The 70785-nt window shown below is 39.2% G+C and overlaps 7 protein-coding genes across 12 annotated transcripts in view; 3 read left to right on the top strand and 4 right to left on the bottom strand.

The window, feature by feature from the left end:
* Positions 1-21098: 21098 nt before the first annotated feature.
* On the bottom strand, positions 21099-28646 carry LOC134870020 (fibronectin type III domain-containing protein 7-like). The gene is made up of 13 exons (XM_063892017.1): positions 28602-28646; positions 28415-28427; positions 27985-28242; positions 27227-27487; positions 25932-26195; positions 24809-25072; positions 24105-24359; positions 23767-24024; positions 23212-23466; positions 22728-22982; positions 21644-21904; positions 21289-21318; positions 21099-21130 (listed from the first exon to the last, which is right to left on the bottom strand). The coding sequence occupies exons 1-13, from the start codon at positions 28644-28646 to the stop codon at positions 21099-21101; spliced, it is 2451 nt and encodes an 816-aa protein (XP_063748087.1).
* A 635-nt stretch (positions 28647-29281) lies between these two features.
* On the bottom strand, positions 29282-30880 carry gemin6 (gem (nuclear organelle) associated protein 6). The gene is given in 2 exon segments (XM_063891146.1): positions 29282-30431; positions 30434-30880. Coding segments are annotated over 2 exon segments (540 nt in total). The 5' UTR covers positions 30729-30880; the 3' UTR covers positions 29282-30186.
* stxbp3 (syntaxin binding protein 3) lies at positions 30769-40970 on the top strand. Its single transcript, XM_063891145.1, has 19 exons — positions 30769-30972; positions 32368-32417; positions 32685-32766; positions 32875-32951; positions 33066-33138; positions 33231-33331; positions 33714-33859; positions 34741-34834; positions 35115-35239; positions 35677-35775; positions 35856-35913; positions 36004-36069; positions 36235-36315; positions 36902-37037; positions 37378-37484; positions 37686-37784; positions 39185-39270; positions 39746-39894; positions 40441-40970. The coding sequence occupies exons 1-19, from the start codon at positions 30927-30929 to the stop codon at positions 40542-40544; spliced, it is 1779 nt and encodes a 592-aa protein (XP_063747215.1). The 5' UTR covers positions 30769-30926; the 3' UTR covers positions 40545-40970.
* Positions 40971-41758: 788 nt separating this feature from the next.
* On the top strand, positions 41759-52148 carry ankmy1 (ankyrin repeat and MYND domain containing 1). 4 transcript variants are annotated; one of them, XM_063892314.1, is made up of 20 exons: positions 41759-42497; positions 43186-43332; positions 43744-43938; positions 44212-44253; positions 44337-44575; positions 45089-45305; positions 45491-45652; positions 45778-45851; positions 46033-46594; positions 46682-46863; positions 46941-47112; positions 47648-47788; positions 47896-48003; positions 48179-48286; positions 48423-48545; positions 50554-50655; positions 50786-50936; positions 51020-51119; positions 51260-51414; positions 51648-52148. In XM_063892314.1, the coding sequence occupies exons 1-20, from the start codon at positions 42303-42305 to the stop codon at positions 51848-51850; spliced, it is 3378 nt and encodes a 1125-aa protein (XP_063748384.1). In that variant the 5' UTR covers positions 41759-42302; the 3' UTR covers positions 51851-52148. The 4 variants fall into 4 exon arrangements, with proteins under 4 accessions (XP_063748384.1, XP_063748383.1, XP_063748387.1 ...); XM_063892313.1 differs by having other exon boundaries at positions 41760-42497; positions 46679-46863; XM_063892317.1 differs by lacking the exon at positions 43186-43332 and having other exon boundaries at positions 41760-42497; positions 46679-46863.
* LOC134870230 (E3 ubiquitin/ISG15 ligase TRIM25-like) lies at positions 50713-54119 on the bottom strand. The gene is made up of 2 exons (XM_063892321.1): positions 52960-54119; positions 50713-51823 (listed from the first exon to the last, which is right to left on the bottom strand). The coding sequence occupies exons 1-2, from the start codon at positions 54008-54010 to the stop codon at positions 51819-51821; spliced, it is 1056 nt and encodes a 351-aa protein (XP_063748391.1). The 5' UTR covers positions 54011-54119; the 3' UTR covers positions 50713-51818.
* A 1491-nt stretch (positions 54120-55610) lies between these two features.
* Positions 55611-61877, top strand: LOC134870229 (E3 ubiquitin-protein ligase RNF14-like). Of its 3 annotated transcripts, none has more exons than XM_063892320.1 (8): positions 55611-56008; positions 56366-56496; positions 56629-57088; positions 57170-57528; positions 58140-58218; positions 58657-58860; positions 59745-59917; positions 60211-61877. In XM_063892320.1, the coding sequence occupies exons 1-8, from the start codon at positions 55855-55857 to the stop codon at positions 60340-60342; spliced, it is 1692 nt and encodes a 563-aa protein (XP_063748390.1). In that variant the 5' UTR covers positions 55611-55854; the 3' UTR covers positions 60343-61877. The 3 variants fall into 3 exon arrangements, with proteins under 3 accessions (XP_063748390.1, XP_063748389.1, XP_063748388.1); XM_063892319.1 differs by having other exon boundaries at positions 56629-57528; positions 60211-60383; positions 60831-61877; XM_063892318.1 differs by having other exon boundaries at positions 56629-57528.
* An 8003-nt stretch (positions 61878-69880) lies between these two features.
* Positions 69881-70785, bottom strand: part of zmat3 (zinc finger, matrin-type 3) — a 9301-nt gene continuing 8396 nt past the window's right edge. Inside the window, exon 6 of the mRNA XM_063891620.1 lies at positions 69881-70669. Coding sequence (XP_063747690.1) covers positions 70461-70669 — 209 coding nt within the window. The 3' untranslated portion in view covers positions 69881-70460. The remainder of the gene's footprint in view (positions 70670-70785) is intronic.

Raw genomic sequence — 70785 nt, 5'->3', positions numbered from 1 at the left:
GGGGGGCAGATGACTGAGAACATGTAGAATAAAAATCATGAAACCAATTTCTCGTATTAAAACATTGATATAATTAACCTTTTTTTTACATATTAACATATCGACATAGTCAGTGGAATTTAAGAAAGAATAAACTTTTTTCAAAACAATTACTAAATTATAAATAATGCCAAAAAGGGGAATTGTTGTTTATTTATACACTGCTTTGAAAACTGTATTTACAACACAAATACAAATAAATTTACATTTTAGCCAGGCTCTGTCCAAAGATCAAAAATAATCTGACAAGCAACTCTCACTGAATCCTCCTTGTATCCAAATGAACGTCTCTCAAAGAATAATAACCTCCTCTAATCTCTGTCTCTATTCTTCATTTTAGCCATGCACTTTTTCTCATCCATTTCTCATAAAGCAATCAAAATGTAAAACACTGTCTAAGTGTTCGTTGAATATCCATGTGTACATTCTCTGACCTGACTGGAAAGTAAAAGGCAGACTGGGCTTGCTCATGCAGCCCCTCTCAATGGTAACTACGGTGACATCTGCCGTCTCGCCGCAGTATAGGTCCGTGAGGGAGCAGCCTGTCCCGTTGGAGGTGCAGGTGTTGTTGTGCCCACTCACAGCAGACGGTACCGCTGTGGCCACGTATATGTCTGCATGTAGGGCAGCTGTCCAGGTCACAAGGCCCACGTTACCGACACACTGCAGGGACACGTGGACACTGGTGGGGGGGCAGGGGCCTGAAAGGAGGAGGAGAATGTGGGAGGAGGGTTAAGTGGAGTGGGCATATGGCATAAAAATGTTCAAAAAAGAACTATGATACCTGTGGCATGCTGAAAACACAATGAACTTTTATTATGAAGGATTTCATAATATAATATTAATAATAATAATATTATAAAATTGGGTTATAATAATTGTGGCCATCACTTAAAAGTTGCACGTAAAAAATGTGGAGCACATTTTTAATCACATCAATATACTTCTGTTGAGATACCTCCCAGGAACAACAAAAAGTCTTATTTTCATCCACATTGCATCATCATTTATTTGTCTACTGGAGGTACTAAAGTAAAGAATACATTCCTAAAAATTGTACTTACATTGTACAATATTTTTTGGGGCATTTTGTAACTTTTAAGAGGTGTACATTCTTCATCACTGTTTTATTTTTTTATGTATGTTAATGTGGCCAACATCAGGACAATTTCCTTGTATTAACCTGTTTCTGATTCCTATTACTAAAATATAAATATTCTTAGTGGATTTCCAGCATTGTCATCTGGTGGTAGCTAGAGGAACTGCATCATCATTCAGTATGCATCATCAACCATGAACAACCAATTAAGCTTTTCTTTTACTTTGTATTCGTATTTTACTACTTTGCATTTTACATGAACAGAATAACATAGGAATATCTTGATTCTCATTTGTGTATGTCAAACTGCATGTTTCCAGCTCACCTGCAAGGTAAGTGTGTTGGTAGCTGGCCATGCCCTGGCAGCGTTTAGATAAGGGGGAAACAGTGATCAGGTAGATCTGGGCGCAGTGCATGTTGGGTATCAGACAACTAGTGCTGTTAGTGTTGCATTCTTTGGCATCGCCATCTCTTCCCATCGCCTTCACTTTGTAGTTAACGGCACCGGGGCTGGGCTGCCAGCTCACTGCCGCCGTGTTGTTGTCACAGACCAGCGATGCACTGACATTCATAGGAGCACAGGGGGCTGATGGGGAAACAAAAGAAGAAAACTAGGTAATGAGCTCAATAAATGTCACTTACACCTACTTGTTTTACTTACTTTTTATTAAACCATTTATTATCTTTAACACTGTTGACACATTATACTATACTTTTTAAGATTAAGTGATATATCAATAGATCATAATTATTATTGGTTTATTCACTTTAATGTTGCAGCTGGTTAAAGGAGGGGCTGATTTTAATTTAGCCTAAATGTGTACATCATTACTTATAATAACTTGGATTTATAAAGCGTCTTTCAAGAAACCCAAGGACGGTTATTAGGTTAATTTATGTTTTGTATTATGAGAATGAATCTGAAAAGTAATTCATTAACTTAATTGTGTATGTGGTGGAGTTAAAAGTAGAATAACTAGAGTAGAGTAAAAAAGAAATGTATCACGTAAAGCGCAATTACCTGAAAATGTTATTTAATTACATACATTTGTATACCATTCAGAAATATAACAGGTCCTCCACATACACCCTTTAAATCCCATCACGTCATTCCCTTTCTCTTACCTGTCTGTATTTCAGTTCCCCCTGGCACGCTGCTGTTGCAGTGGTCAGCCACAGCAATCACGTTCACGTCGTACATGCGGCCGCAGAGCAGCGATGTCAGGGAGCAGTCGCTCTGGGTGGTGCTGCAGGACACCATGTGGTCTCCAGAAGAGACTGTGGCATAGAAACTATTTCTTCCCAAAGTCTCATCCCAGCTCAAGAAGACGATGCCAGTCACACAAGAGTATGTGTACTCCACGTGTGCAGGGGTACAGGGTGCTGGGTAAGAGGGGCATAGATGAATTACCACCTAAACACTTTATCTACCCCAACCAAAACTATAGTGCACTAAAATAATTACCTGTGACAATCTGAAAAGAAGAGCCGGGTTCGCTCAAACACTGGTCTCCTTGTGCAACAGCCTGGACGGTGTAGGTGTGTCCACACTGCAATTCATCCAGGACACAGCTGCTGTTGGTGGAGCTGCAAGACGTCCAGTGTCCCAGTGTGGCGGTAGCGTTGACTGTGACGCTCATGGCATCCTCGTCTTTAACCCAGGTGACCATAGCATGGTTGGAGTAACAGTCCAGGGAGTGGTCCACTATCTCTGGAGCACAGGGGGCTGGGCAGGACAATGTCACACGTTATTAACTTGTCTTTTGAGTGGAATCTCTTGGTGAGACACATTCTACAAAAATAATCTCATCAACAAAGAGGTGCAGTCTTTCAGAGTTTTTCAGAAGATTTCTGAGAGAATCAGCTTGGTTGTTTTTTAACCTTTTAGCAATCGCCTTTTACATAAAAGTTATTATAATGCTTTTAATTGTTATTGTACTAAACTTAGTTTGTATTGCATTCTTCAAAACAAAGTTTGAAACACAGCAATCAAACCATGATTAAATTAATCTAAATGTTATATAACTTTGTCCAAACAAAGGTGTATATAAGAAAATTATATACACCTTTGTAAGAAAAGGAATACTTTTGTACATAAGTATAATTTTAAGAAGTGACTTAACAGAAAAATAAATCCTAAAATTGGATTGTCAATAAACTTAAAGAATCAGCAAAAGTTTCCATGTAAATGAAACTCCTCTTCCTCGTCACTCTTGATTGTGTGTATGTTTACCTGTTGTTACATTGGTTTTGGCGTGTATGGAGCTGTTGCACTTCCCGTCCCCTGCCAGCACAGTAACAGTGTAGTCCTCCCCACACTGCAGCTGGGTCAGCTCACAGTTAGAGATGGTGGCATCACACGAGTCCATGTGTCCGTTGGCTTCAGCGAGGACTGTGTATCTATCTGCACCGGCGCTGTCCGACCAAGTCACAGTCACCACGCCAGAGCTGCAGTGCAGTAAGACTGTCACATCTGTAGGGTCACAGGGAGCTAGAAGAGGGAGGGGAAGATGTAAACTTTAATGTATAGCATGATTAGAAAGCAAAAAACTAGTAGTAATTTGTGGAATTGCACTAATCTTAATCTAATCAGAGCATTAGCTTTTCTTTGTTGCATTACCTGTGCTTGAAATACATCAGACATTAAATAAATAGTCAATAAAATATTGAATATATGTTTTGCTCTCTATGCCTCCAGAAACACAACATTCTCAAAAGGAAGACAAAGAAGATAGGATATTACACAATAAAAGCTTTTACACTGATTTCCAGAATAAGAGACACAGATTTGTGAGCATTTACCGGTTCTTGCTGAGATTATGGAGCTCTTAGAGCTGTTACATCTGTCGTTCAGGGCCACCACACCAACCATATACGTCTGAGCACATTCCAGATCAGGGAAGACGCAGATATCCCCAGCTGTAGCGCATGAATCAGAGAAACCTCCCACTCCGTTCAATGTAGCGATGTAGTACTGTGCACCGGCAGCTGCATCCCAGGACACCTGCAGTTTGTTAGTGGAGCACTCCACTATGCCTTGGACATTCACGGTAACACAAGGAACTGAAAGAGAAAATATGTCGGTAGTAAAGATGAGTTAAGAGAAAATGATTTTACCATCAAGATATCATGAACTTTAGTTTTCTGCTTTTTCTGTAGTTACAAAAGGCACACTGCTTACCAGAGTTTACTGTTTGTGGGACACTGCTTTGTCCTTCACATATGCTGCTGATGGCTCTGACCGTCACACTGTACTGCTGCCCACACAGTAAATTCATCAAACAGTTTGAACCCTCTGTGATGCAGCGAAGAGCAGTGCCGTCTCCAGCCAGGGCGGTGGCGCTGTAGTTTAATGCCATGAATGCTGGAGTCCAGCTGATGATCAGTATGTTGGTGCTACAGTCCAGGGTGTTGAGCACGCTCTCCACAGCGCATGGGGCTGATAGGAGGCAAAGAATGAGACTCAGTGGCAGTTTGATCTCACACACACACACACACGCACACACACACACACACACACACACACACACACACACACACACACACACACACACACACACACACACACACACACACACACACACACACACACGCTTAAGAAAATAATGATAATTCAAAGAGGTTTTTTTATTCATATTACCTTACTTACACACTCATTTGTCGGACATTATGCTCACGGTAATAAAACAAGACTAACGTTTCCAGGTTAGTCAAGTGAGAATATTTTGTGTTGCCAACTTTTCCAAAGGCACAGGTGCACCTCTTGGTTTGGATACAAAAATATTTTTGGGACCTTTAAAAAGTGGCAAACCATTATCAAAGCAAATCCCATGTAGGAACTGCTCTGGAGCTTTCCGTTAGGACCCTTCCAAACTTGGTATCTTGAAGTGGTGCCTAAATAATGCTGTATTGTAATGATATATAAATGTATCAAATCAATTGTGTCCAAACAGAAATCTGATGGGTTTTAATTCTGTAACGTATATAGTATGTTCTGCAGTTTGGTTTGAGACCAACCTACAAATAATAGAAAAAAATTAACTGAAATGCTATTGTATGCCTGTACTACTACTGAATGTGTACTCAGACCGCTAAGACGGTCACAGAGCTTAGCATCTACAGATACATTAAGGCTCCCCCTTGCAGTTGTATCCTTTACAATCGTAATCTTCACACAGTTGTGTTTTTGTAGAAGGAGAGAGTTTTTTAGGACACATCCAGAAATAACCAAATATGAAAACAATTATAAACAAGGAAGATGAAGATTCACCGTTAGGTCTACAGAAAATTATTTCTTAGAAAATGCAGAAACATGACTCCTTCTCACCAGTTGTTTTGATGACCGGCCTGCTTTCAGGACTTTGACACTCGCCGTCCGAGGCAGACACAGTGAAGGTGTACTCCATGCCACAATGCAGACCTTCCATATGGCAACCAAGCTCCATTCCTGTATAGCAGCTCACATTGTACCCTTCTGCGCTCACTGCATTGCCAGTGTAGGACACTGCATTGGGGCTGCTGCTCCAGGTTAACATGGCAGAGTTATTGGCACAGTTCACAGAGACGTTGAGCTGAGTAGGAGGGCAGGGTGCTGCAGGGGAAGGGCAAAAAACACATGGAAGAGTATGACATGGACCATAAAAAGGTTAAACACATCTTAGAAAATTGATTCCTGCTCATCTATACCTGTATGTGGTATCACAGCAGAGCTTTTATTGCTGGTGCAGGTGTCATCCATGGCAGTCACCTCTACACTGTAAACCTGGCTGCACGCGAGGCCCTCCAACGTGCATGAAGTTTGATTGGAAGAGCACAGCAAGATTTTGCCGACTTCATCCACCGCAGATGCCTCGTAGTGCAGGGCGCCACGGCTTTCGTTCCAAGTCACTTTTATAGAAGTGTTCCCACAGGTTCTTGTCACCATAACCTCGGTGGGCACACAAGGTGCTGATGGAGAAAAAACTCACATCAGCTTTTAAGGAAGGATTTTAGGGAATTTTGTTGAAATTAGAATTCTAGAAAGCTGCTCACATTCCAGCAGACATATATTCATATTAAGTCAGACTTCACTTGCATTCTTTACAAGTGTTTTATGATTGATGTAAGACATATTATTTATGTCAAAAGGTGAAACAACTCTTACTTTCCCTTTTGGACAACACTGTGGGTCGGCTGATGCAGGTGCTGTTGAAGGACATTACTTTGAGTTTGTAATGGAGTCCACACTCAAGTGTGCTGATCGTCAGCCCAGGCTCCGTAGTCATGTAGGACTCTGTCTTGTTCTTGTTTGAAACCACAGTTCTGTAGCCTTCTGCATTACTCGTTGCATCCCAGCTGAGGGTGAGTACCTGTGACTTGCAGTCTAAGTCGGCAGTCACATTGGGCCCACAAGGGACTAGACAGATGAAAGATAGAAAGGTTAAGTACGTTGCTCTTGTCTTTTATACATGCAGATTTATAAAGACACTGTGTTCAGGGAAAAGGTAAAGCAGAGATTTTGAAATGTAGATGCTAATATATAGGCAGTTATGATGTGGCCAATCTGTGCTGCAATGCACATTACACACCAGAAACAAATGTGGAATGGATGAAAGGATTGGCCGGATGGTGGCACCAAAGACATGTTTGTAAATGGTTTATCCTCTGTAAAGCGCCCTCTCTCAGGACTCTTCAGACTACATGCTGTATTTGTCCTACTATTATCTGAAATGTTAGTTTTCCAAAATAATAAAATACGTGTTTTCTCACATAAGAATTCAAATTAACCAACCAGTGGGGAAATGTACCTGAAAGCATTTATTAAAGAACTGCAGTTAAATACACATCAGAGGATTTTCTTTCCCATTACATACCACCATATACTCATAAATCATCCTCTGTATTGACTAGATTCAAATGTTACAGAAAAGAGATCTGATAATGTAAAATATGATGTTTTAACATATACAAATCCCATGTTTTAAAGCTGAACGTGTTCATACCAGACTCCATGTGGACGGCCTCAGAGGGCATGCTTGGGCACATGCCGTCATGGTAGCTGACCGTGACAGTGTATAGCTGGCCACATTTCAGGTTAGGTATTCTGCAGCTGGTATTAGTGTTGCTACAGCTGAGGAGCCCTTGACTTTCATCCAAGATGGTGGCGGTGTAAGACTTTATATTGGGCCGGCCGCGCCACGAAATCAGAGCCTCGTTGGCCGCACAGTCCAGAGAGGCAGTAATATGGTCGGGTGGGCAAGCAGCTGAAATGAGACATTATTAAACTTTGGCTACTTTGAAATGATACACTGATACAAAATAAAACAGCGGCCTCACAGTACCTGTCTCCACAGGGATCAGCTCGCTCACAGAGCTGTTGCACATGAAGTTGGACGCGATGACATACACCGTGTAGTTGGTGCTGCACTTCATCCCCTCGATCACACACATCAAATCCATGGAGTTGCAGCTGTGAATGACGCCAGAGCTGTCCATCGCCATGGCTACGTAGAAGAGCGCACTGCCGGACATTAGCCAGGTTACCGTGATGGAGTTGGCTCCACAATCCTTCACGGCTGTGACATTCTCAGGAACGCATGGGACTAGAGGAGAGGGGACAAATTAACATGCAAATACATTCCACCTTTACCACTTTTTTTAGTTTTAGGTGATCAGTCAAGGTTGCCAGTCCATCCCAAATCACCATCAAACAGAATTGAAGCCTTACACCTTCATTTTCCCCTAAAAAGTAATACAGCCAATCATATATTTAAACAACACCAGACTTCTCACCTGTCTCAGCCACAGGCGCCAGCGTCATTGGGCTGGCACATTCGTCGTCAAAAGCTGTGATGTAGATGGTCATGTACTCTCCACACTGCACGCCATTTATAGCGCAGCTGTTGGACTGTGAGGTGCAGTTGTAATAGCTGTCTTTTTCCTTGTTGCCAAAGGCCTCCACAGTGTAACGTAGAGCCCCCTCAGCGAGGTCCCACTTGCTGAGCAGAACATTTGTGTTGCAGTCGGCTGAAGTTTGTATATTCTGGGGAATACAAGGTGCTGGAAACAGGCAAATGTCATTTTACTTGATATGTTTTATTGGATTTTATTTTCATTTGGAATTCAGAAAAGGACACTTAAAAATGCAAGCTAAATGTGTTGGTTTGAGAAAGGATTGCATTTGTAGTTGTTTTTCAGAGAACCCAACAGGGGGCACTGACATGACAATGGAAAACTGTGGCAGAGCTCGGTTCAGCTGCTCAACTACTTTTTAAATTGAGTTGGACAAAGGTTCATTAACTTCAAATTCTGGAAATTAAATTGCTATAGACATTGCAACACTGTGGTTGATTATCCACAATTAAAACAATATTTTTTGTTTGTTTTTATTTGCATTTTTGTGGCTGGTGGGTATATAATCAGCTCAGTTAAGTACTGTACATTGACTTAAGTACTGTACTTAAGTACAATTTTGAGATATTTGTACTTTACTTGAGAATTTCCATTTTACGCTACTTTGTACTTTTACTCCACTACAATTCAGAGGTAAATCGTGTACTTTTACTCCATTACCTTTATTTAATACCTTAAATTACTTTACAGATTTAGGTTAATAATGTGAAATACAATCAACTCTTAAATAAGACTTTTGTTACACCTGGAGTAAATTCACAACCTACCCTGCAGTATACAAAGTAATTCAAACTAGCTGCACCTTTACCAGCTTTCATAAACACATTAATGCATCAATACTACAATTGTATTTGTGGTATTTTAAGTATATTTTGAAGCTAATACGTTTGTACTAAAAGTACAAAAGTACATTTTGAAGGCAGGACTTTTACTTGTAACAGAATATCCCTACAGTACAAGATCTGAGATTCTCCCACCTCTGTATATAAGATAAAATAACTGAAAAATGTACACACATGTGATGTTTTGTTGTAAATATGATACAGTATGTGTGACAATGTTGTCATACCTGTGCGAACGTCAACTTTGGAGCTAATCTGGCTTTTGCACTCCCCTGCGATGGAGTACACTGTGAAGTAATACTGACGCCCACACTCTGTTTGTGTGAAATAACACGAGTTGTCTTCAGTCACACACTCCTGGACCAATCCCTACAGAGAGATTCAAAACAATTGTGTACACTAAATTGCAGATATAGTCAAACAAGTTTGGACATATATGTATGTGCCTTCTTGATAACAGTTAGATGAGCACATGTACACCATTCTCACCTCCTTTTGATGCAAATAAAGCGAAAGCTAGTAGGCAGTTAGCTTGGTTAAGGGGGAAGACAGCTAGTCTTGATCCAAAGATAACAAATATGCAACTTTAAAGCTTGACATTGACAGGCTACTTTAATCATACATTGTTAAATCTGTAAAAACAGCAAGTTGTAGTGTAGTTAAAGGCAGAGACTACAGGAAGTAATTTCCAGCTAGGAAACAGTAGGCATGCCTAAAGAATCCAACTTTTTATTTTGACATTGCAGTTTTTGTACAGATATCAGTAAACAAACTATACCAAATAAGTTACTTAGTGAGCTTCATAGGAGTCATACAGCTGAATGTTTTACTTTCAGCAGAGCTATGCTAGCTATCGCCCACTGTTTCCAGTCTTTATTCTAAGCCTAGCTTACTGTCTGTTGGCCGTAGCTTTAAACAAATAAACACATGACAGTGATATGATACCAATCTCACTAAGAGACCAAATGATAAAATGTCAAACCTTTTCTTTATTTAAAGGAATGCTCTTACATTTATATAATCATTGTACAGCAAATATTGTAACTGCAAAGAGGTTTAGTCCAAAATACAGTACCTCAGAGTCCACTGACCGGGCCCTGTAGTGGTCTGTATTGTTTGTTTGATCCCAGGAAAAGACGATGCCGGCGCTGCTACAATCTCGTAACAATGTCAGGTTCTTCGGAGGGCAGGGAACTTAAAGAAAAATGAAATCAGTCATTAACTGTGAAATCAAAATTTCTAAATGATCCCATAGACAGGTAGATTGACAGATAGATCGAGATATAGATGGGTAGATAGATAGAATACATTTATATCATTAGATTAACAATTAGAACATTAAGAGCTTAAAAGAAAAAGTAAATGGGGTTTAAATATCAGCATCAAAGGTGAGCTTCTCAAATCCCTTGTCAGGTTAAAACGCCCTGATACTGAAGATTACACAGTAGTGTTGCTTTTCACTGTATGAGGTTTCAGGTTTAGCACAAACACAGGCTCTTTCTTAGGAGCCTGAACACAACACAATATGATGTAGACAGTGGATTTCAATGGGAGACCCAGTTTTCAAAGGAGACACAGTGATGCATTCAAATAAACGTGTGAATTTAGACACAACAAAACTGGAAAGGGGTGGAAAGTTGTAAACAGCCAATCCCAAATGACCCGTCCTGATTGATATGTCCGCAGTAACCTCTATTCTGAGGCCAGAATAAACAGATTGAAAGTTCATATTTCTTAAAATGTAAGAACAAGTGTATAGATGCAACTGATAAAAATATCCAAACCTGACAAAATATTAAATATTTTCTTAAAATACCTGAGTTTTCAATGTAAGTATTAATCACTTGTGAGGCTGGTGTCATTTTAATCTCAAAATCAAAATGTATATCTTTGTACAAATAATAATAATGTTCTTTAGAGTTTAGTGTGTGCTCACAAGGTGAATATGTATTTATTGTATTTTTTTTTTTTGAGAAAACTGCTGGGAAATCCACTATTGTTTATTCAGTTTTCAGTTATGTAAGTACACTTTATAGTTGATCTTTTTACTCTACTCTTTACTGAGAATTTTGTGTCTCGTTTGTTATTGAATATTATGAAATGCTATTATGAAAAACTGGTATTGGTGGACCACTAATACAAAAAGTCTTTATTGAAGCCTATGATAGCCCAAAAATAGCAGTAAAGTAAAACATTTTGTTTAAAAATCACAATTTAAATTGCTTATGCCTTTAGGCCAAAAAGGTCTAATGTCACCGGATTGAGTTATTTATTAAGGATTAAATGGCTGTATACTTGAACAATTAAATCATATTACGCATCATCCAAGTCACGACAGCTCTGCGGTGCACAATGTGGTCTCAGGGGTGGGGTTGGACAGAAAATCTCAACTGAGCACTCTAACAGAATAGAGCGATATGTGAGATGAAGGGATTAACTATCTGAAACAAAATAGATAGCAGGGTGGAGCGGGAAAAATGTTTGTCATCCAATAATTTAATAGTCAGTTGATTGGCATTTTGTGGTTGGATGACTGGTTGGTTGGATTACTTTCATTTATGGAAAATGATAACTTAAATCTTTTACCTTTTGGTGCAATCTTTTGTCTGAGCACATTTTCTCACCATTGTTAATGTTTTCATACCTATTTTGTTATTGTAAGACATGCTGATAATTTCAATTTCTATTTTAAATTTACACTCACATAAATGTGCTATTTAGGGAACAGAAATGAACAAATAAAAACTAATTTGCTTGAAAAAATGAATGATTCAAGGGTATGTAGATCGTACTGGTAACTGAGATTGAAACTTTGTACAGTGTTCAGCCTCGTAGTGCAAGCTTCATATTTAAAGTGGCACTCCAATGATCTAACACATAGACTTCAGTTTACATGTAATGAGTGTGACTCAGCCTGCAAAAAAATGATGTGAGGTGGGATTTAAAACATGTAATCAGTTAATGCTGAGTCATTGGAGGAAAAAAAACTATGGCTCACATGACATGGCTGCAAAAATACCTCTGAATGATGGATGGTTATGAGATTGTCATGTTGACTCTATTGATCAATCTTAGAAGATGCCAGTATGTGTGTCTTATTATTTGTATGTGTGCTTATGTCAGTTAGGTTGCCTGATAAGTTAATTCATCATTGCTTTTTTCTTTGTGATAGATGGGTCTCACCTGTCTGAAAAGTGACCGAGGTGGCGTTTATCGTGTTCTTGCAGTTCTCTGACATAGGCGTAACATGCACCAGGTAGTTCTGGCCACAGCTTAGTCCAGTGATCTGGCAGCTGGTGCTCACACTGGTGCATGTCAGCTCCATGCCATTATCACCAATTGCTGAGGCTTTGTAGGAGTCGGCCCCAAACACGGCCGACCATTGCACCATGGTAGATTGGGTGGAGCAGGCATATTCCACGGAAATTGATGAAACTGGTCTCAGCTCTGAAAGTAACACAGGACATTAGTTTGCGTCTTCTATGTTGCATGAAAAAACAACTTGGCTAAAAAGAAGGCTGAAACTAGTGAAGTGATTTTTTATATCAGAAAGGGACTGTTAGATCTAGTGTTAGGAAGTGAAACTGGTCATAATTCCCTCTCATATCTATTTTGTGTTGCTGTTCACAACTTTCCTTCAAACTGCGTTAATACAATTCTCTCAACAAAAACCAAGGTTTCCATGCACAAGATTATATTTTGACACATCATATTACAATGGTAAATTAGTTTACCAGACCACAGAACTTATTAACTGAATAAAGCTTGAAGGCATCATAATGTAACTGTCTGAAACATCTGTTAACCTCTCCTCCTGCCATTTTTAACATGGACTCGTTGGTTCAAATGTTGCATAGTCACTATAGACCTTTAAATAGGCCCCCCTGGGTCTTGGGCTAGGGTCTTCTGTAACCTTTGACCCACCCTGAAAGTGGCCTTATTATGTGTTATATTCAGTAAAAAGACTAAAACAGCCTTAGGTTTGATTTTTTTGTATGACCGCAAGTAGGTTGTCAGGGCATCTGAACCCTTTTTCCCCTGAGGATCATATTCTGCATGTCTGAAAGGAACGCCTCGGAAATAAAAGCTGACCCAGATCATAATCAACAGGTTATTGAAAGTGTTTTGGCTCTGTAGACTCACTGTTGGTGGAGAATGTGTGTTCTGTGGCCTCGCTCGGCACCAAAAACTTGTTGAATGAGGACACTGATATCAGATAGGCGGAACATGGGAGGATGCCTTGAACATCCAGTTTCGTGTCTGAGACGTTGTAGGCCGCAGGTCGGATGGTGGGTTCATCAATGTCCTGGATAGTGCAATGGTAAAACAGAACGTCCTTCACCGGCTCCCATGTGACCCTGGCTTTTCCCAGGCCGGTGGATGTTACTGTGACGCCCACCGGGGGCTCCACCACTACAGACAGACATAAACTGTTAGTCTGAAACAGCTCTATCGATCCAAAAAGTCACTGTTAATTTTTGTTTTGGGAATACATATTCTGCTATTACTGCCAATGACACATTCAGCCATGTTAAAGGGTATTTTCATGTAAATCAGAAAAAATAAAGAAAATACGTACTTCCTATTTTAGTCGAAGCATTCCCAAGATTTTAAAAATATTTTAGTCTTAAACTTGCATCTGTCCCCAAATACAATCAATGTAAATGTTATTAACGATTGTCTATGCAGTTAAAACAATTAATAGACTACTAAAAATCTCGACACTACCACCATCTGCTCAAATGCAATTGAGCATATTACTACTACTCGCTTCTTGCTGGTTTTTACAGAAACATTTGTTTTATCATCCAGATTAGTTTGAGTTCATGGAAAAGTTCTAAACAGTTGACATTGATCATTGTACACGATTTATTAAAACGATATTGTTAGTGGGGTTTAACATTGGTTACAAAATATTTGATAACTTGATAAATGATCAGCCATAATGTGAATAAAATGAAATGGGTTAAGGCAAATCAAATATAGGTGAAAGAGGTAAGGTGAGAAGAAAACACAAAAATAATTAAACAATAATAATAATAATATCCCCCAGATTTACATATTTATTTGTCATTGTTACCCTCAACATTAAGTGAACATAAGCAATGACTTGAATTTTCTGCATTTGAACATGCAGGTATGTTTTAGGATTATCTACATCCTTCCCCTCCAAACTCCAGATGTACAGAAAGGGATCACTCACACGTCGTGATGGTCCTCCTTTCGCTTTTGCCTCCCATGCCGGCCTTGTTAGCTGTGAAGACGTAGCTGTCGTAGTTGGTGGAGGGCTTCAGGTTGTTCACCACAGCGCTGCTGTTGGTGGAGGTCACGTTGACAACCAGTCTGGTGGCCTCATACAACATAAGGTAGTAGTGCGACGCCGAGGGAACCACAGTCCACTCTACCCGGACTGAAGTGCTCGACATTGCCTTGCCCTCTTTTATCTGCGCTGTGTCGGGCCCTAGGAAGAAACAGCACACCAAAAAAACACCGTTAAGGGTGTTCAAATGTGCGTTATCCGTGTGTAATGGTGGCATTTTGCGGGTAAAGATGCAATATGAATTAACTTATTTCGATACCGCTCATTATTCGTTTCTTTTCAAATGACTATTTTGGGATTCTTAAATTATGTTATTACGCTTGATCAAACTGTATGTCACTGTTGTTACCCCTGAGGCCAATGCTGCTCAATCAAACACAACAATAATTTGCAAAATATCACATTTTAAGAGGCACTAAAACAATCAACGCCAATGTCTTGAATAATTTACCTGTGGACGCGTCATATGTAGAGACACACATCGCAAAGTAGAACACAAAAGCTTTGAGAGTCACTTTATAGTCGGTTCCTGGCCTCAGACCATTGACATCCTTCTCTGTCAAGGTAGCAGGCAGGGTCACCACAACTGGTGAAAACCTGGTACTATTTTTCACCCTTAAATCCAAAAAGTAGTTTGTTGCCCGAGGATACTTTTCCCATTTTACCAGAATTGACGAGGGACCTGTGGAAACTGCTGACAAGATGTTGCATTCTGAAAGAGATGGAAATTCATGACACTGAAAGTATGGGGAAATTATGTTTTTGAAAGTTACTGAGCAATAAAAACACATCACAAATACACACAATATCATCAATGTTAAATGTGACAGCTTTCAGTGATCCACAAGTATAAAAATTGATAATATAATGCTTTGCTTTAAATGACATGCAAACAGATATATTAATTTATAATCAGACATTATATATACTTAAGTTTACTTACCCTGTGCTGAACTATGAGGTATCTGCAAATAACAACACATTTGAATCAAACTTTGTAATACACATGTTAGTAAAATCCACTTTGTTAAGATGTAAAGATATAAAATGATATTTACCTGAGTAAGAGATACCAAAGCTAAGGAAAAGCCTATAGCTCCCAACAATCCCATCGTTGACATTGACAGCGGGATTACAATTAGTTTAGTATTCAAGGGGTGCAAATACAAAAGGTGTTCTGGATTCTTTTGAGCTTCAGCCCAGCGTGCGTGTAAACCAATCAGTGAGCCCCAAATGGGGACAGGCTGTCCCACCAACAGCCCCAGGCAATCTGGAAGGCGGGATGGATGGAAGGATGAGAGTTTGATGAGGTTACTAAGTCAAAAGGTCTCTCTCTCTCTCTCCCTCTGACTTTCTTCCTCCCTTTCTATCTCTCTTTTCCTCTCTTAAATCTATATGTTTTTATAACCTCCATCAAGGCTATTAAGTCACATTACTGATTTTCTGTTTGCTTATTGTTTTTTATTATGCAAAAATAGGTCATGACTTTTGTTTTCAAAGAACACAGTTTACTATCCTGATCGAAACAACCCAGCCCGTTTGAATAGAAACACGCTTTCAATCAAAGCACAAAAAATCCCAGTTTGGGATAAATAAAGTATTTCTAATTGGTGTTGTGATGAAAACTGTCTAAACATTATGTATCTCATCCAGTTATCATTTGTCTCCCTGTGTTTATATATAGTCTCTATTCAGAGGTCCACATGTAGTTTTGTTTTTCCATCCTTCCCCCAAATGCATTGGATTTACTGTAAGTATCACTAATCTGAAGGCATGCTGTGACTTCACATGCTATGTTTCTGTGTTAACTGCTTTTTTCATCCTTATAACAATACAGGAGAACACAGTGAATGACCCGAAGCAGAGAGATAAAGGCTTGGGATGGGCCGCCCTGGCAAAAGAGACCAAAAGTGCCACTGAAACCAAAGTCAAGAATGCAGACTTGGGAATTGGGACTCCATCTCACAGGATGTACTTACAAAACACATCATGTTTGGTGCTGGTACTAAGTCACGTTTTTAACTTTTGGAGGTTTGGTAAGGATTTGCAAAGAAAAGTTATGTTAATTTCCTCCTAGATGGAGTAAACCCTTAGCTAGTATCATGTAGCGTAACTGCATGGCTGAAAAGGATCTTTTATCATGGGAGAATAAAGGGCTCTCACCTCATAGTCCCTCATAGTGTATTAGAAAAAATGAAGTCAACAAGAAAGTGGATACGGGCCATTAAAATGTCGGGAAACTTAAGCTGCCCTAGTTAAACAATAGAACAATTTTGAAGCACGGTAAAAAGGGACAAGTGATGTGAACACCTTGATATTTCATTGTTTTTTATACGGCTGTGATTTTGTCCAGGAGTAGACACTGTTACAGGTCACAGGTATTAAGCATATTTTGATGCAACTGGTTTCTAAGAATGATATAAATACATCATACAAGGTTTGTTTTCCTCTGAAGCAATATTACAATTAAAATAGCCATAGGCCAGGTGATCAATCTGTACTTCATTGAATACATGAAAGTTCTGTTGAGGATGAAAAAGAGGGGCTTTTTCCACCATTAAATTTGAGTGTGACGCAGGGTCTAACAGCCTATTGAAATCCAGTCATTTAAATGCTGTTAAAACAATGTGTTACCTAGACATAAGTAAGGGTATATTCAAATTAAACTACCTTTTAATCCAGATTAAAACAATTATTGCCAACCCCAAAACAAATGTGTTAAGAGTTTGGTTGCTGTATAAATAAAACTGTTAACACATTTTCTATTATCTGTTATTAATAACTTTATTTGAGCAGTTCTGGTCCAATTGAGGTCAATGATTCAGTCATCCTTTTGAAGAGTTATCTATGTGGCCAGGTTGTATTTAGAGAAAGGTTACTTTACATCAGACAATATAATGAGGAGTGTCACTTTTCTAGAGAAAACTGAGCTACAATGTAGATTCTGAGAAGCTGTGTCAAACCTGGACTATCAGACTAACCAATCAGCTGTCCCTTTTGCTGTTGTTGGTAAGACATTTGAATGGTTTGTGTCTTGGGGCACGCCTGTTTCATTGCTTTGGCAACCTACAGGTCTGAAAGGGGCAGACATGTTCATTAGGAGACTTGTATATCAAACTTGTTTTTGGAGGAGTTTGGTCCTTTTATATCATAAACGTTGAAAAGGAAATGTAGTCATGTTCAAGACACTTTACAATGAGACATCAGTAGTCAGGGCAAGAAACATTAAATCATCTCCTTATTTTTTAGATTGAGTGTGGTGTTAAGTAAACTGCAGAAAGACCTTCCAGATTTGAGTGTCTCAAAGAAATGCCATCCTTTGGCTGAGTCATGCTCTATGTTTCAGCTCTGAATGGCAACTATTATTGATACTGAGCCAACACAGTATCAATATTGATAACCTACACTGTTCAAGGTACACTGGGAATAATCCCAGACTCATTCCTTTTGTGTTTTGAGGGATTTAAGCCAATTGAAACTTGTGTTGTGAAAAGGAGGCCAGTTGATACATGTTTCTGGGAAGGCTGACCTGTGAAGCGGGTGGCTGGGTGTGTATTAAAAGACACTAAGACATTCAGCCATAATTTAATTGTGAGGAGTGCAATTTTTTTAACTGTTACATGTTTATTTAATTTGATGAAATCTTTCTGGTACTGACCGATAGAAAGGCATCATTAACTCTGGAGTTGCAAATCTTTAAAATAATATCTTGTAAAGATTCTACAATTAAAAAGGAACTAATGTTGTTAGTAAATTGGCCGGGAGGGAAAAAACATCACACTGAAGCCAGATTTGGCTGATTAACCTTAGGTTCCGTGTTACAGTAATACAACTAGGATTCATTTCCACCAAAGTGTCTGAGCATTTTGACGAGTTAAGAAAACTTTCAAATAGCCCACAGACTCGACACAAAAGGTCTTCCTGCCAGGCAACTATCTTTGTAGCAGGTAAAAAATGTCCAAAGTGTGGACAAATAACAATTTGATTAACTCATCTGTTAGGTAAGAAAAGTAAATGTGAACACTACTGCCAAACAAGATACAGTGGTATGCAAAAGTTTGGGCACCCCTCTGAGATTTCATGACAATTTGCTTTTCCTTTATAATAGAAGATCACAGCAACAACATTTGTTTTCCTACAAAGATGTAGACGTTTTAGTGTTTTCCAGACCAAAATTCTTAGGGTAGCATTACATAGTTTTATTATAATAAAATAAAATGCAAAAAATGGGATGTGCAAAAGTTTGGGCACCCTTATAAATAGCATTCATTTCAACACCTGTACGGATTTATAGCTGACAGGTTGCTGCACAAAATTGCTTTGATTAGCTCATTAGACCTTCAATTACAAAGACAGGTGGAACCAATCATGAAAAAGGCTATTTAACATAGGTAATAGCTGGCTGTGCCTGGCCTAGGTTCTTTCTTAGGGAGTGGCAAGATGGGGACCTCAAAACAACTCTCCACTGACCTGAAAGCTAAGATAATCCAACATTATAAATTAGGAGAAGGGTACAAAAAATTATCTGACAGGTTTAAACTGTCTGTCTCCACAGTCAGAAACGTAGTTGTGAAATGGAAGGTCACAGGAACAGTCCGTGTGAAGGAAAGATGTGGTAGGCCGACAAAAATAGGGGAAAGGCACAGGCGAAGGATGGTGAAAATGGTCACAGAGAAGCCACAGACCACCTCCAGAGAACTACAACAACATCTGGCTGCTGATGGTGTAGTTGTTCACCGTTCCACAATCCAGCGTACTTTGCACCAGGAAGAGCTCATTGGAAGGGTGATGTGCAAAAAGCCTTTCCTGAGTGTTAATCACAAGAAGAGTCGCATGAGGTATGCAAAAGCACATCTGGACAAGCCAGAAGCATTTTGGAACAAAATACTGTGGTCAGATGAGACCAAGATTGAGTTATTTGGTCATAACATGAACAGGTATGCATGGCGAAAAAAACACACTGCATTCAATGAAAAGAACTTGTTGCCCACTGTAAAATTTGGTGGAGGATCTATCATGTTATGGGGCTGTGTGGCTAGCACAGGTACTGGAAAACTTGTTAAAGTTGAGGGCCACATGAATTCCTTACAGTACCAGGAGATTCTTGACAAGAATGTTCTAGAGTCAGTCACAAAGTTGAAGCTACGCCGGGGTTGGATTTTTCAGCAGGACAATGATCCTAAGCACCCATCAAAATCCACCAAGGAATTCATGCAGAAGCACAGCTACAATGTTCTGGAATGGCCATCCCAGTCCCCAGACCTTAACATCATTGAAAATGTATGGATTTATTTGAAGAAGGCTGTCCATGCACGGAGGCCAAGAAACCTGACTGAACTGGAGACGTTTTGTGTGGAAGAATGGGCCAAAATACCACCTGCCAGGCTTAAGGGACTTGTCTGTGGCTACAGGAGGCGTCTACAGGCCGTTATTGCAGCAAAAGGAGGCAATACTAAATATTAATGGAATTATTTCTTAGGGGTGCCCAAATTTATGCACATGCCTATTTTTGTTTGAATGCACATAAACATGTTTCTGTTTGACCAATAAAAGTTATTTCACTACTGAGATGTTTCTGTTACCATAAGGTATAACATATGTTAAAATGAAGTTGCTGCTTCAAAAGCTCAGCAAGTGACAAACTGATGCAGTGGTTTTCCTAAGGGGTGCCCAAACTTTTGCATACCACTGTAAGTAGAAGTCCACATTATAAAAAGGCCTGTTCAGTATAATATATATTAGATTAAAATAATTTAATCATAAATGTATTCAACATTAATGTTGCAAGTTAAGCTGATATTATTTAAAATTTGTATTACCTTTTTTTTATAATCTTCAAATTTATTAAAGTTATCAAACAAACCAAGGGAAGTAAAAAGTATTGGCCTTTTGATTGAAGTAGAATCAAAAAGTATTAAAGTAGGTACATACTGTAATAGTTACTGCCCACCACACTTTGGCACAAAACAGCATTAAAACAAGATTTGAAATACACATCTATGAGCAAAATAAAGCACACAACACAAAAACGATGCTGGAAATGATTTATTAACTGAAATATGCCTCAGGTTTTCACAACCACAGAGACACATATCACAAACAGTTAAATTCTTCCTGAGAACACATGATGAGCTGACACAGATCACCGTTCGCCACTCACCCTCAGGAGGCTTCCTACTTGGGGCCGAACCTACAATATTATTCTTTTTTTGGCCAACTATCCAATTAATTATTCAGAAAAAGAAGGGGCAAAATTGTGTTAAAGGTTTGTTGGGGCACTGTTGCTCTTTTGGTCAATAATACGTTTGTTTAAAAAACCACATTTGGATTTTGCCTCAAGACACATATTTTAGCAGCACAGAAATGCGCTCTGCCTCTTTGTCTAAAAATGTAAGTGCTTGGTCAAGATAGTTGATGGCAAAGGGAGGATTTAGTTTGTCTGTGGTACATGAACAGCATTTAGATGCTGACTTGAAACACATAACTATTTATCTTTAAAATAATTTCATTATCACCAATAGCCAGCACACAGGCATGTCAAGTCATTCTTCTATTTATCCATGAGTTGGCTTTGTTGCAGTGGTGCGGAAGAAGAGGAGAAGGAAGACCGAGGTGTTTGTTGCATCTTTGGAGAGGAGAACAGCAAAGTGTCAAGTCAGAGTTTTCAGTTGTTGATGAAAAATAATGTTTTATATTGTATATAATAATATTATATCACATATATTGTGAATAATAAAAGATGAATAAAACCTGGTCTCAAAGAGGCAAGCTCACTGGCTTTACATAACTTAATGCTTGCTTTCTTCAGTCAGCCACTATACAGTAGCAGTTGCTGCTATGTACAGCTTCCACTACAGGTAGACCTAATATATTTCTCTCTAATGAATGTCATTTTTACTTACCATATCTAGTCCACGCTTCTCTTCCCTCTGTATATCACTGCAGAAAAACAGGTAGAAGGGACATTAGAAAAATGATACATTTAAAATGTTTTGCTAAACTTTTTACCTGAAAGTTCCCGTAATTGTTTGGGTGGTTTCAGTAGCTTTAACTTGAAATAGCCTTAATAATATAGTTATGTTTATTATCACACTCACCTGTACCAATGTTGCTTCCTGCGCAAGAGACTGAGAGGGCAGGGAGTTCAAGATTAATATTCAATAGAAACGCTGTCAATCATTTTAAACTATAATTCAGCTATGCCACTTTTTTTGTCCTTAGTGCTTGAATTGTCATTGCTAGTGTTATGCTCCCGAATAAAGCTTGTTCAATTAGTTTACAGAAACACAAAATCACTAGTGCTAAAACTCTTTTGCTAACACTTAGGAGAGCCTAATCAGAGGGTTAACTGTTATAATAACAAACAAAGGAAGGAAGGACACATTAGCTTCTAAACTAAATTCTTATATTATGTATCATGATACACAACTGTGAGAGATGTCACTGTCATACCTGAGTAGATTCTCTGGGTGCAGAAGAGTACTTTGCTGCCCTCTGGTGTGAGTGGAGCCACCACTACAGTGTAGACATCCCCACACTGGATGTTTGGAACGTCACAGCTGCTCTCCCCGGGGGAGGAGGTGCAGGTGTAGTTGTTCCTGTTGCCCACCACCTCTGTGATGTAGCTGTGGCTGCTACCAGAGCCGCGCCAGTACACCCGCAGAGAGCTGTCGGCCATCCCGTAGAGCCTGACGCCTGACGGACAGCAGGCACCTGAGGAAGAGAGGGAGAGATGAAGTGATGTTTCTGCAGTAGCTGTAATGCCTTGAAAGATAACCAGCCCATTCTAAGACAGCTTGCAAAAATTGACTTTCATTTTGCAACATATTTAACTGATCTGTTCAACGCCAGGAAGATACTTCTAAGTGGTTAGATAAATAAAAGTAGGCCCAAATTTTGCAATATTTTTGTTTTGGAGGCTTGTCTTCTGATCTTTTGTTTAGAAAAATTTGAGAACACACAATATATATATATATATATATATATATATATATATACATACACTGCCTGGCCAAAAAAAAGGTCACACTCTAATATTCGTTGAACCGCCTTTAGCTTTGATTATGGCATGCCTTCGCTGAGGCATCGTTTCCACAAGCTTCTGCAATGTCACAACATTTATTTCTGTCTTGCATACATTTTTCGCCAAGATCTTGTATTGATGACGGAAGATTCGGACCACTGCGCAAAGTCTTCTCCAGCACATCCCAAAGATTCTCATTCGGGTTCAGGTCTGGACTCTGTGGTGGCCAATCCATGTGTGACAATGATGTCTCATGCACCCTGAACCACTCTTTCACAATTTGAGCCCGATGGATCCTGGCATTGTCATCTTGGAACATGCCCGTGCCATCAGGAAAGAAAAAATCCATTGATGGAATAACCTGGTCCTACAGTATATTCAGGTAGTCAGCTGACCTCATTCTTTGGGCACATAACGTTGCTGAACCTAGACCAGACCAACTGCAGCAACCCCAGATCATAGCACTGCCCCCCACAGGCTTGCGACCTGATCACTGGAGGTCCATGCACTTACTTGACGAGAAGCCCTCATAGGAACAGTTTGAAAGGCGGCCACTTTGGCTGATCGCCTCCATGGTGACGGTGTAGTTGGTCCCACAGGTGATGCATCCCATGAGGCAGTGGGAGTCCATGGTGTGGCAGCGGGCATGACCACGCGCTGATGTTAGAGAAGTGATGAATGTATGTGCCCCTTTGGCGGTTGACCATGACACATTGCTCATTGCCTGCGTCTCCTGATCCACTGTCAGATTTAGCGGGCAGCACGGTCCTGTAGAGGAGGATGTTAAATGTTGTTATTAGAAGTGCAACATGAAACTACTATCTGTATTTTTATGAAATATATCCTTGTCAGTATTCTATGCTGAGGAACCCTGAAGCTGTTCTGGACGCTGGTGGTAGAGCTACACGTCACTAGCGTGCTATTATATTGGGGAGTTTTTTTTACCCAGTTTGTGCTTTATTAAAAAATGGTTAAATCCTAACTTTAGACCTCTCACCTGTTTCCAAAAATTCAGAGTAGCTGGGTAAACCCCAGCCTGCTGGACTGGCTGCTATGACGCTGACCTCGAAGTTAGAGCCGCAAGGAAGTTCAGTGATGTCGCAGCTGTTTCCTTCCGTGTTGCAGGTGTGTGTGCCGTCATCTCCCGATGCTGTCACGGTGTAATTAGCTTGCCTGTTGTTTGCAGTCCAGCTGACACTGAAGCAGGTTGAGTTCTTCTGAGTCAACATCAGATTCATTGGCATGCATGGAGCTGATCGGGTGGAAGGAGAACAGGAATTAAAAGTATAACCTTTGAGACTACTTCACATATATGAGGAATAGAGGTAAAAATAATGAATTGGCTGAGGGCCTTAATTTAAAGATACTGTAATATAGCTCTCTAACAACCAGTCTAGTGAATAATATTAGATAAACAAGTCATTCAAAACGTTTTAATTCTGATATGTTACTGCTGTAATTGGAAATTATAAAATGAAATTAACTTAAAAACCTAAGAACTCAAAAATGTAACTGGATATTTGTGCCATACAGGTGAACACAAGTTTTCTACCTGTGATTTGTGTGTGAGCCTTGCATGCCCGGTTGCATCCGCTGATGTCGTTGCAGGGTGTCACCACCACGCTGTAGGAACTGTCGCAGCTGAGGTCAGAGAGGGCGCACACTGGAGCTGTATCATTACAAAGGATGACCTCTGAACTGTCTGCAGCCCGAGTCTGGTACACTTCTGCCCCCCGTGAAGGCGTCCACATGATCTCAAAAGTGTCAGTGCTCACGGCGGAGACGGATACACCCTCTGGACAACAGGGCACTGAAAGACACACAAGGGGTGTGATACACAGAAAACCATAAATTAAGATCTTAAGACATGTACCCTCAGTGACTACTTACAGGTGGTAGAGTTGATAACCTGTCCTTCAGGACTGCTGCCAGCCTGGTTGAACGCTAACACAGACATCAGGTATGTGTGGCCACATGTGCAATTGTAGGTGCAGCTGTTGCTGGTGGTCTTGCAGCTCTCCTCTGCGCCGTCTCCTCTCTTGATGAAGGCTGTATAGCTGTCGACCTGATTCACCGTGTCCCAGGTCAGCGTGCAGTTTCCTTCTGTCGACTCCACAACAGCCAGAGACTCTGGGGTACAGGGGACTGACAGGACAGGGCAGCAGGGAGTTTAGTCACACTCGTACACTGAAAGAGGTTTTCAGAGCAACCTAATGCTATCGATATCTACCACTAAGGTGTTATTGCTATAATTCTACTCAACACAATCATGTTTTTTTCATTAAACTAATGATAATAAGATGTAATCAACTAAATAACTTTGATTTTGACAAAATAAGACATGTGAGGATGTCAAGCTGCAACCATTATCATACTGACACAAAACACAGTAACTTGTGATTTAATCCAATACCCTTTACTATGGCCTGCTCATTGAATATCTATGGTGTCCTATTACAAACAAACAACTTTACCTTAGCCCACCTCTATCTTGGAAAAAGTCATTTTTCAGTAAAAAATAATTTAAACAAAACATAAAGAATAGAAGTCAATGAAAGTGTGAATTGGATCTTAAAGTAGTCTCTAATACTCACAGGTGATAAACACCAAAGGGCCGGATGGTAGGCTGGGCCCGGCCTCGTTGGAGGCACTGACCCGGATAGTGTGTACCTCTCCGCAGCCCACTGGAAACAGGGTGCAGGAGCTGGATGTGGAGTTACAGGTGAGGTTCTGGTCGCTCATCACATGGTACCAGATGGATCCATATACCCCCTCAACCCATTCCCAGGACACTGAGATACCGGCCGAACCATTATTTATCCCCATGGAGACATTGGCAATAGATGGTGTAGGAGGTCCTGTGAAAACAAGAAAACATAAAGACATGCCCAAAGATGCATTCAATATTATTACACATAAAAACAGACATGCACTCATAAGACTAATCGATAACATAAGCAGATACATTAATACGAAGAGTAGTGGAGTAGTTTTAGTAGAGTAATAGTTACTCAAGTAAAAAACAAAAAATGGTATTACTAATAATACTGTATTCATCAGATGGCTGCAGTTTTAGATTAAGATTGTACAGCCAAAAGGTTAAACCCCTTTTATATAGTTCTACCCAACACAGACCCACTATAGCAGCATCACATTACTGTTTAAATGTAAAACAACACATATTGAATTATTTGATCATAGCTTTTTAACTAGTTCTGTGACTACAGTTTTTTGTATTTTGTGATGGCATAAGTTTTTGTGGACGAATAAAGACTTCCAGGGGAAGACCAGCGCTACCTATGTGTCTTTTCAGATACTACTACTAGAAGTCGCCAAAGCTCAAATTTAAATGTAGAACTTCTTCTTGTAATGGAGTATTTTCCTTTATAAAACACAGGGTTTAAATACTATTTCCAAAAATGTCAGTCATGTTTTTTGTAGCTAATAGGCTACTTCCCATGATAAATGGGGTAGATTAATGAATTTGAAGATATATGTTTTTACTTAACATTTGGTGTCCTAAGGTTATGTTATACATGTAAATCCCTAAATATTTGTTATTACTAGGTTTAGGAATATGAAGAGGTTAAATGTCCCTGAAAAGCAATTAGAGCCATTACATAATAAAAAGGAACATGGAGTCTATATAGTTATAGGAGCAAGCATGAGTCTTTCCTGTATAAAAACACACATTAAAGAGTCTTGATGCCCCCTTACTTGTTGTCTGGTTGATGTACAGATTGTGATCTCCCTGTCGGCCCTCGGGGTCCCAGGCGAATCCCTTGATGACATATAGTGAGCCAGCATCCAGACCAGAGATGGTCAAATTGGTGTTTGAAGTATTGTGCCTGATGTTGGTGGTGTTCCAGCCAAACTTGTATAGCGACAGGCTGTACTGGACAGCGTGAGCAACAGGGGCCCAGGACACAGTGATGCTGTCGTTGCGAGGAGAGGAGGCAGAGAGCTGAGGAGGGGGCAACACTGTGGAGGGGGAGAAAGTTTAACATTATGAAGCGATTTGGGCAACTGTGTTTGAGACTTAAAGGAGTTTCTTTATAATTTGATTTTAGCTTACTTAGTCATTTAAAATGTATGTTTTTGAAGCCTTAAGGGAATTAAGGTCTTTAGAGACATGTTTCAGGTAAGTTTCAAGTCAAGCCTCAAGACTTTACTTTTTTGTGCCTTAAATGTGACAACTTATGTATTAACTGTCAGTAGTCACAGATCCCAGCAGTGATGTCAGAATGTGGGCTACAGCAAAGTATGAGCCCCTTAACAGCATTTTAGGCACTTACTAAATGAAAATCACATGTCTCTGAATAAGTAAGCAATCAATCTCACATGTTTTAACTTAATTTAGATTTTTTTTAAAGTTTTCGGTAATTTCTCAATGATTTTACTTTCAAACATTTGATTGAACATATGTTGTTATTATTTTGGACATGTATGGATGTATGAATGAATCCCCTTATATTGTAGTTGTTGTCAATCTTACTTATAACGAAACCTACATTCAAGGAAGTAAAATGAAACCAGAGATGAATAATGGCAAACAGAGTACAATAAAACTGTGAAACTGCCTGTAGCATGTTCTTTTTGACTCATGTGGATCAGATTGTCCCATGGGGATGGTGTAGAGAGGTGATGGCAATGTTCTCAGGATCAGGTCCTCCCCATTGTGTTCAATATAGAAGGGTCAGGTACACTTACTGTCTATTCTAAGGGACCCTAAAGCATTTAAGGTTTTTAAGAAAACCATGGATTATTTTGCAAAAGATGATGTGTCTATACGTTCCTTGACAGGACTGTATAGCCTGCTAAGAGACAATGAGGGAGATCAAGTGACTTCTGCAGGGTGTGGAGACTGAGAAGAACAGCGCATGTTGTTTTTTACTGAATATGTGACTCATTTCTAACCTAGACCTGGGATGTCATTTGTTTTCCCACTGAATATATTTATGATGTTTTGTTTTTTCAATCTTGAATTATGCACGCAAACACTACAACAGTACCTGTCTTTGCAGTCACAGTGGAAGATGGCTGGCTCTGGCCTCCACTGTTCACAGACATGACGCTGAGCGTGTACTCGGTGTACGGTGTGAGGGAAACAATCTCAGCAGGGGAGGAGGACACAGTGTCTTCTCTGAAGAAGCCGTTGGTATTCTGCACTCGTATGATGTATGATGTCGCCCCGGTCGTCGAGCTGAAACTTGCCATCAGAGTTTTGCTGTCCTTCGGCTTCACTGTCTGGATGGGATCCATCACCTCAGGAGCTAAAATAGTCACAAGAAGGACGATTTGATGAGATACTCTACCTTCTCAGCAATAGTTGGCAATGGGATCTAACTTTTTAACCACAGGTTTCAGGGAAAACTATTATTTTGTGTCTGCATCAGTATATACATTTGCACATTGAATGTAATACGTACAAAAAAGATTCCCTTAAGACATTTTTATTTTAATCAAGTGGCACTAACAGTGACTCTTCTGCACTACCATTAAACCATTAAGTACCGTTAAAGTGTTTAAATGTAAATGTTATATTAGTTATTCAGCATTATTTTTATTTTTTCTGAGTGTAATGTAAATACAGGATATATACATGCATATTTATATGGTTGGATAATTTGTTTGCCTGAATATGGCAGAATACAACTGTACTGTACAACATTTAAAACCCATGCAACAACAGAACGTTTTTTTTTAAATGAAAATCAAACAACAATAAAGCAATAATAGTAACTAATTTAACCTTACAAGGTTACCTCACCTGAGGACGAATCAATGGTTCCTGAGTTTAGTGTCCTTTGATTATCCAAAGCTTCAACTGTGAATGTATAAAAGATGTTTGGGGACAGAGAGTGGATGGAGCCCATTACTGTGTTTGCACCAAACATGGCATAACCAACGGGGTTGCCTGGTGAGTTTTGGGGGGCGGCGGTGACCTTGTATGAGCTGGCTCCGGAGACCCTGGTCCATCTGAGAATTGCACTCTTTGATGTTGTAGAGAACACAGACACTTGGATAGCTGATGAGAGAGAGGAAAGTGTACATCTTTATAGTGCTTGTTTACACCCTAAGACTTAGATTCATTAACAGATAATTATATGATACGATCAATCTTTTGTGCCCTTTCATTCTCTTATGAAAATGATATTACCATCGATAGTGTATCTATGGAATAAGATAAAAGACAGTACCTTGTGCTGCAGCCTGCAAATGTAGATAAGAAAAAAATAATAAAAACAGTTGGTTTTATATGAAATTATATGAACAATTTCTACTTCTTGACTGTAACATTGTATCACTCCTTTTTAAAAACAGCATTTCTTAGCCTGAATTTGAAATAAGATAAATATTATAACACATTTCATTCCACTACTTTACCTGTGAGCATATGCCCAGCAAGACAAAAATCGCTGGCCACTTCATAGTCTTTCCTTGAAGTATGATGTTAAAAAACGTCTCTCCTCACACCTTCTGGTAGATTAAAATGTTTCACTCTTCAAGGTTTCACCTTTTTTTAAAACATACCTGGTGTCTGTACTGGTTGAAATAGCTGCATTTGGTCCCTCCCACTGAATGCAATGGTCCAGTCACAGTGAAGCAGCACCTTGAGGCCGACACGTTGGGTAGCATGAGAAGGAAAGACATTTGTAGCTATAGGCATGATACTATATATTCAAAGATGTAGTAAAGATACCACAAAGTGTTGCATGATACGAGTCTGAAAAAGGAATTGGACTCCCCCTTCCTTAAGGCCTCAAAGCATTTCCATTGAGATATAAAACACTTTCTATATTGTTGATTAGTTTTCATTCTAGAGAACCTATTTCTGCCAGGAATGTAAAAAATAGAAGAAATATTTTTAATACAGACAAATAACATGATAAGGTAGTGAGTCGTACAGAAGAGTTTTAGTTCGACACAGAGGAAAGAAAATGTGGGAGATTTTTGGGGTCCAGTCACAACAACATCCAGGGGACCTTGAAACTGTGGGGAACTTTTCTACAAAGAATTGTGTTTTTGCAGAACCAAACAACCAAATAAAAGTAATAAAGTCAACATTTCAAGAATACAGACATTAAAACTTTATTTTTAGAATACAAAAAAACCCAAAAAACATCTCTAGTAGTTTTTACCCTCTTATGCCTGGCCCTAATACTCCTCCATACCAATACTTTTAAAAAGGCAGGTGTCTGATTAAACTCTCATATGAATAAAAAGATTAAAATAAACAATCAATGGACACAGAACATGTATCTGCATTGCTACAACTCCACCTGTATCGCTGCTGTCAAATAAAGAAATTGTATGTTCAGTTATTATACACAAATATCCACTGCTCTTCCAGACTTAACGACACATGTATACAGTATTACAAACTGTCAAATAGAGCTCAAGCAATTAGTTAATTTATCAAATATTTTAATATGGATTTTTTCTCATTTTAATTTTAAACAACCTGAAAACCTGTGTGATTTGGAAACTGAGCAGATGTTTTTTTTATCTATTTTATCATGGACAGGATATCTGACATATAGATTGATCATTTTCATAGATTGATATGAAAGGTCTAATCAAAGTATGGTAAACATATCTCCACAATAAATATTGATTTGGTATAAAAGCATTTCAAACAGTCTCCTGTAGCATACAAAAGAAAGACTTTTATTTTGTCAACACAAACCAAAATGACAACACAAAACTTAAACTGAAAAAAAGAGAAAATAACTTAACCTTAACAAAAAAAAACATAATCACAACTAATAAAACAACTTAACGTGAACAAATATCTCATCAGACACACTGTCAGTCACATCTGCTGCTTCCCTCTGATTGGTAGAGACACAGTAGGAATCGGATTGGTAGTTTTAATCATAGACTGTAAGTAAAAAATGTAATATTTCGGACAGGTGTCAAATTAAGTTTCATGTTCTGGTTTGTGCCTGTTTGTTGTTCAGGGGTTTCTTCATACTTCCATAGTTGATGGACAGTCTGGATCAGCGTCTGTGTGATCTGGCTGTACCTGGAACACACTCTGGATCAGTTTCTGGATGCGGTCCAGGATGATCTGGTTAGAGCTGCAGCAATCTTCAGGTCCGTACGGGGGCGTGATGGTCAGGACCCCGGCCACCCTCAGTTCATCCCCCTCCTCCTCCACCGGTATCCGGTTCTTCTCCAGCCAGCTCCGGACGCCATCCTTCTCCTCCTCAACTCCTCCGGGTCCAGCCTGCGGGTCTTCGCGGGAAGGAAGGAGCTCTGGAGGCGCTGTGTGGTCTCCTCATTAGCCTCCTGCAGCACCTCCACCTCCTCCACAGCATGGCCCATCACGACCTGCACTGAAGCACCCCCCTCCTCCTTGAAGTCCACCAGGACCAGACTGGCGGACACCGGGTCCACGGTGAGCAGCCAGCCGCGGCGCTCTTCATCTTTTCCTGCCTTCACTTTCACCTGTTTGTTGACGTAACGCATCCACTGCAGCGGACCCAACAGAGGCCAGTCGCACTGCATCGCTATGGTCCACCTCACGAATCTATATACGGATATGTTCCTCTACTTTAAGGGCTTTAAAATCCCCTCTTCTGTCCACGCTTCTTTCACGACAGCTCCTGTCAAATTACAGCAGCTCCCCGTCGCACACTTAACGACGCAGATGACGTCAGAGTACACGGGACAGGAAAAGGCGCAGAGGAATAATACAGAAACAAGATGGCATCGGGCTCAGACTACGGGCTGAAAAGAATAGTTTGGAAAAGTAAGTGCACCCCAACTGGAAGGTGTTTTTTTTATTCTATGTGCATAGTGTTAACATTTTCATAACTCTAAAGGCTATTGAGTATGTTCTGTTTTTACTCACTCTTTCTTCCTGTGTGACTTTGCAATTTAAGGCTGCTATTTATCGCTACGGAAGTTTAACGTACAACTTGCATGTGTAATAACAGCAGACTTAACTTTGGTTAACACTTGGATCTTGTGTTTGTCATCGACTCTATTATCCTCCTTGGGAGAACCGTCGGAGTGAGGTCACTTTCTGTGGCCTGAGCCCCACCTCAACTCAATAGGCGTACTAACTTCAACAGAAGTAGCTAATATAAGTTTAGCTAACGTTAACTTAGACAACTTAAACTTGAACTTGTCAAACATTTCTTGTGTGGAAAAAGTACATTTTGTTTTCCTGAAACAAAAAGTTGTTGTTTCCTGCAGCGTTGCCATTGTGACGAAATTAAAACAAGGGAAATCATAACGTAACATTCATTTAGGCTGCGCAGTTACATTCAGCTAAACCGTATTAAGTCAAATATAAAGAAGGGCTTATCTACACATCTTTATTTTTATTTTCAACAGAACAGGTCATTTCCTGACCTGAAGAAATAAATATGTACAAATTGAGGCCGCCTGGCACCATGGCAGATATGATTTGCTTTTTTAATAAATATTATTTTTAAGTTAGAAAATAGTCACAGATAAAGAATGCATGATATGTTCTCTATTTCTACAGTCAAGCACTAGCAACTAAGGTTTATATTCATTAAGTTTTCCTTATTTTTTTTTTAATTGATTACATTTAAAAACACCTATCTACAGTAAAGTCTACCTCCTTTTAAAAGTTTCAATTTCCAGTTGCAGACTTGCAGGCATTTGTTTCATAATGTAAACCAGCATCAGTCTCTGAAGCTACTGAGTTGTGGTTGGTGTTTGACCATCATTCAGTTCTAGCTAGCACTTTCTTTGCAAACAGAATCTGCAGTACCTCTGATATTTCCCATTTATATTTTCAGGTACCGATCCCTAACATTAGCAACAATGAATCTAAGGGGGTGTTTGGATTATTTTGCAAACACAATCCCAAAAGATGTGTTTGTGCTATCATTTCTCCACAGTTTTATCAGAGCATATTGAACATTATATACTTCATCAAGGTATTGTTTTGCAGTATAGTTTAATTGACTGCATTGTACATTTCCCCACTGTGGGACGAATAAAGGATTTCTGATTCTGATCCCTTTTTTTCAATAGTAATTAAATGAACAGATACACACTTCAAAGGCATTTATTTGTTACACTGTTGTGTCGGAGAGTGTAATAAGAATGTTCTTTTCAGTCTTTACATTCAGTCATATTTTTTATGTTGTTTTTCATGTTTTTACAGAACTAAAAGACACAATTATAGCAGACTGCAGGAATTCTGAAGTATGGAAGGTAGGACAAGCCTCCATGTACTCAATACAATATTAAGATTGTTATTTACTCTACTTAATTACTGTGACTTGGTGAACAAGTTTTGTTTTAAGACAGACTGAAAATCATGTGAACTTATCCTTTGAAACCTGCTGAGGTTTTTCAGTGGATGTATTTTGACATATTTGTGTTAAAAGTGTGGAGTATTTTTTTAATAATAATGTCAAGGAACATATAAAATTGTGATTAATATCTCCACTGAGCTCTATGTATCTTTGTTCCTCTAAGATATTGATTCTGGACCCCTTCACCACCAAGCTGCTCTCATCATGCTGCAAAATGTCCGATCTGATGTCAGAGAAAATAACAAGTGGGAATACTTTTTCTATATAACTGGTCATAGACCAACCTAACTGCAGTGTCTATCTGGATGTATCTGGATATCTACTCTGTTGAAATAAACGTGTTGTTTCTTTAGTTGTGGAGGACCTTTTCAAAAACAGAGAGCCTGTTCTAGAAATGAAGGCCATCTACTTCATGTCACCGACCGCTAAGGTTTGCCATCATAACCCTGCAATGATCATAATGCAATTAAAATCAAGTTTTCATTTTGGACTTTTTTCTGCAGAACTTTGTTTTTAAATCTTAAAATTGTATTTCTATTCATAGTGTGTGGATGCCTTCATTGCTGACTTCAAGACCAAACCTAAATATAAAGCAGCATACGTTTATTTCACCGACTGTAAGTAAACTGAATCACCACTTTTACAATATACAAGTTCAGATTTTCTTTTTTTAAACAGAAAACATTCATACTTAAAATGTTGTCCACAGGCTGTCCAGATCAGCTGTTCAACAAAATGAAGATGCACTGTGCAAAGTACATACGAGTGTGTAAGGAGATAAACATGTCCTTCATGCCACAGGAGGCCCAGGTGAGTCATTACTGAGTGTATTCCTTTTAGCCTCTTTTTTTCGCAGTACTCTATTTCCTCTTTTTATAAACCGTTTTGTTGTTGACTGTGGAAAAACTGAGTTAGGAATTCAATGTCATGTTGCTGCTGAGATTGCAGTGTTTAGTGTGAACACGGGGTGTTGACTGCTTTAAGATATGATGTAATTATTGCACAAACTATAACGTCAATGGCTTAGGAAATATAACTTGTTGTTTTCTGATTTTTTTCGAAGGCAAAGAGGTCTTAACTTGTCCTCAGTTGTTTTATATTTTTAGAAAGCAAATTAAAGTTCTGTTGAAATGGTCCAAAGTCAGTCTAAACGATATTTAATTTTTACTTTAGTGTGTTAAATCCTTTGCAGGTGTTCACATGTGATAATCCCGAGGCTTTCAAAAGCATCTACAGTCCTAACAGCCAGGACAAAATGAAGACACTGGAGACCATCGCAGACCAGCTCGTCTCACTGTGTGCCACGTTGGACGAGTACCCAGGAGTCAGATACAAGAAGTAAGCCACAGAAGATTCAGTTTCTCAACTTTGATAACACACCTCAGCCCCGAGCCGATTGAGACCTGTTACGAGAAAAGCTGGAATCGAGACCATAGAATACGTTACGTTACTAAATTACACGACAAATGTCACCTTTATTTGCCCTATCCTTTGTGTTTTAAGACTTTATTATTCCACCTATAAAACCAAACATATATGTAAATGTCAGACCATATAAAACAAGACAAGGAAAAAAATGGGATACCCTCCATAAGTTGCAACTGTGATGGAAACTTCTGAAGCAATTGGAGACGAAACACAGAGAGACACGGGGAGAGCTGGAACTTTGATGGCAAACACTGAAGGGTTATTATGAAGTTAACGGGCGGAGATTTGCTGCAACCACGAGGTGACAGAGCGGTTGCCCAACCAATTCTGAAGATCTCTACTGCAGTACGAGGTTATAACTAGTTCTGAATGGACAATCAACATTCTTCAGTCGCCAGACTAAACATAATGGATCCTAAATCTAACTAAAGCTGTCGTTCATGAGAAAACAATGTACGTCAGGGAACCTACGTTCCAGATAAGAAGGACTTCTAGACATCCCTGTACAATAAACTATCTCATGTCAGCGTGTGCTCGGTCATAGACTGGCAACAACAAAGCGCCAAAGCTGCCCATCCTTAAGGGAGATAACAGCAACCTGAAGGCCAAAGAACTATGCCATGGGAATAGAGACAGAGGAAGGAGAAAATCATGAATTAGGTCAAAGGTTAAACACCTAAGCAAAATATTCCCTAACATTAACTTGTATAACTATATTCATATCAGAGCAACATTGGTGTGTACTAACTTGTCTGTGATAACTCATATCAATCAATTCATCATTTTACCAGAGACAGCAACATTGAGAACGCCAAGACCCTCGCAGAGCTGGTGGACGACAAACTGGCCAAACATTACGAGCTGGATGACAGCGGCAAGAAAAAGGTGATACCCCTCCTGATAAAAGACAGTGACGGAATAAACACAATCCTAGCCCAGGGAGTGAATGTGAACCTGGAAATAAGGTATTACTTTTCACTGACAGCTTGTAAAGAACTCCCTCCCTTGCCTTAAGCAGATAGGAATATTGTTGCTCTTCAACATTCATTTGAAGAGGGAAAAAGCAGTCAAAAAGAAAGTCAGAGAAACAGCAATCACTGTTTTGATAATAAAAATATGCACTGTTGTTTTAAAACTTTGTCTGTGTATTTCCCTCCTTCACAAGGGAAAGACCCAGGCCCAGCTGCTGATAGTGGAGAGAGGTTTTGACCCCGTCAGCCCCATCCTGCATGAGCTGACCTACCAGGCCATGGCTTACGACCTCATTGATATCAAGAACGACACCTACAAGTAATGAATCTCACACAAATAATATGCCTAGTGCAATATATAGGCACGCACATATGGCAGGCAAGTTAAAAGCCTGAAGGGTTTTGTTTTTGGTGGTTTGTCTGCATGTCCCATTCTTGTGAGGGCAATATCTCATGAGTTCAAACATCCACCTGGCTTAAATTGAACTGATTTAGGTTGTCAAGGGTCATCACTACCTCACCAGTTCAGTTCTGGCTAAAATGTAAGACTACATATGCTAATAACTCAAATCTAACCCAAATGTCCTATAGAATACATGATGAATTGATGACGTTTTTTTCCCAAACAGCAACTTGACTGGTTGGCGAAGGCATACAACCTCTAGACGTTGTATTAGATAACATTTAGGCAATACATTTTAGCTAAAAGAATATATATCTGTATAAGAATAATATCTGTATATGTTTTGTTGCTAGATACAAAGGTGAAGATGGCCCGGAGAAGGAAGCCCAGCTGACTGAGGACGATCAGCTCTGGATTCAGCTGAGGCACAAGCACATCGCTGAAGTAGGAGAGTAAGTGTGCAAGAAGGATGAAGGTGTCTCCGTCCTCTCGTCTTTAACCACACCCTAACCAACATTTTTTCTCCCAATAGACAAATCCCCAAGCTGGTAAAGGAAATAGCTGCTAGCAAGAAGAAGCCAGATGGAAAGGTACAGAGCTGGGATTTCTCCTGATTTATTGAGCTGTGTCGTTCATAATTAAAATGCATATCTTGAGCAAACACCCTTTTTTTTTTTTAGATCACAATTGCCAATTTGTCCCAGATGATGAAGAAGATGCCAGCATTCCGTAAACAAATGACAGAGGTATGTGGTAGCAGTATCAATTATCATGTGAGCTTAACATATTCTTGTAGGCCAATCTGAACAAAATACATAATTTTTGTCTTCTATAATTATCTTTTTTTCCCCCATTTAAAGGCAGTTCATCATCTCCAGTAACAATATTCTTCGCATTTTTCTCAACTTTAGAAAAAGGTTCATCTGCATTTGGCCGAGGACTGCATGAAACATTACTCAAACAACGTGGAGAAACTCTGCAAAGCTGAACAGGTCGGTCTGCCCCGCCATCTTCTGAATGAAGTTGCATTTTTTGTGACACTGGTATAATTCATTGAGAGAATCCGGTTTTATGTTGAATACAAACACTGCTGAATGATTTGCTATTAAGTGTTCTGTGGGATAAAATATCAAAGTTAAAGGTTTTTAAAGCTATTTAAGGCGTAATCATCCATCAACTTTATTCTCCTTTATCGGAGTCATTATGTGGCAACTGAGGGTTTAGGTTAGTCTTGCAGCTCTGTTAAAATGCATTTAAAACACATCTGTGCAAAGAGACTCTGCCATGGACACTAAACGAGAAACAGGAAGTCCATAAGCCAATTAGCTTTGTAGTACATGACAATTTTTCTACAGATTTGCCAATGTGTTGTATAACCTTACAACTGCAAAATGGACCTATCTCTATCTAAGTGGCTGTTAATATTGGACCTTGAGCCTTAATCTCTGTACTTTAGCAAGACACTGACTTCGTATAGACTCCCGTTTTCTGAACGTTTCCTAAGGAGAGACTGTGTGGATGTGTGTTAGTTGTATTGGAACTGGAACATCAACAATAAAAAGATTTGTCTTGGTGTAGGACCTTGCAGTAGGGTCAGATGTGGAGGGGGTGAAGGTGAAAGACGCCATGAGGACCCTGCTGCCTGTGCTGCTCCACCCATACAACCCCCCCGACAAGATCAGAGCTGTGCTGCTCTACATCTTCAGCCTCAACGGTAGGACACGTTTTCACAGCTCCATGGAGTGGTAGTGTAGTGGTAGTGCATGCGTAGTGCAGGCTTTCAGATTAAACAAGAGCAATGAGAATCAGTCAGGATATAAACTGTTGAGCTGTTATCCCCAAAATACGTGCTCAGTTGAATCCTACGTTTTTATGGACTATGCATTAAATGATTTAATAAAATATTAAGAAAAGGGTATAATGAAACATATACAACTTAAAACATTTTTCCTTGTGTATCAAGACCTTCTTTGCTGATTATTTGACCAAAAGGATGCAGCCCCTATAACCTATAATCAGTTTTTGTAATACTTGGTGTGTGTGTGTGTAAACAGGAACAACAACTGAGAACTTAAACAAACTCATCCAGCATGTAAAGATTGAGGACCAACAAGAGTTCATCTTGAACTGGAAATCACTGGGAGTCCCCATCATCACATCGGTATGTACAGAGGAGGAAAATAAATAGATACTTTTGATGGCCGTTGTTTGTAGATGAGTTCTTTAAAATGTTCAGCAATGATGCATAATGCTGGTTGTTCAGTCTGAGTTCAGTCATCTTCTTGTCTTGGCGATCTGTTAAGTTCTGCTATTCAGTCGCAACAGAATCCTGCTTACCCTCTTCTTATTCTTGTGTTTCTAGCCTAGTTTCTTCCCACGTAAACCAACCAGACGCGATCGTTCCCAGGAGGACACTTACAAGCTTTCCAGATGGACTCCTGTCATAAAAGATGTGATGGAGGTCAGTGAGAGCATATTGTCAACTTACAATACCATTATGATACCATAGTGAATTACGAAGCAAAACTCCAAGAAATGTGGGTGCTGCTACTAGGAAGCAATTATAGTGAAGAAAAAACTAAATAACTCTGGCGTTAGCGTAAGTTACGCCTTACACATTTCTACATGTAGGTTGTCTAAGAGCTATCCCAGTCCTTGCCCCACCTGAAAGGAATGTTCAAGAAAAGAAATGATGAAAAGCAAGAGAATGCAAGAAAGTTATCAGCATCAGGTAATCTGATAGGAATTGCAACACAAACATGATTGTGTTTTTTCTTTACGGTTCGATCAATTTCTAAAAGACATCATTACCAGTGTCTATTATGTACAACTTCTGTGCTGATCCCTGGGGGGTGATCCTTTTTCAGCAACATCCCTCTCTGCTAATCGTCTTTCACATAATGGAAAATGTTTTGTGTTGAGCAGAGATTCGATGTCACTGTCAGCCTTCCTTAAGATTGTTCTCTGAAGAGAGACTTGTCATGCTCGCATGTGATCTGTTTATTATAATCTCTACTATTGAGTCAAATTCTGAGAACTAGAAGGGGAACTGAGAGGCAGAGCTTCCCCTGTACCCTTTTCTCATGATATAATGTTATTTTTCAGAAACCTTATTACAAAATTCCTGTTCTGTAATTTACCGGAACTGATTTCCACATTTGTATCTTAAGTATTGCCTGATAAAGGAAACTTCAACCCTCAAAAGAAAGTTGAGATTTAGGAGCCTTATTAGTTTGATAAAGAATCCAAAACGCTACAATTATTTTTCCTGTAACACAATCTGTTCTTTTAGGTTTACTGCATTTTCCTTCCTGTTGTTACGTGAAAGCCATTTCTGAGCGTTTTCACCACAAGAGCACCTGGTTTCCTGTAAACTCTAAACAGTTTCCTTTCACAGCACAAAATAAACATGCTGCAGATGATTTGTATACAGTAGTTCACAGAGGGGTCAGAAACTGTTGAAAGAGTTTTTACATTATTATAAAAACACGCATTGTTTTCCAAATGTGAAGAGAAGGTAACACAACCACCTGAAACCAAAGCCCATTTGTGAAACCTGAGAATATGTGGTCGCTTGTTGGTTAGAGAAAGGAGGTGCTAAACTTTAATCAATTTGGTTCTAACCCTCTTAAACAAGAGTAAGGTGACGACTGAGTAGCTAAAGTCATCGTAGCCTTCTATGGAGGCTTAATATTGCTTAGGGGTTCTAGATGGTACTGCATATGAATGAAACTAGGATACCTTGTTTAGGCACAAGCAAGAGAAGATTCCTCAAATGTATGTTATTGTTTGCCCCAAAAGGTTTGGTTTTGGTCTTTACTTTTACAAATGACTGCTTAATTAAAATCCTGTGACTCTCAGGATGCCATGGAGAACAAACTGGAAACCAAAGAGTGGCCGCATGTGTCTGAGAGTCCTGCTGCCTGGAATGGCTCCGGGGCCGTCAGGTACAGTAGATGTTTTATTATCATGCTTAACCTGCGTCAATTGTTTTTGGAAATAAATATAAATGCTAGTGGAGATACTCCTGGCTTTTTTGAAGCAATGATCTAATTTACTAACTTTAATAAAAAGCCATGCAAACCCTTTTCATTGTTTGAATATGTTTATATAGCATACCGTTTATATTTTGTAATACAAGCAGCTTCTCGAAAGTGACACAAAAAGTCCCAATTTGATTTTACACACAAATGTGATGGTAAGATTATTAATTAGTGCCCTCTAGGGAGGATTTGTGTTCCTACTTTATGCTGCTGCTGGTGATATGGGGTTTTTATTTTGAAGTGTTCCTGCCACCAAATTTACTAAAACGACTTATCTGGGATAGTCTTTTTCTGGAATCTGGAGATAAATATGTCTTCCTTGCCGTATGGTTGATTTCTGTTGTGTTTTCAATTTCACTGTTCCCTCTCTGCCCCGCAGCGCCCGTCAGAAGCACAAAGCCAGCTCTCAGGATGAACGCCGGACCGGCTCACGCCTCATCGTTTTTGTTGTGGGAGGGATGAGCTACTCTGAGATGCGCTGTGCCTACGAGGTCACGCAGACAGTCAAATCCTGCGAGGTCATCATAGGTGAGTAGTAAAAAAAAGATTACATAGATTAAATGAACTACTTCTCTGGACAGATTGTGTTCACTGACTATGCAAGGACGTTTTTTTTAGTATTGAATATATCCTAATAATGACTTGTTATGTTGTGACCATTCAATTAAATACACAGCCCCAGAAAAATGTAAGACACCACTTTCCACTCATTTTCTGTTGTTTTATTATTTATAGATTTGTCTTTGAGTTAAATGATTTTTTAGTTATTTTTATTGTAGTCTATAAACTACTGACACTTTTTCTTTGTGTTGAAATTCAACAAACACTGGAATGGCTGCCATACATGTAGAGATAAAGATTTAAGAAGAGTTTGGAGTGGTCTATTAATTTTTTTCCAGAGCCGTATAGGTGGGTATACACATATAAAGTATAAACACCAACTAAATTGTGCGCTAGAGGCCACTGTTTGTTTGTTTTTTAGGGCTGTTTGATACCACATAGTGGAGGTGTCTGAATTGTAAAAAGGTTTATGTTTAAATTGGGACGTTATAGTTATTATGACTTTGTTTCCAGGGTCTTCTCACATTTTGACCCCAACCAGTCTCCTGAATGACATCAAGGCTCTGAGCAAAGCCCCCATGGAATCGTTTTTAATTGAGGAAAGGAGCAACGCCTGAGAGGTTTCCCCTAACGCCAAAACGTTACCCCGCCTCGCTACATCTCATATTACTCAGCACAGTGCACTCAACTCCGCTTCCTGTGTGGAAGATTTAAGGGAATTTGCCTTATACTTATTTGTATTCTTATGTTTTAATACTCTTTTCAACCATGGGGCACATGTATAGTAGGCATGAAGAAAAATATGTTTTTTACTTGGTTGGATCAATAATATTAAAATGGAATTGTCCTAATCTTACTATAAACATTTAAGTTAATATGTTTAATCTGCCTAATTGCATTCTGGTTATTTGACATGTTGAAAGACCTCTGAGGAACTTTCAGAGACAGAATTGAGATGGTAAGTAGCACAAAGCTAATGTATATACTGTATACTTCTTTAATTGAACAACTGACTAATAAATGGAGGAAGTGGTTCAAATATGGTCCGAGTCCTGATCAGTTACAGTTCATGTTGTAGTGTTTGATGGTCAGTACGCAGCTAAAAAAAAATTGTTATGGGAAAATACATTAAACAATACTAAGAAAAGTGACTTAAAAAACAACTATGTTATTACATTACATAGGGTGAGGAATTTGTAAGTAAAAAACATCTTTATCAAGACAGTAGTAAATTAATATGCATAACAAATAACTACTTTTCTAAAAAGAAAGTGGAATGCAAAGATGTGTTAAATTGTACATAGGGATTTAAATCTGTCGACCAAAAAACAGCTAAATTCTTTTTTTGAATGAATGGATTTTATTCATGGCCGAATGAGTACATGTTTTATAAATATAGAATAGTTTTCAATCTTTGAGGATCTGCCTCAGTAATATGTTTTATTCAGTAGAGCAGTTCTGTACTGTAGTCTATTAACTATATATACCTAGGAGACCAGACCTGTTTTCTTTTACCTGTTCTTGGCTAGTTTTATATTCCTATACTACATGCCACTGATTATTTATCCATTTAAACTTGGAGAGGAAGATAAGAAAAAATTAAGGAACTGTGAGCATGAGGATTATTGCAAAACTGGTTGTAATGGCTTAACACAGCTGTTAGAATGCTGTAATGACGCATTTGATGTTAACTGATGGAGGGAACAGCATACTGTAGGATGAGACCCACTTTCGAAGTGTCAGTTACAGGAGAAAGTGTCAGGTGACATTTAAACAAACACACCCTCACAGGGTGGTCCTGCTTCATTGACCCTATATAGAGGGACACTTACCCACGACAATCCTCCGTGCTCTCTAACAATGACCTACTTTCATTTGTCACAACTATTTATATTTCATTATCCTGCTGTGCCTTCAGTCTGGGTTGCTTCCCTTTCTCTAACAGGGATCTTAAATATCAACCAAAATCTCTTAATCTGAGTGTTTGTAATGTGTTAAAAATCTGCAAAACCGCTAACGTAATCTCAAAACCTAGTAGAATTAAAATAATAATGGTGAGTTCGAAAAATAGAAGCAATTTTAAAGGAGGTTGGATATAGTTACCCTAAAATCCTTCAATATTCCACGAATCAACCCATGACAACGCTAACAATACTGTTCTAAAGTTTGTCTTTCGTCTGCTCATGCGTGCGGGCTCCTACCTCCAACCGCAGAGACTTCTCCTGTTGTCGTGACAACCGGCGCCTACAGGAAACTCAAAGCTCAAATCTGACTTCTGACAGCTAAAGTTTTCTCCTAACGTTAACTCTCAACTCGTTGTTAAGCTCCAATGGACTCGGCTGAGTTATTTTCAGAGAAGATACGTGCTAGTTAAAATGCTGCCGACCTGCAAAGGAGCTGCGGTGCCGGGGGCAAGCAAACGAAGTGACGGCCTCAGAGGAGCTCAAAGCGGGGAAGAGAGACGACAAGACCTCGGGGTTCAGGAGTGGCCCGACGGATCCAGATACGAGGGAGAGTTTGAGAATGGGTTCAAACACGGAAACGGGAGGTACACCTGGAGAAATGGAGAGGTAGGTCTAACGTATATTTAACGTGTTAACGAACCAGGCAAATATAAAAGAGGCCTTTTTAGCAGAGGTGGGTGAAGGACTCAGATCTTGTACTTAAGTAAAAGTAGAAGTACCATAGGAGTACTCTTGTTACAAATAAAAGTCATGCATTCAAAATGTTACTCAAGTAAAAGTACACAAGTGTTAGCTTCAAAATATAACAAAAGGAAAGTTCTTACTATGCGAATTTTAGAATGATATAAATGATACAGTATTTTGATTATAACTATTGATGCATTAAAGTGTTATCAGAGCTGGTAGAGGTGCAGCCAGTTTTAATGACTTTGTTTACTGCAGGGTAGCTGGTGAATTTACTCCCGGTGTAACTAAAGTTCTTTTTAAGTGTTTATATTTCACATAATTCATGCAAATTTGCAAAGTAACTTAAGATATAACTAAATGTAGTAAAAGTACACAAATTACCTTGGAATTGTAGTGGGGTAGAAGTATAAAGTAGCATAAGATTGAAATACTCAAGCAAAGTGTCTCAAAACCGTACTTACGTATTTGAGAAAATGTTACTTTACACCACTAGTTTTTAGTTTAAGTTTACCTTAGCCAAGCTCAGCTTTCAGTCTTTTCAGTTTTATGTAGGCTAAAAGAAAATGAAGTTTTTATTAGAGGTTAACCCGGCCTGCTCTTCGTGTAGTCCTATGAGGGCTCTTTCTACAAAGACTACAGGCATGGAGCTGGAGTGTACTGCTGGCCTACAGGCCACAGGTTCACTGGCAAGTTCTACCTTAACAGAAAAGAAGGATACGGACAGCAACAGTTCCCTGACGGAGCCACCTTTCAGGTAAATTGTATGAATAGATGTACAACAGGCATTTTAAAGCCCAGATACCCTCTCTCCAATCTGCCATTACGGGCCTGCATGCAGGCTCACATACATAAACACAGGTCAGACATGCATTCAAAGGTTTGTCTGATAATTGGAATCATAGCACATATTCCTGGCATCAGTATTGAGTTAAAGAAAAAGGCACATATTAATGCATATGTATTTGTGGTCGCATATGGGCCATGGTAGGTTAAAATGATAAATACGCTGCAGGGACAGAGGGTCATTATACATTCTAAAACAAAATGGGTTGATCAAATCCTGCAATGTAAAGTCATGTGTTTCCAAGACAAAAAACAAAATAGTTGCAGTTTTTTTTGTTGTCTTTTAACAGTATAAAGGAATAAACCTCTCCCTTCCTCTCAGGGTTTGTACCACGCTGACCAGAGGTTTGGTCCAGGTGTGGTAACTTATCCAGATGGGCGTACAGATGTAGGTCTGTGGCTTGGGGAACGCCTGCTAAGGTTCTGTACCTCAGTGAAAGAGGGCTTCAGCCTGAAGAAGTTTCCGGAATATGCTGCCTACATGAACTCACCTGCCATCACAGATTCTATGACTCAGGTAAATGCTGACCACTGTCTCATCCACAGGTGAAAACTGTAAGAATGCCAGGCTGTAACAAATGTTTTTGTACATAATATTCTTAAAAATGATCATGTCTTACTGTTTTTGAAACTCAGACAAGAAAATATAAAACATATTTAGCTGACAGGCTGCATCATTCATCTTTGTAACCCACTGAATCATTGATATTAAACGACAAAAATAAATCATAGTAAATTATGTCACTAAATTTAAATACATTTGCAAAATTGGTCTCCTCTTTCTTACCAGCATCCACCTAGTCCACAGAAAGAAGCCATGATGGACTCTAAGGTGATGTACTGAAATAAAAAAAGAACATTATTGGCTTTGTGATCTCGCTCTAAACATATAAAATATTTCCCCATTCTCCTCAGGTGGATAGAGAAAGGGATCTGCAGTCAGAGGACAATTTTATACTCCCTCCGGGCATGGAGAGTTACTCAACAGATGGTGATCACTTGCCACTGCCCCCTGGCCGAAGAAGAGAGCTGGATCAGCACTTCTACAGCGAGCTGTGGGAGCCGGACACTTATCCGCACGACAGTTATGAGCGAGACCCTCTCTCCAATCTGCCATTACAGGCCCGCATGCAGGCTCACATACACAATCACAGGTCAGACATGCATTGGAAGGGTTATCTGATTATTGGAGTCAAAAGCACATTTTCCAGGCATCAGTATAGAGTTAAGGAAAAACACATATATAATCATGCACATGTATGTATTCGGGCCATTAAAGATTAAAATTATAAATACACAGCAGGGACAAAGGGGTATTATTTATATATATATATAAATAAAATAGGTTGATCTAATCTTGCAGTATAGCCATGTGGTTCTTAGACAAAAAATAAAACAGTTCTGAATTGTTTTATCTCTAAATGTGTGAAAATACATAGAATTGTTGAGTCTTCTCTCTAAAATGTGTTTTTTTTTCTTCTCATAAATATACCATTTAACTCTCCAAAAATATTTTGGCTCATACCATATTGAATATAACATTAGTTTTTTTTGTTTATGTCTTAAATAGCACTTATACACCTCCATACCTATGTGAGTTTTGTAATGTAAGAATACTAAAACAATATATTTCCTAATTATTATGTATTTGTGTGTGGGTCACTCAGGCTACAGGCTGAAAATGTGGACTTTGACGTGGCAGCTGTTCTCTCTCTGAACAGAGACAGTTCTGGTCCTAAAGGGCCTTTGGAAGTCAGTTCAGAGCTGTTGATCCAGCATGCCTCCCGAGGGGAACTGCAGGCCGTCTCACAGATACTACGGACCGGTTTGGTCCGCCCTGATGTGGCAGATTCACAGGGACACACTGCACTGATCGCTGCTACAGTAAAACATTACTGACATTTTTATTTGACAATGGTTTCTTTATTTATTTTTCACTCATTTGCTCTTTAAACGTTATGCATTACCATTAAAACCCATGCTAGCCAAATGTACGTTTTGTTGGTTACAAATAAAGATCTAAAGGGTTATTAATGTCTCTCTGACTGTTTGATTTTGTTACCTGTCAGGTAAACTGCCATAATGATGTAATCCAGCTGTTGTTGGATATGGGTGCTGACATTGACAAGATGAATTCTGAAGGAATGTCTGCCCTGGCTGTGTGTCATGTCCTCTACTACCCTTTCCAGTCCCTGCACAACACTTCAGTTGAACCACCAGCCAAAACTCAAGTAATATTTAACAAAATGTCGTTTTTCTTTTACCTCTTAACGTATGGAACTGTAGTTTATATATATTAAACCACATTTTTGGTCCAGGCAATTAAAAAACATCATGCGCTGTAATTTGTCATCAGGTTTCAAGGTCTGCATCTGCATGTGGGAACAGTCCCCAAATCAGCCAAGTGGACTTCACAACAGACACACCAAGGTTTAACAACAAACAAACCTATAACTATTTCCTTTTACTCTTTCTAGAGGCCAATAAGAAATCATTGTAATGATCTTATACATTTGAAGTAAAAGAATGGACATGTTTTTCTGCACCTTTTATAGTATTTGATTGACCGTCATGTCTCTAAAACAAATGAATGTGTTCCTTTCCCTTTCAGGACAGAAGAACTAACAGAGCACATTTTACACCACAGCAGTAACGTGTCTCACAGCAGTGAGCTCATCACTGCTGAGCGCTGGCCTGGCCTGAGTGAACCTGAGACAGACACTGAACACCTAAAGGAGGAGAGGAAAGAAAAAGAAGGAGAGGAAAGAGAGGGTACAGAAAGAGAGGGAAGGGAGAGAGAAAGAGAAGAAAGGAACAGCAGGGAGGATGAGAATGAGAGCAAAGGGGAGGAAAGAGAGATTGAGAGCAGATGTGGTCCAACATGTGAAAATGAAGGAAGTGAGGTTAAGGGGAAGGAAAGAGAATTTAGGAAGACAGATGGAGATTTTGGGCCTGGTGAGAGGAGAGAAACAGAGGCAGGCAATGGGAATATTGAGGAAGACCTGGAGAAGGTAGTGAAGAGTAATAATGAAGAGGATATAAAGGAGGAAGCGGAGAGAGGAAGTGAGGATGTGGCCGGTGTGGAGCGCTCCATTCCGGTGTTTGATGGTGACATCGCACTTGGCAGCGTGCAGTGGACAGAGCATCGAGCTAAGACAGCAGGAAGAGTTCAGGTATGAAGCACAAAAACCCCGTCCTGTCATTAGTTTGATAATATGGTTGAGATCCCTGATGTTTGCCTCATTCTCTGGCTGCAGCAGGTCAAAGACAAACAAGTGTCCCAAACCCCGACCTTTGACTCAGCCTGCTCCGTCAGCAGCTTTGAAATCCAGGTGACGGAGCAAGTGATGCAGCGCTCAGCAGAGGCACTGAGTCGCACAGGGGTCCCTCAGCACTCTGACACTCAGGAGACTGTACGAAAAATGGCCGCCATGAAAACTGAGTCAGTTCTGTGCCCCTCTGCCTTCTTCTTCCCATGCTGTTTGTTCTGTCTAGCACTGTTTATGTCTATCTGAACAGACACCGCGTTCGTCTGAACACCCTGAAGCTGTTATTGGAGCGTGGAGCTGACCCTAACACATCCAGGGTTCCCATGCCTGTCCTCTTTTTAGCCATTATGGCGTCTGACACTGAGGCTGTCAGGAGACTGCTGCTGTGTGGAGCTCGCACTGACATTCCCCTACCACCCGAGGTAGAAACATTTTTCATTTAGGGATGCATGATATGTGTCGGGCTGCTAAAGTATCTTCCAATATTAGGAAATTCATATTATCAGTCATATTTCGTAAATTTTGGCTAGGAAATTGCTTTTATTGAGTCAGCATCTACACTCTCTGATAGCAGTAGCACCTATGTACTGTAGTTGGTATGGGATCTGCCAATACAAACATGGAAGAACTAGTACTAGATAGCCAAACATGATGTTGCCAGTGTGGGCATTTGTTTTACAGTTTTTGAAAAAGAAAAAGGGGATGTATAAACTACAAGTTATGAACTTACTGAAATACAAACTCATCTTATCCGTATTGGTCTTGAGAAGCAGTTTTATTTTTGCGTATTGGCATCTGCTGAAAAAAGACAGTGTCAATAACCCCTATTACTTTTAATATACTACACTATTGTTGCCCCACAGAGAAAACAAATGAGTAATATCTAAAATCTCAAATAAATAATAAAACATCTTACCCTTTATACATGGTTTCCATTAACAATTCATCTTTCTGTAGAGGAAGGGTCTGTATCCCCTGCATGTAGCGGCTGGACTGCCGGGTCCAGCTGGTCCAAGAATCACAGAGTTGCTGCTCCATGCCATCACTGACCCAGACGCACAGGCATGCGACCAGAGCGAGATCTACGAACCAGATAAGGTGTGTTTCGGTCCTTTCAGCCTGTTCAACTCCTTAGTGGTTGAATTGTTAAGGGGATCATAAAACTGGTAAGAAAAGAGTTTCAGTCCGAGGTTGTGTTTTTACAGATTTTCAAGAAGGCGAAGGAGCCACTGAGCAGCAGTGAGAGCCCACATCTCAAAGATGGAGGCACTACAGCCCTGCACGTGGCCTGCCAGAGAGACGGTGACTATCGGGTCAGTACTTATCCTACATGTAACCGTTCACACCTACACACTACCTGGACTTTCAATGTAACTGGTAAAATTTAAAGACATTTTTGGCTAAGACAGTTGAATATGTTTTGGCCTCAACAATCTCTTGACGGCAACAGATTTTAAGTTGCGATGATATTTGTATTTCTTGTTGCAGAATGCCAGTAAAGTGGTAGCCCTCCTGCTCTCCCACAGAGCCAGCGCTGAGCTCCTCTGGAGCGGACACTCTCCTCTCTCCCTGGCTATAGCGAGTGGCAATGACCTGGTAGATTCCAAAGACACACACACACACACACACCCACACACCCACCCACCCATAGTATATATACTGTATTGCACAGTGTAAAGTAATGCCTTCAAAACCTCGCTTTGTCTTGAGCCTGATACTTTTCCCAACCCAGGCAGTGGAGGAGCTGTTGAAGGGAGGTGCAGATCCTAACACCCCGCTGGGCCGCAGGGTGGGCAGCGCCTTCTGTGCCCTCGCCAACATCAAGTACCACTTAGGTGGCAACAGAGCTACACTGGTACACAAACAAGCACAGATACACACGCAAATAGTTGTATATATACAGTGGTATGCAAAAGTTTGGGCACCCCTTAGGAAAACCACTGCATCAGTTTGTCACTTGCTGAGCTTTTGAAGCAGCAACTTCATTTTAACATATGTTATACCTTATGGTAACAGAAACATCTCAGTAGTGAAATAACTTTTATTGGTCAAACAGAAACATGTTTATGTGCATTCAAACAAAAATAGGCATGTGCATAAATTTGGGCACCCCTAAGAAATAATTCCATTAATATTTAGTATTGCCTCCTTTTGCTGCAATAACGGCCTGTAGACGCCTCCTGTAGCCACAGACAAGTCCCTTAAGCCTGGCAGGTGGTATTTTGGCCCATTCTTCCACACAAAACGTCTCCAGTTCAGTCAGGTTTCTTGGCCTCCGTGCATGGACAGCCTTCTTCAAATAAATCCATACATTTTCAATGATGTTAAGGTCTGGGGACTGGGATGGCCATTCCAGAACATTGTACCTGTGCTTCTGCATGAATTCCTTGGTGGATTTTGATCGGTGCTTAGGATCATTGTCCTGCTGAAAAATCCAACCCCGGCGTAGCTTCAACTTTGTGACTGACTCTAGAACATTCTTGTCAAGAATCTCCTGGTACTGTAAGGAATTCATGTGGCCCTCAACTTTAACAAGTTTTCCAGTACCTGTGCTAGCCACACAGCCCCATAACATGATAGATCCTCCACCAAATTTTACAGTGGGCAACAAGTTCTTTTCATTGAATGCAGTGTGTTTTTTTCGCCATGCATACCTGTTCATGTTATGACCAAATAACTCAATCTTGGTCTCATCTGACCACAGTATTTTGTTCCAAAATGCTTCTGGCTTGTCCAGATGTGCTTTTGCATACCTCATGCGACTCTTCTTGTGATTAACACTCAGGAAAGGCTTTTTGCACATCACCCTTCCAATGAGCTCTTCCTGGTGCAAAGTACGCTGGATTGTGGAACGGTGAACAACCACACCATCAGCAGCCAGATGTTGTTGTAGTTCTCTGGAGGTGGTCTGTGGCTTCTCTGTGACCATTTTCACCATCCTTCGCCTGTGCCTTTCCCCTATTTTTGTCGGCCTACCACATCTTTCCTTCACACGGACTGTTCCTGTGGCCTTCCATTTCACAACTACGTTTCTGACTGTGGAGACAGACAGTTTAAACCTGTCAGATAATTTTTTGTACCCTTCTCCTAATTTATAATGTTGGATTATCTTAGCTTTCAGGTCAGTGGAGAGTTGTTTTGAGGTCCCCATCTTGCCACTCCCTAAGAAAGAACCTAGGCCAGGCACAGCCAGCTATTACCTATGTTAAATAGCCTTTTTCATGATTGGTTCCACCTGTCTTTGTAATTGAAGGTCTAATGAGCTAATCAAAGCAATTTTGTGCAGCAACCTGTCAGCTATAAATCCGTACAGGTGTTGAAATGAATGCTATTTATAAGGGTGCCCAAACTTTTGCACATCCCATTTTTTGCATTTTATTTTATTATAATAAAACTATGTAATGCTACCCTAAGAATTTTGGTCTGGAAAACACTAAAACGTCTACATCTTTGTAGGAAAACAAATGTTGTTGCTGTGATCTTCTATTATAAAGGAAAAGCAAATTGTCATGAAATCTCAGAGGGGTGCCCAAACTTTTGCATACCACTGTAGATGAAAATGTCTAAGATAGAAAAGCGACCATGTTGCCGATAACATTGCTTTCCTTCTGCGCTCTTGTTTATATATACATTTGTTTTTCAACTCTATACTGGTGTGCAAAGATTATTTTTTTACTATGAATATAAAATCCAGATCCAGTCATTTTCCCTTTACAGGGACATCCTCAAAAAACAAGGGTCACTTGATTGTTTCAAATAAGTTACATTTACTTTAACTCAAAAACTGCTATTGATAGAGTTATTCTGAGTTATTTTAAAGTATATATAGGTAATTGTGTGTGTGTGTCTATGTTTGGATGAAGCTGGAGATGTTGGCTAAGGCTGGGGCAGACATCTTGATGCCAGTTATGGTGGGGAATGTTTTGGGAACTGCAGTCGACTTTGCACACCACTCCTTCAGCCAGGTAACACAAACTTTAAGCATTTTAGTTTTTAATATGTGGCCCCATTAATATATGTCAATGGAGGGAGACACTGAAAGATTAGAATTCATTTCTTTTAAAATCCTTTTAACATAAGACTGTTACCATTTAGGACTTGCGTATAGCCAACACTCCATTCCACGCTCTGAGCATGCGGGAGAGGGAAACATTCAAAGCACGGCGCCAGCTGCTAAGCATGATGGGAGATCTGCTGACACAAACTGCTGCCCAGAGAGAGACAGAACAACACCTTACAACGAATAGTCAGTACAATGTTTTTTGAAACCATTTTGTGTGTTTTTTTAAAATTAAAACATAATGTATGTGTACTGTCTTTATGTTACAGTTACCAGTAGCACAAAGAGGTTTGTGTACAAATGGGCAGGTTCATCAAACGTGCCCCTCCCCAGCTGTGAAAGTATACCACCAACAACAATAAAACACAGGTACCTGTTCACATATACATTCATTCCCTTTGTGTCCCATTTATTTGTATCCTAATGTCATTAGCACCCTTCCTAGAATACATTTTTAGTTAAGGAAACATGTTTTTCAGGAGCCTGTACTTGTGTGAATGTTTTCTTAGGAATCCTGCCTTTAAGTTCTGCTATCACTGCGGTCGCTCTGTGTCTGTGAAGCTGACCGCATGTAGCCGCTGCCACAAGGTCTTCTACTGCTCCAGGACCTGCAAACTGAAAGCTTGGCATGAAAGACACAAGGAAGAGTGTATCCGGGTGTCAGGTGGGAATCAGGGCCTCTCCATACGACAGTAGCAACCCTGCTAACCAAACAACACCAGCCACTAATGAAGCCAAGACTCAACATTTTAATAAAATGACAATGTGCAACCTTCGTCATAGTGTTTTGAATCTATTGTATCTGTAGTATAATGTTGAGTATATGTTTGATTTATCTATCGGATGAACAGAGGATGTAAATATCTTTTCTTTTTTTTTTTGTCTCTCTCAATCCAGCATCTGCTGATGGCTTCCAGAAGAGTGTTGTGTTAAAATCCCAAAAGGGCCCCAGGCCCTTGACTGCCATGTTGAAATCCAAAACAGTCCCCCGGCCCCTGAGTCTCAAGTTGAAATTCCACAGAGTCTCCAAGCCCCTGAGCATGGCAGAGAAGGTGTTGGAGAGCCAAGTCAACCTGAAAGAAAACTACAGCTGCAACTGATGGATACTAAACGTTTTAATACTTAATAACAGCTTTCCTATCTAACATTGAAATGCATTTTGTTATATCATTATTTATTTAGTGGAATGGTAATGTGTTTACAATGTTTTGTGCCATAATTATATTTCGGCATTTTTACAGTTGTAGTTTTGCAATCAGATATAGTATTATTAAATAATGTAGTAATGTGTGCACCTGTCTGTGCTATTGTCACAGAATGATTCAGTTTGCATATTTACAAAAATGAATCCAATAAGAACCAGTAACTTTAATAAAATAACTTTTTATCATGTCTAAACTTTGTGACTAAAGCTATTACTGTTGATTTTTATTTCCATAATATCCTCTTATTGATTCGGAATGAATGAGTTAAGAATGTTCATCACAAATTTACCAAGATCAAAATATCTACAATAAAGGAATTGCTGGTGCTTTCTTTCTTTCTTAAGATCCAGACTGAAACAAACCCCCTAAATTACTTGTCTGTTTGGGTTTACAGAACTTAGCAGTGTCTCCATGAGAGAAATTAAGCCAAAGCCCAGCATAGAGAGGCTGAGTGAATGTGGTGTGGACTATGTGGAGGAGAGTCATGGTGTCTGAGATGCAGTAGAATGACAGAATACCTGCACTGTGATCCACGTACACTCCTACTCTGGATGACCAAGGGCCTGATATGGGGGTTTGGACATTATTGTGCCACAAGGTATAACTGTTATTGTTATATCTTAATGCCCAGGATTTGCTATTGAGTCCAAATCCACATTCCTTCCAGGTCCCTGCTCTGCTTATATTCCTATATGCGATTGCTATATTACCTCCTGACCCTCTCAACTCCACTTCCCAGTAACAACGTCCAATCAGACTCTCTCTACTTAGGACTTGTAAACACTCAGTGAACATTTCTGGGTGACTAGAAAAGGACTGCTGTATTACCGCTACTGTTGCTTTTCTGTTACCCTCAGATAATAACAGACGTGTGTTTGCTGTGTTTGAATCCATTGTGATTTTACTTGAATATTTCAAAAAATCAGTTCTGGTCTTGGGCTGAGGTATTTTCAGTAAAACATCTACATCACTCACTGTCAGTAAGATGTCTTTCCATTTCTTACTTAAAATGTCTTGGAGTTTATCTCCGACTTCTGCCACAGCCGCTGTCACATCTTCAAAGTAACGCAGGGGACGGATGTTGATGCTGGATGAGTCTGCATATTCGGTGAGTTGTGACACTGAAGGGAATTTATGAAGAAACTCAATGTGATCCTCTGTGTTTGAGAGCTGTTTCAGGTCAGCGTCGTTCCTCTGCAGCTCAGCGATTTCATGCTCTAGCTTCTCCTGAAGCTCTTTAACTTCACTCACTTCAGATTCCTGCTGAGATCTGACCTGCTGCTTTACATCAGAGCTTCTTTTCTCCATGAGACGGATGAGCCCAGTGAAGATGATCTCACATTCCCCCACTGCTTTATCAGCAAAGCGATTGATAGCCTCCACCTCCTGCTGAAGCAGCTTCATCTCCTTCTCTCTGTTCTGGATTCTCTGCTGGATGTTTTGTCGACTCCCCTCGAGTTCTCTGTGTTTCTCTGTCCTTTCTCCTGCAGCTGAAACTGTGTCATGACTTTTATGTTCATCTACAGAGCAGAGATAACAGATACACTGCTGATCAGTACGGCAGAACATCTTCATCACCTCATCATGCCGGGAGCAGATGTTCTCCTGAAGCCCCCTGGAGGGGTCCACCAGCTTGTGTTTCTCAAATGTGGGTGAATCATAATGAGGCTGGAGGTGTTTCTCACAGTAAGAGGCCAGACACACCAGACAGGACTTAAGGGCTTTCAGTTTTCTCCCAGTGCAGAAATCACATGCCTCGTCTTCAGGTCCAGCATAGCAGTGATCAGCAGGAGCAGATAGGAGTGCAGTCTTCTTCAGCTCCTCCACTAAAGCTCCTAACATAGTGTTTTTCACCAGGATTGGCCTTGGTGTAAAGGCCTGCCTACACTGAGGGCAGCTGTGGTTCGTCTTTCCATCCTCTTTATCCCAATAGTTTTTAATACAGTTCATGCAGTAGCTGTGTCCACAGGGAATGGCCACTGGATCCTTTAGTAGATCCAAACAGATCGAACAAGAGAAGGTTTCAAGGTCCAGCTGAAATCCTTTCTGCGCCATTTCACCTCTCAGCTACAACTGCCTCAGTTTCATTTCCCCAGAACCCTGAACTACTTTCAGCGTTGATCTAAATAACCAGTGTGTCTGCAGCTTTTGCATGTCACTATGTTGGTTACACCCATCTCCAAACTGTAGATCTAAAGGGGAGGGAACATGGAAATATATGAGCAGCACAAAGAGGGAGGGGTTATCAAACCAGGATTCATTCCTGGAAGAGAAGCGGTTTAAGAGTGATACTGTGTGTTCAACTCTTGTTTACAATAGAGCTAAATTCTAATTTAACACACTGGTCACTTCAGCTTTAAGATGACAAACTCGTCAAATCAGACGGTAAATAAATGTCCCCACAGTTTAAAATGTAACTGATACATTCTATTATTTTCCCGTTCAAACGACACTGCTTATGAAATAAAACTGCTGAAATACAACATGAATCATCAGTTATACAAATGATAACTCCTCGTAATATAGAGCCTTCAAGGGTTTACATCACATTCTTTTCCTCATCCGTTTCTTTCTTCAGTATTTTAATCCAGGGGTTCCTAACATAAGTGTCAAGCAACTTCAAAGGGCCAAATAATTAATGGAAGAGGAAATAGGAAATATGGGACTTGATTTGTGCTTAATACGGTTATTAGCTCTGTGTTTTCTAAGGCAAATGTTAATCGGAATTAACTAAAACTGTTAAATATATCGAGTGTATCAAAAGGGAACAATCATTTTCTCTGAAGAATGATCATAAGTAGGCTACATTAGGCTATTTTTTATTTTTTATTCCTCCACTGTTAGTTATATTCAATATATATATTGAATTGATCTATTCTGTACTTTGTACATCCATGGGATTATATTTCTTTGATCTCTGGAAAATGTAAGCATCTCATCTATTGGGATGTTAGACCCATGTCTTCATAACACAACACCCTGGTCTTTGCGCAAAGTAAGGTTTGTAAACTTACTTACAGTAAATTATCTAATGTTGGCCTGTTTCCAGAGGTGGAAGAAGTACTCAGATCTTGTAATAGAAGTAGAGAGTATAATACTCTGTTACAAGTAAAAGTCCTGCATTGAAATGTAACACAAGTAAAAAGTTTTAGCATCTAAATATACTTAAAGTACAAAAGTAAAAGTAGTCATTGCAGATTGGTCCGTTTCAGAATAATATGTCATTATAATTTATAATTTATTTATTATAATTATTGATCATTAAAGTGTTATCATAGCTGGTAAAGGTGCAGCTAGTTTTAATGACCTTGTATATTGCAGGGTAGCTTGTGAATTTTGGGGTAATTACAGGTGTAACTAAAGTCTGATTTAAGGATTGATTATATTTCACATAATTAATCAAAATCTGGAAAAGTAACTAAAGGTATTACATAAATGTGTGGAGTAAAAGTACACGATTTACCTCTGAAATATTTTGGAGTAAAAGCACAAAGCAGCATTAGAAATATTCAAGTAAAGTACAAGTCCCTCAAAATTGTACTGAAGTAGAGTACTATGTGTTTGACTTCCTACCTCTGCCTGTTATGCATAGTCATGAGCAGGGGGTGAGGTTTCTGCTTTATGCTGCACCTTGCATCATACACCGATGAATCAACTGGAGCAGGCTGGTATAGTCTACAAGAGCCTACACCGAGAAGTTAACCCACATTTTGAACGTTTATTTAAAGACTATCAAGTAATCTTTAAAAAGAGACAACGGTCGCCGAAACAACTAACCCGACATTTATTTATTAAACGTCAGCAGGATCAAGCTAGTTCACGCACTTATTTCTCGAACAAGCAGCTTCAGAAACAAACAGAGCGAGGAGCAGAAAGTGACTTTTGTTGGGACTGGAAATATGAATACGGACATCGAGGAGCAGGAAGACGAACTGCTCGCCTTGGAGAGTATTTTTAATTCGGAGGAGTTTGTTCGAGATGAGTCAAAGTCTGCCGGAGAAATCAGAGCGTGTGTTGAGCTGCCTGCAGACTTCCACGTGCTTTTGAAAGAAGGTAAACAAACCGGCTTAGATGTGATTTTGTTATTGATATAAATAGAAGGGTGTGGATTTTTTTGTCAGTAAGTGTAACTGATTTAGGTATATACTTCTGCTACAAATAGTTTCTCCCCAACAATGATTATCATTTAAAATGATCATTTCGCACACGTTTCGAAGTTCAAATATATGTCACATCACAAATGTCCAAAACACTCACAGTAAAGACTGAAATAAAAGGGATTGTCTTGATCCATTATGTGTCCACACCAGCACGAATAAAAGCATAAGACATATGTGGAAACCACAAATGTATTGAATATTTAAGTGTGTTTGCACTTTGGTCCTGTGATCTTATTGTCTTTTTCCAAAGGACACACCCTGAGGCAGTATGAGATATCATTCCTTCCACCTCTGCTGCTGACCTTTGAACTCCCTGAGGACTACCCATCCTGCTCCCCCCCCCTCTTCGCCCTCTCCTGCAGCTGGTTGACACACACTCAGGTAATCAGTTCAAGCCATTAGAGTCAATTAAAACTTTATTGATCACATTTACAGTCAGACAGAAAGAGATGACTGCAGATTACAAAGTGTCAACAAAGATTACATCAGTCAATTTGCTCTCATCTCCCACAGCTCTCTACACTGTCTGCTCAGCTGACTGACCTCTACCTGGCCACCGGAGGCGCTGTGGTGCTCTTCTCCTGGGTACAGTTTCTTAAAGAAGATGCTCTTCAGTTCCTCGACATCCATACTCTGCTGGAGCTCCCCTCTGACGAACACAGTACCCAGGACCCATTAAATGCTGCACTCTTGGAACCAAAGAACAATCAACCCAATCCAAAGTCAGGAACTCCAGTTTCTAATGTGTCAGATTCATGTAAACCACACCTTCCTGCACTATCCTTGGAAGATGAGAATCCAAGAGTGTTCCTTACAGATGGCCATGACCCCTCATACACTAAGCGAGCTGTGAACCTGATCCAAAACCCTTCTAAGGATTCTGACCAAAATGCACAAGCCTCAGATGCTAGTGAGGCTAAACAGAGCTCAGAGTTTATGGCTGATCACCAGAATGATCTGTCCTCAGCCACAGGCAAGTTGAAACATGGCCCCGACGACTTCCTGAATGAAGAGGATGTTTCAGCCTTATTAATACTTCCCTCTAACCCCTTAGAACCACTGGATCAAAGTGAACAAGGAGCTGCTTCTTTGCCAGCCCACTCCTCAGAATCCCCTCAGAATGAAGACCGAATGCTCTCTGGTCTCTCTCTCACTCCGTCACAAACTCTCCTCTCCCAGCTCTTGATCCATAATGTGGCTCAGAAAAAGAAAATATTTGCCACCACCGTGTTTGACTGTGGCGTGTGCTTTGAGGGCTGGCTCGGTTCGGACTGTGTGCAGCTGCCAGAGTGTGGCCACATTTTCTGTCGGGCCTGTCTCGGCAAGTTCTGCAAGCTCCAGATAAAAGAGGGGAACGTCCGAGGTGTCACCTGTCCTGAGGCTGACTGCCCTGCCACCCCTGCACCTGCACAGGTACACATCCATCCATCTGGTCCTTCTGCCAACCTCAGCTCTTCTTTGGGATGCCAACGCCTATGTTAAAGCTGTGCAACATTTTTTTACCTGAGTAAAAGTAGCAATATTACAACTTTCATAATCTGTTATGAGTGAAAATCATCCATTCAATATGTTACTCAATCTAAGTAAAAGTACAGAAATATTACTTAAATGGTCCTTGATTTATAAAGATATATAATTTGTATAATAACTTCATTTAAGTTTATATTATGTCATCCTATTATTTATTAATATGTAAGTAATCTTTTAATGCAGCATATGTTTGGGCTGGAGCATAGCTTATTAAAATGGTTTTATTTTAAATATGTTAATAACTATTTCACTATAGCTATTCAAATAATGTAGTGGAGTGAGAAACAGAATATTTTACGTTATTAAAAGTAAAAAGGTTTCAAATACAGTCTATGCAGATCTAAACAAAAATCAAATTATCCAGAATAAGCTTATATCAGCTAAAAAAGTATACGGTTCTACAAAAGTACACTTGTATTTATTAGTTTGCATTTTGATTTTGATTAACAGACCTCTCTGATAGTTTGTCTCGTTATACTCTCCGTGTGTTGTAGGTGAAGAGTCTGGTAGGGGAGGAGCTGTTCGGCCGCTATGATCATCTCCTTCTACAGTCAACTCTGGACTGCATGGCTGGTGTGTACCATTATAACCCTTAAGGGCAATCACTTTTAAATAGTTTGGAAAATTCATTGATTGCTATATTCTACATGACCCCCCCATAACACTGTTATTACACCCATATTACACATTAATACACTCCTATTACACAGTATTACACCCCTAATATACCCATATTACACCAATATTACAATCACATGACACTGTAATTACACTGCTCTACACCCATTTAACATATGGATGGAGTCGTTTGACAGGCTGACTCCATCCATATGTTAAATGGGTGTAGAGCAGTGTAATTACGGTGTCATGTGATTGTAATATCTCTAGGATACAGAAACCATTTAAGAGTACATGGGATGTTCATCTGCCATTTTCGAGCCAACTGTTAAAGCAAGACACATGAATAAACCAGACAGAAATAACAATTTTGAGCACCTCCCCATCACGTAGATGTCGTGTACTGCCCTCGGACTTCCTGTGGTTCAGCCGTCATTGTGGAGAAGTCAAACAGTGCAGCCCTGTGCTCTGTGTGCGGCTTTGCTTTCTGCGTCACCTGCAGGAAGACCTACCATGGAACATATGAGTGCGGGGCGAAGGACAGCACAAAAATACAGCAAGTACAGCAAGGCACTGCAAACCTGCCACAGTCACAAGGTACACAAGCATATGTGTCTTACATGTTAACTTATCATTTGTAAAGTAACTGAAAACCTAAAGCTTTTAAATAATATCATTTTATATCTATTGAAGTAAACTGTATGTTTTTTTCTTTTAAAATGTAGTGTGGTAGATGTTTTAAGTCGCATTAAAAGGAAAGACTTTAAGGACAAGTACAAGTAATATCAGCTGATCAAATCATTTTAGGTTGTGACTGTAATTTAGTTTGTGTTTCCTTAAAACTCTTTATCTCAAGACGACCTAGAATGTTTTCTCTTTCCATTATAGCGCATCACTTTATATTACAATTATTTTATAGTGTTATATTTTCACTTTATTGTCATCACATGTATATTGTTTTAGTATCATCCTTTAAGTATTTGGATGTTCACTTCCATATGTTGGTAATAAGGTTATTCTATTCAAATGTGTCTGCCTCTTATAAGACCATTTCTATATTATATTTGCTTCTTATTATGTGGTATTTTCGTGACTGAAATATCACCTGCTTTATATGAGACATATTTTCGTAATGCCTTTTATTATGCATGAACTTAGTGTTTTTATTTGCACTTGTCCCTCCATCAGTCTATGTATGGTCTCAATGTTGCTTTATATGATGTTCTCTCATGTTCCACATTTTGCATGTCATACAGGGGGGTTAAATGGCTTCTTTAATGTTTTAAATTGTGTTTTGTTCTGTACAGTTTTTAACCAAGCAGCACCTAAAATGCTAAATAAATACAGTTATTATTTTAATTAAAATTGTATCATCATCTTAAGCTCAAATTTGAAATTAAGTACAGTAATTTAGTAAACGTACTTACAGTAGACCCATTCCACCATCTCAGGCCGTGCTCTGTGTTTCTGTGTGTCTTCAGAGGGGCTGATGGCTCTCTGGGACGACTATGCCAGCGGCAGTAGGCAGAGGCAGCGCCTCCTGGAGAACAGATACGGCCGCATTGTAATGAGGAACACTGTGGAAAGCTATCTGAGTGAAGACTGGATTGTCCTTAACAGCAAGAACTGTCCTCACTGCTTCTGCAGAATACAGGTATTCAGATACTGTATTCACCTATTAGTATTTGTGTGTTCGGTCATATGCACAAGTCCTGCAATCTGGCTTTGATTACACATGAATTTAGGAGTGCATATGACCATGTGTTTAAAAATAATAGTTTTATTACAGTGTACATTTAGCCTGGCTCTGCCCTCCTACGTACTTCTGCTCAATTTTAATTTCCCTTCTCTGTACAAATGAAATTTAGAGAGTCTGGTAGGACCAGGCTATATTTCTATACCACTGAGTATGTGTTAACGCATATTTTATTGTGTTTTGTGTTGTAGAAGGACAGAGGATGTAATGTGATGACATGCTCTAAGTGCCTGAATAGGTTCTGCTGGGTCTGCCTCAACAGACTACAATTACGTCCAATGGAACACTTTGTGGACAGTCGCTGCACTGTCTACAACACGTAACCCACCCAGCTGCCTTCCCTGCCAGAGAGATGTAGCCCATGGTATGCCGTGTTTGAATCATTTTATTTGATAATGCACATAAATGCTGATTTTAAAATAGGGCAAACATTTATAAAAATGTGGAGTATGTTGCCAAAAAAACATGAGAAATCGCCAGTATTGGAAAAATGTACCCTATAGTAAAATTAAATGATATATTTATATACAGTGTATATATATTATTGTATAACATTTTAGAATTATAAATGTAAATACCAAAGTAAGTAACTTCCTCTAAACTTTACTCAAGGACATTTCTTGATCAAATGTATTATTATCTGTATGGGCTTTATGTAATGTTGCTACAGAGGGGCAACCAAAGTAATTTATTGTTAATTCATACAAAAAAAGCTAAAATCTCTCATAATTAATTTAATAAATAAATGAATATAACTAATTTGCAATCATTCACAAAATCAGAACTCTGTCTTACTGTGTCTGACCAACAGAGGGTGCTAAATAACAAGAATGCAACAACAACAACAACAACAACAACAACAACAACAACAACGGCTTGGGGACACTTTAACGTTTGCTCTTTTGTTAAATCTGTAAAATGCAGCTTTCTGAAAACATGCTTTATCATTATGTATTTAATAATAAACTAACAATACATTGCTGCATGCATGTTTGCAGCTCTGAATTCAAATATGAATATTATATGAAAGGAAATCGCTGAGTGGGCTTTTTCTTTTTATCATATCAGAGTTCATTCCTCAAGCATAATTTCTTCCACAGTTACAAATATTGAACGTAGTGGTTCTGCAACATTTTCATCATTCTACCACATATTTTCTTCAACAACGGACTAATTGTTTCCCAATCCTGTGGAGACACTTTTGAATGTCTTGTTTTGTTGGAAGAAGAGTCCAAAATCTAAACATATTCATATCCAAACATATTCTCTTCCACACATATCACACTAAGAAAACAAGTAGACTTTCACATTTAACCAGTAATACTCTGCTCTCTGCTCTACTTTCTATGGATTAGCTATTCATTTTCAAGTAATCCATGTAGCTCCATAGCAACTCACTTTTTAAACCCTTTCGTGTTATAGCTGGGTATTTAAGTCTATTTATACATTTGATGTCTTATGTAATTAATTGTTCTTCAAGTGTTTAAGCCATCCATTTACTTTACCGCTATAATGTAATGAAGCTAAGAGACTAAAGTTTGCAGTGGAAAAATGATTATTTTCCATACATGTGCCTGTCAAGAGCTGCTCACTTGATAGCGTTTCTGTATGTTTGCAATGCATGATTGCACTTTGTATGCGACATCTGCTTAAAAGGGAATACTATATTTATTCCATGGGAGTACTTGACGTTTGATTTTGTTGTTTATTTACTGTATGTACGGCTGATGTGACACGCAAACTTCTCAACCAGTATAAATAAAATCGAATGATTTTGAGTAAATAATGTTATAGTAACTTTTCCTCACAGAATCAACACAATTGTGGAATATGTTGCATTAAACAAAAACATAAGTTGCACGGTCTGCTGCGAAATCTTTTATCCTCAAATTTGCAACATTATATTGGTAGTTTTTTAGCCTTTTTTCCAGAAATGCTCAGTTTATACCATTTAAATGACCTACAGAGGGCACAGAGCAGGTAATTATTGGGCGTTTTACAACTACTCACTGATTGATTTCCTGTTTATTGTAACATCTCCCACCCAGTGGAACAAAGACCACGTTTGCATGTCACCAGGCTGTCTGAGACATCGTGATCGGAAATCTGCAGCTGTCTTTCATATAAAGCCAAAAAATACTGGTGCTCTCAGCTGTGTGTGTGGGGGGGGGGGGGCTCTCTCTCTTCCAGTAAACACCCTTTTTCCACACAGGGGTCATCACTTCCTCATAAATGTCTAAACAACTGTTTGCTTTACAGACCCACAGTGCTCCTCAAAACAAGACAAACTGGGCGAGTGAACATACGTTTAGCATTGTTAAGTGTGTTTTTTTCTTGTTCATTTGAGATATAAAACCCAAAAGAAAACAAATAGGCATTCACAAAAACAATGATATCAAAGAACTGCACACATCAATTATCACACTCTTAAATAGAAAGGGCCACTCTAAAGAACAAAAGATGACAAGTTAAAAGGGTTAAAGGAAATGCATTGTGTGCTAAGAGCATTTTACAGAGAGCCTTTTGTTTTATGTAAATTTGTGTTACATAATAGCCAATAAGTTTGAGTTTGTAGAGACTAAAACATAGCTAAAAGGAGAGTGAATATTGAGAGGACAGAGAGAAACACAATTAAGAATGAAAATAATGTAAACTGTAACTGCTGGATGTGTGGAATAGAAACTTGAAAGGTGACAATATGTGAAAGTCAACTTGTTTCTAATACCTTTCAAATAACATTAATTGCAGTTTAAAACATTATACTATATTTATACAGTTTATATATGATAAGATAAGATGGACCTTTATTTATCCCCGTAGCGGAATTCACGTGTCAATGCAGCAACAGAATAACAAGAAACACAGATATTCCACATGGAATATACACAGGAATACAAAGAGTAATAGTCCAATAAAAAATAAAATAAGAATAAACAGGTATTAAAAGTATTAATAGAAAAAACAAGTAACGGTTAATATATATAAATATATATATATTCATTATATCGATACTGTTGTAGTCTGATTAGTTCAAGAAATGATCAAAAGCATTTAATGTTGCAGCAAAGACTGGCCATGATGCTCAAGGCCTTGCCAGGGATTGTCAAAAATATATGAACTATATGCACAAAACTATAAAGAAAGCCAGTGTCGACACCATCCTCTGGCTTTGACAGCCATGATGATTGTGTTTTTAAACACATTCAAATCTATCTGCTTTACATTTACACAGCCCTGGGAGACTTAATAATTAATAAGATTTTTTAACAGTTAAATTAATGATGACTGAATAACTTTAAATATATTTTATAAACATATAAAGGATATGATAAGTCATGGTAATGATTAAGTCATGATCCAGTAACATAAATACATCCGACCTTACTGTCACCCTTTATATTATGAGTCAGTGGCTTATCAAGTATTTTTAGTATTTTACATATTTTTAATTTTTCCCTTATTCCCTTGTTTTGTATAAATGTAAAACAGGAATATAAATGTGTGTTTTCCATTAAGCTTGGCTATGCTGGCCATTGTCTAATAATTGACACCTGTGTGTGCTTTCCTTGCTTTGAGTATCAGCAGGTGAGATGATGTCAAACTAACGCCTACATAAACCAGATTTAGAGGTGCTTTTAAACAGGCATCTTTTTTTTCTCATAGATATTTTGTGAAATAAAGCTTGGTTTAGCCACTACTAGGAAGTATTTTAAAGTAAAGTTTTATTCAGATAATGATTGTATTAGACAGTTTCCATAAAAAATGGCCAAGAACAACTTGCAGATATTTCTGTATCAGAACTAAAGACCAATGAAAACAAACTGGTGGTGTGTTTGTTCATTTAGCTATAGAGGAAGGGTTTCTATTGATGTTTGAATGAAAGGCAGGCCAGTCAATCATCTACATGTTTGTACACAAGCATGATTGGCAGTCATTAATGTTTATTTGCTACATTAGTTTCATTCTGTGCTTAACAGTGAATAAAACATGAAGTGTATTCTGAACCATCAACAATACACTTGCAGTGTTTCTGGATAAGAATTGTGCAGAGGACTTATAAATATCTAAGTGCCAAAATTGCATGAAGTATTAATAGTAATTCATGTGCGTGAATGATTTTCAATGTACCCAGGAACAGCAGCAGCACATTTTTGTTGGAAAAATACTTATTATACCCAACACTGTGAAAAAACCCCCACTAATAACGTAGTGTTATATATTTAATATGTGACTACTGGCCCGATTTAAGTATTGATTTGTATGGTTGCCAAGAAGAAATAACCATCCAGGAAGTCCAAACCTAAACCTGAGGCCGGTACGCCACATTGCAGGCAATCTGTTCATAATGTTTGTGCGATATCCTGCTGACAGGCGGACAAACAAACTACCAGGGGCACAGGAACAGCTTTCTTGGTGTCAGTCATATCCATAATAACGAGTGCAGCCTGGCTATCAGTGCAGCGGAAACTAGGCTATGGAGAGTGTCTCCTCACTGGGAGCCAATAACAGCATCCGCTAACAGAGCAGTTATTTCCCCCAGAGCGGTAAGATCTGAGCCTAGGAAGAGAACACATAAGACACACATTCACCGAAATGATCATTAACTCAGCTTGGGTGTTATTATCATCTGCAAGTTTATTCATCCTTCAGAAAACACACACACATACACAGCCGCAGAAATCAGAGTATCAGTCGTCCAGGCATCCATCCAGTCTGTCAGTGGTATATTGGCAACATTGTTTAGAGGCACTGAAAGTGTGCTGAGGTTTTCACAGGAGTACAAGAGCATATGGTGTCCTGCAGTGGGCGCTTTGAAGGATGTGTTTAGGGCCCCTGACAGCTGAATTCTATGTATGTACAAGACCAGAAAATATTGGCTTCATGTGAGGCAAGCATAACATTTTCTATATGTTTTGACTGAGTTACAAGATTAGAAATTATTACAGCAGAAGTGAATAGGCACATTCAACATATACAGAGTATTTTAACATTTTGGGAATTGCCCTTTTGACTTTCAGGCTGATTGGTAGAGCAGGAGATAGAGACCACTCCCACCCTCTGAAGGCATGTATGGAGCTGGAGCCCATAAGTTCCCTAACTTCAGTGTTTACTTTCTGGTTGTGTCCAACTTTAGACTACATTCTTTACAGACTTTATAGAGTTGCGTTTTCTCCACTGAAAGTTTTAAAAACATACTAGAACATAGTGTTACTAACCCTAACCTTCAAGTCATTATCGACCTTGTTTGTAGTTTAAGGTTTCCTGTCAATAGTTATATAGACTTTTCTTTTATAATTGTGGCCATATGGTCACAATTATTAGCTTTTTAGGCTGCAACACAATTATTTGTAGCCAAACCGCAATTGACTACAGAGCAAAAGTTGAAACAGTAGTAGTTTGACCCTGTTTCAGCCGGTATGCTAAACTAAACTAAGCTAAGATAAGCTAACCAGCGCGTTAGCTCCATACTTGCACAACTTGCAGACATGGTAGTGGTGTAAATCTTTATCAAACTCAAAGCAAGAAAGTGAAAAAAGGTATTTCTCAAAATTTGAAACTGTGCCTACAAATGCTACTTTGCAAACCTTGCTATAAAACAACATTTGTTTTATCCAAAGTTGTTCTCAAAAATTGGTCTAATCTGGATGCTACGATGCCTGGAGAAAATCAAAACACTGGACGAGAGTTTTGATTGAAGACCCTTCACTGTACATCCAAAGAGCTTCTTCAGTTGTAATTGTTGCCGAACAGGGATTGTAACTGAGGACTCTTACATTCCCTAATTTTGAGTGGATTGTCCTGCGCTCATGGTTAGCATAGTTAGCTGATACCACAATTAACCACAACAGATGGACTGAAGAAGCCTTTCAGATAAACTGAAAAGTAATTTGGATTAAACCTTCTCCAGATTACTTATTAAATAAACATCACGTGTCCCTATTTTTCACTGTAATTACAAAGTGTTCCAAACTGCTGCCCAATACATGTCATACTGTTCACATTAAGCATGTGAGCTTTATAACCCTATATAGGCTCACAGTAATAGTCTAAAAACAAATCCATCATCATCCCTTTGTTAAGTCAAAACCAGAACAGTGGTGTCTAATTTCATTGAATGAGTTATGTATTTATATAATAATTTGTACCAAATCTAGGTTTTAAATGATACATTATAGTACCTTTTTGATATATAACCTCACAGTGGCCCATCTGCCTTGGTATGATTAGTGCAACAGTGCAACCAATGGATAAACACACACACAATTACAAATATGATACACATCCATTACAGTTTCAAATTCTCATCTTGTAAACATTAGGATACAAACTGTTGAGAGGCAAATGATAACAATGGTAGCAAATATTCACTTGAACTAAACAACAATATGTTCATCTTTATAAATGTCTTTTAAATTCAGTGCAATATCATCTTTCCATTGCCCTTTTGTAGACAAAGCACAATGCAGACATTTCCAACCAATCATTATTGAACAGCATCCTTACTAGCAAAAACATCTCAACATTTATTAAGTATGAATTTACTCATGTACAAAATAAACCAGACACAATGTATACTGTGCAATATGTATTACTGCTCTGTTTCACAACAGAGGACTGGAATTCAGCTTATGGTGCTGAAATACATCAGGATTTTGATGGTTGAAGAGTAAAACCAATTATTTTCTGAATATTATAGTAACTAGCTTTTACAGTCTCTAAAAACCAAACAAACAGAAACACTAACCTCAATATTTAATTTTGTTTAGCATAATACCAGTCAACCAACAACCAAACAGTCTTTCTAGAAGCATGAATGCAATCTAATCAATTTCAGTAACAGTGAGCAAATAAAAGTACCGATTGCCAAAATGTTAAACCTGTTAACATATAAAGGCTCAATGTAGATGACTTAATTTGCCACAGTAATTTATTGATATTATTGGCTTTTGACAGCTTAAAACCTTTGTGCAACCAAACAAAACTATTAAAGGTAGAATGGTATTTGACTGAAATGAGTTGATAATCGTGTTAATTGTAATACATTCTTTAACCTTGGGTCCATCCTCTTGTGGCCTCCTTTAGTGTCCTTACTAATATATTGGAGGACCATTGATCTTTTATCCGCTCGATGTTGGGTTCATTCACATGAACAAAAGAATGAAAGAAATTCTGGTTGAAATGCATTTCCGGCAAAAAAATAGTATTATACTTACTGATTTACACATGTCTTTTCCCAATGATTGGAAAATATATGTTTGGGGCCAACGGTATCACATGATTTCATTGGTCAATTTGGCCACTCAAAGCCCGGTGTTGTTCCTGGGACCTTGTCTCAGTTAGATAATTTGATAAAGCAAAACTAATGTAAAAACCTTTCAACAGGGTTCCTCTAAGATGGACAAGATTAAACTCGACGGGAACTATTCAATACATCTAAGTACAAACTCCAATTTGCTTGTGTGAACCTTGGAGTTTGAGGCCCCGGGGCAGTTGCATGTCTTGTTCAAAGAAACAATCTGATTGGAAAAAATTCAGCTTTGGTTGTCCACACTAAGGCCATAACCTGTGAATATCAAGTAGATATTTAAAGGCGTCCTGAGCCAAAAGGTTAGGGAACCACTGGTTTCGAGAGTCCAAATACATGAAACCATTTACTTAGGATACTGTGTTATCTTATAGCATCTTAAGGCTCTTTAGTTTGATAGTTTTCAACAAATTCCTCTCTATGCTTTTGCTGAAAGTGTTTAGCATCTGCATTGGATTGTGAGCCTGTCAACGTAATAAAAGGTTATGCTATCCATTCTTTCATGTAAGACAAAGCATGTTATTTCTGGGAGAAGGAGAGCTATTAACAGACTGCAACTGAAGAACTCCTCGACTCCCTGTGTCTCGCCCACAGCTTTCACTTCAGCTCTGCTTTCATCAGCTCATCTTTGTTTTATTTCTTATTAAACTACACGACACAGTGAAAACAGCCTCACTTTTTGTTATCTATGCTCTGTATGTCACTCCCACTCTCCCACATGTTTGAATGCCGGAGCACCACAGTACTTCGTCCTTACAGTGCTTTTCTCCTGAGTGTCCTCATCTGTGTGATCAGGTGTTTTGGTGCCCGAGAGTCAAATGAAATGTGAACAGCTGCGTCTCCCTGCAAATAACCAACCAGGATATTGCTGTCCTTTCACTATAACACTGCTGATTATGTGACCCGATCAGGCTTTTGACTGTGTGTGCATGTGTGCATGGAAAGTTAGAAAAGCACATTTTAGAGTGAAGCTGTTTCACCTTTGAACTACAGTAATATATTCTTACAATATGGGTGACACATGTTGCGATCCAAAAATCTACTGAGGATACTGTAAATGATTTCTTGAGCCATAAAGACACTCATTATTTCTATTTAAAGCATTAAAGAACCAATCATCAATCTTAAAATAACTACTTAAAAGTGACATTGAGTATTTCAAACAATAAAATGTAGATTTTCTTTAGTTTTCTTAGTTAATACATGACAGACTTGTTCCAAATACTTTGTGACAGCGCTGGGTTCAGCTCAGCACCACTGAGCTGGAACAGAAAATGGAATAAACAGAAAGAGAAAATCTAATTTGATTCCAATTACGCAATTGATGTTTTCAGGATGGCTTGAATACTGAAGAAAACAGCTCTACCTGGGTCAAACAGTTATCAAAACAACAGACAGTCACTCCAAATCCACATGAATTGTCTGCAACCATGTCACCCTGCATTAAAATCTGTTAATGTCCCCGGTGGAAATTGCGATCGGTTGGAAGAATTAAATGGTGTGTCCTACAACCTGATACATCCATGAGCTCTTCAACATGTTCATTTCTAATCTAATTAGAAGTTTGGAGTTAATGGCTTTCAGCTCTTTGCATCACTCCTGGTCTATTGTCACATTTCTTCCTATCACTGTGTCAGTTTGGCTGAGTTGACTAGAAAAAGATAAAGCTTGAACCCTGCCTCAAAAGATGCCTCAGAAACAGCTTCTCCTCGCATGCCGTCCTCCGGCACAGTCACAATAATGAGAATAGCAGCTTTTAACGAGACAGATGGTGCTCTAGCAATGAACAAGGGCATCGCCCAAAGTGCTATAAAGGGCCTACAATAACATCCTAACACAAAGTTACAGTGCTGATAGACATTCAGTCAGTGCACACACGATTCCTGAACATAATTAAATAGATAGATGAGTATTTACAATGTATTCTAGGCTAACAATTACCAAAAGATTAAATAATATTAATGTATATTATCCCACATTTACTTCTTTAATGTCATTTGAGAATATTTACATAATGTGGATTTATCATAATAAAATAGGCGACACAGATTATAGAAAAATCCAATCAGTAGCATTGATTGGTTTCCACTAAATGTCAAAATGGCTAGCCAAAGTTTACTCTTTAGCCTAATTCACACTAAAGGCACAAACAAGGCTAGCCAGGGTGTAGCCTCCAGCCTGATACACGCCAGAAAACCGCTAACAGGTCGGCTAAGGCTAATATATTCATGTCACACTGTTTATAACAGAGGATGTTGTTTGTTGTGCTTTGTTTTTTTATAGTTAGCTTTGGATTTTATGGCCTGCGTCAGGTTAAAAAGATGTTGAATTTGTGGCTTAGAGGTCACTATAAGTGGCCCTGAAGACCCTGCTGTAGGGCCTGTAAAAAATACCTGTGGGGCTCAGACTTCTCCTCAGTGTTGATTGTTATCCCAATGAGGACACTTGTTCGGACTACGTCTGTGTGTTCTTCAAGTCTTCAAGTACTTCTACCAACCAATTTCTTACTATTTTCCACATTTTGCATCTTTGTAAATGCTTTGACCCCATGCATGTACTAAATGTGCCTCCTCTCCTGGGATGTTGGCTTTCTGTGCACACCTAGTCCTTTTCCTGCAGCCTGAATAAGCTCAAGATTTACTTGCAATCCATTTGCATTTACCTGCATTCTGAGTCACAATGCAACCCACTCAAAGCCTCAGAGGAGACCTGAGACAGGTTGGTGTGTCTCAAACTGTTTCTGACTCAGCGCCTACAATTTTTTTCTTTTGGAATTGTACATCAAAATCTTTGAACGTTTTTAAATGTCTGTTCTCTGCATACATGTTGCCAGCCTCAATATACAGACATCATTGCAAATGTAATACCCGGATCAAATAAATCCATCAAATCTCATTAAAGCTTCATATTGTGGAGCATTATGCAAAATATGGGGATTTAAGTGTATAAGAGTATCAAATGAATTGCAAAAAGATCTTGACGCCATGTGTGCTAATCTCTTGTCTGAATGTCCCCCTTGAACAGAGGGAAGTATTTGCTCTCCTGCACTTTGGTCTTCTCTTTTTGTCTCCCATTTATTCTCTGTCAATCTACTCTCTTTCTGTTATCTCCCCCAGTACTCTAATGTTGTGTCTCTTAGCTGTAGCCAAGGTTCTCCATCTCGTGGCGGTATCTTAGCTCCGACACTTTTGCTTTGTGCTGCTTGCTCTCAAGATGCTGCCTGAAGTCGGTCTCCTGCTCGGCTCCGCAGTTACACATGGAGCAGTAGAACTGTCCGCTGGGTGTCACGCACATGGCCAAGTCCCTGGGGATGCGCTGCCTCGGTCTTGGGTTGTAGTAAGGCCCTGGAAGTAACAACAGAGATGGAGAACAAGTACAGTAGTTGTTCAGTATGTACACATCAAGTGGCTTATTAAGATGTATCTACTGTGTCATTGCAGCTGGAAGTTATCAGTTATCT

Source organism: Eleginops maclovinus, chromosome 9 (assembly GCF_036324505.1).
Source record: "Eleginops maclovinus isolate JMC-PN-2008 ecotype Puerto Natales chromosome 9, JC_Emac_rtc_rv5, whole genome shotgun sequence".
Lineage (NCBI taxonomy): Eukaryota > Metazoa > Chordata > Actinopteri > Perciformes > Eleginopidae > Eleginops > Eleginops maclovinus.
Note: the sequence above shows the minus strand (reverse complement) of the source record. Positions and strands in the feature narration are given on the sequence as shown.

Coding starts and splice junctions, on each gene's coding strand:
- LOC134870020 (XM_063892017.1), bottom strand. CDS start 28,646: ATGAAGTGGCCAGCGATTTTTGTCTTGCTGGGCATATGCTCACAG. Junction 26,196..27,226: donor CACTGTGACTGCAAAGACAG/GTACTGTTGTAG, acceptor CCCCCTCCACAG/TGTTGCCCCCTCCTCAGCTC. Junction 21,319..21,643: donor CACCCAGAGAATCTACTCAG/GTATGACAGTGA, acceptor CTGCCCTCTCAG/TCTCTTGCGCAGGAAGCAAC.
- stxbp3 (XM_063891145.1), top strand. CDS start 30,927: ATGGCATCGGGCTCAGACTACGGGCTGAAAAGAATAGTTTGGAAAA. Junction 33,139..33,230: donor ATACGTTTATTTCACCGACT/GTAAGTAAACTG, acceptor TGTTGTCCACAG/GCTGTCCAGATCAGCTGTTC. Junction 37,785..39,184: donor TCATAAAAGATGTGATGGAG/GTCAGTGAGAGC, acceptor TGTGACTCTCAG/GATGCCATGGAGAACAAACT.
- ankmy1 (XM_063892313.1), top strand. CDS start 42,303: ATGCTGCCGACCTGCAAAGGAGCTGCGGTGCCGGGGGCAAGCAAACGA. Junction 47,113..47,647: donor ACATTCCCCTACCACCCGAG/GTAGAAACATTT, acceptor ATCTTTCTGTAG/AGGAAGGGTCTGTATCCCCT. Junction 50,937..51,019: donor ACAACACCTTACAACGAATA/GTCAGTACAATG, acceptor TTTATGTTACAG/TTACCAGTAGCACAAAGAGG.
- LOC134870230 (XM_063892321.1), bottom strand. CDS start 54,010: ATGGCGCAGAAAGGATTTCAGCTGGACCTTGAAACCTTCTCTTGTTCG.
- LOC134870229 (XM_063892319.1), top strand. CDS start 55,855: ATGAATACGGACATCGAGGAGCAGGAAGACGAACTGCTCGCCTTGGAG. Junction 58,861..59,744: donor AAACCTGCCACAGTCACAAG/GTACACAAGCAT, acceptor GTGTGTCTTCAG/AGGGGCTGATGGCTCTCTGG. Junction 59,918..60,210: donor ACTGCTTCTGCAGAATACAG/GTATTCAGATAC, acceptor TTTGTGTTGTAG/AAGGACAGAGGATGTAATGT.